We start from the raw sequence: 72,089 nt of genomic DNA, 5'->3' as shown, positions 1-72,089 counted from the left end.
ACATGTGATCGGAAAACTACATATATTAAATTTTTTGGACATTCCCAATCTCATATCTGGCTATCCCTGTTGTTAATTTATATGATAACGCATTATTCAGTCTGAAAAAGTGATCAAATGGAATTGATATGTAGGGATATTCTAAATTTAATCACCTAAATGCGGCGTGGGCAATAGGTCTTAAATCGGAAAAAAGGGACCACCTTAATGCATTGTGTTGACCATAGCACGTAAACTCATAAAAAAAAATAAAAAAAATTATAACGAAAAGTGGTGCTTGTGCTATTGGTGCAACCACATTCTTTAGAGGATTAAAATTTTGCCCTCTAGGTTTAACATCATTTCTTGTGCATATCGCGATGCATCCAACACATGCCCAGTTTGACTCGCCTGAGTGATTTTAATGCATGTCATTGTGACATACTCACCAGCGTAACTATGCTTGTGCGAACTACTTGCCAAAAGCGATTGCCTCCACCCTGAAAAATCATAGGTAATATGTAGATATTCCAGAAGACGTTGTACCCTACCCACTGGAGAACACTCACCAAGGACATTTATTGCATCGTCTTCCAGTGGTGCGGGGGGAACCGTAGGTGCTTCGGAATCGTAAAGCTTGTCCTCCGCCGGACAAGCCGATCCCATTTAGCGTGGTCGGCAAGAGCAGGCATTGCGTTGTGGTAGTTGTGGGCACCGACAAATGATCGTTCAGGCCCAAGCTTTTGTTGGAGTTTTATGTGTGTGATTTCACATCAAGGTTAACATATTAATCCGACAGCCGTGCGAATCAAAACTTAATATTAATTCATAAATTTGCCTCCGGTAACCAGCATATTTTGAGCCGAAATTTATAAGCATAGATACATGGTAAGTGAACATGTTTTTATTAAATTATAGAACTCCCTTTTACCCCTCTTATTGTGATATACCTATATGTGGTGCAAATAATTTAAACATAAATCTAAAAGAGCGGTATCTTTTTCATCCGCAGATTTTCCGTAAAAACCACATTTTCTGCAAATTCATTTGACATCAATTTTGTATCATATACATGTGGGTTGCTTGTGCGAATCTGTATCGAAAAAAAATTCGATTGAGCCATGTCCGTCCGTCCGTCCGTCTGTCCGTTAACACGATAAATTGAGTAAATTTTGAGAAATTTGGTAAGTAGGTTCCTGGGCACTCATCTCAGATATTTAAAATGAACGATATCGGACAATAACCACGCCCACTTTTTCGATATCGAAAATTTCGAAAAATCGAAAAAGTGCGATAATTCATTACCGAATACGGATTAAGCGATGAAACTTGGTAGGTGAGTTGAACTTATGACGCAGAATAGAAAACTTGTAAAATTTTGGACAATGGGCGTGGTACCGCCCACTTTTAAAGAAGGTAATTTAGAAGTTTTGCAAGCTGTAATTTGGCAGTCGTTGAAGATATCATGATGAAATTTGGCAGGAACGTTACTCTTATTACTATATGTCTGCTTAATAAAAGCAACAAAAATCGGAGAACGAACACGCCCACTTTTTAACAAATTTTTTTTAAATTAAAATTTTAAAAGAAAAGTTAATATCTTTACAGTATATAAGTAAATTATGTCAATATCCAACTCCAGTAATGATATGTTGTAACAAAATACAAAAATAAAATAAAATTTCAAAATGGGCGTGGCTCCTCCCTTTTTCATTTAATTTGTCTAGGATACTTTTAATGCCATAAGTCGAACAAAAATTTACCAATCCTTGTGAAATTTGGTAGAGGCTTAGATTCTAGGACGGTAACTGTTTTCTGTGAAAAAGGGCGAAATCGGTTGAAGCCACGCCCAGTTTTTATACACAGTCGACCGTCTGTCCTTCCGCTCGGCTCTTAACACGATAACTCGAGCAAAAATCGATATATCTTTACTAAACTCAGTTCACGTACTTATCTTTGTATTGGTGTAAAAAATGGCCGAAATCCGACTATGACCACGCCCACTTTTTCGATATCGAAAGTTGCGAAAAATGAAAAAATGCCATAATTATATTCCAAATACGAAAAAAGGGATGAAACATGGTAATTGTATTGGTCTATTGACGCAAAATATAACTTTAGAAAAAAACTTGGTAAAATGGGTGTGACACCTACCATATTAAGTAGAAGAAAATGAAAAAGTTTTGCAGGGCGAAATCAAAAGCCCTTGGAAATTTTGGAAGGAATACTTTTCGTGGTATTACATATATAAATAAATTAGCGGTACCCGAAAGATGATGTTCTGGATCACCCTGGTCCACATTTTGGTCGATATCTCGAAAACGCCTTCACATATACAACTAAGGGCCACTCCCTTTTAAAACCCTTATCAATACATTTAATTTGATACCCATATCGTACAAACAAATTCTAGAGTCACCCCTGGTCCACCTTTATGGCGATATCTCGAAAAGGCGTCCACCTATAGAACTAAGGCCCACGCCCTTTTAAAATACTCATTAACACCTTTCATTTGATACCCATATTGTACAAACGCATTCTAGAGGCACGAAAAGGCGTCCACCCATACAACTAAGGCCCACTCCCTTTTAAAACACTTATTAACACCTTTCGTTGATACCCATATTGTACAAACGCATTCTAGAGTCAACCCTGGTCCACTTTTATAACAATATTCCGAAAAGGCGTCCACCTATAGAACTAAGGCCCACTCCCTTTTAAAATACTCATTAACATCTTTCATTTGATACCCATATAGTACAAACAAATTCTAGAGTCACCCCTGGTCCACCTTTATGGCGATATCTCGAAAAGGCGTCCACATATAGAACTAAGGCCCACACCCTCTTAAAATACTCATTAACACCTTTCATTTGATACTCATATCGTACAAAAACTTCTAGAGTCACCCCTGGTCCATCTTTATGGCGATATCTCGACAAGGCGTCCATCTATAAAACTTAGGCCCACGCCCTTTTAAAATACTCATTAATACCTTTCATTTGATATTCATATCGTACAAAATAAATGCTAGAGTCAACCCTGGTCCACCTTTATGGCGATATCTCGAAAAGGCGTCCACCTATAGAACTTAGGCCCACTCCCTTTTAAAATTATCATTAACACATTTCATTTGATACCCATATCGTACAAACAAATTCTAGAGTCAGGCCTGGTCCATCTTTATGGCGATATCCCTAAATGGCGTCCATCTATAGAACTATGGCCCACTTCCTCTTAAAATACTCTTTAATATCTTCCATTTGATACACATGTCATACAAAAACATTACAGGGTTGCCCTAGGTTCTTTTTACAACATGGTGATTTTCCCTTACTTTGTCTCCACAGCTCTCAACTGAGTATGTAATGTTCGGTTACACCCGAACTTAGCCTTGTTTATAATGATTTTCTTGGACTATGAATCAAAATAAGTCTCACAAATTAAGTGTAGGACAACTAAACTAAGCAAACGTTTATCAAAAATATTTTTTTTTTGATTATTCATTAATATTAATGTACATGCACATGTATGCACATACGTACATGAGCTGATATATATATCAAGGGTAGTTTTCCTTATTACTTGAACTTTTTTTGATAGATAATTTTTAAATTTTATGCATGTGTATATATTAACGTAAAAACATATTTACATACATGTGTATAGCTATTTGATTTTTGAATTGCCATATACAATTAATGTTCTAGGGAGAGCAACTAAAGTTCCACTATATAACTTTTCATTGAGCTGTTTCGTTTTTAGTGATTTTCTTCGTTTAAAAATCAAAGTAAATTCCATTAATTAAGTTTAGGTCAACTAAACTAAGAAACGAAATGTATAATGGATTGAATTTGTTTTAAATAATAATAATTCATAATGGGTAACTAATTTGTTTGATTTGGTTTGAGACACCGGAGTTAGTGGTAATGTATTGGGGCCTCAACAGCATCAATGAGGCCAAAGGTAGGGTGGGTACAGAGGCAGCCACCAAATGTTGCAACAACGAGCTGCCAGGCATAAGGGTAAGTTGAGGGTGTCGTATTAGTGAAGTGTGGCATGCAAATGCGAAGGTTTGTTTTCTATTTTTCTTCTTTTCTTCTGTGTGAATATCCCCAGTGTGCAAAAATAATTATCGTGTTTGACCATTGACTGGGGAGAGCAGTGCTGTGCAGTGATCGCGTTATCCACGAAGCTGAAGCTCCGGGCCTAAACGCCAGTGCACATGCCGTGGTCATTGCACCTTGCCACAAGCACTGCTGCTCTTTTGTCCGTGAATGTGCCTATCGCACACTCAGTCAATGAAGATCATAACAGTTTGTTTATTAATTTAACTTATTGCTCAAATAAGTTTTAAATTGAAATCAAATCGAATTAAAAATTAAAGTATTAAGTTGAGAGGTTTCCAATTTGGTAGAAACATTTTTCATAAAGTGCTTAAACCGATGAATGTTTCAGATTTAGGCTCATATTTCTAACCGCGTAAGGTTTGGACCTGTTCCCAAAGAGATTTGTCAAGCAGTTTTCTTAGCAAAAAAATATTTACAAATGAAAGAAATCTTTAAATGTGGTGCTGAATACTAGTAACATATGTTGCGAGAAAAATTTAAAAATTTCTGCGGCAGTCCTCTGAAAACTGTATCCACCTCTATGGTTCTGTAGGTATTGATGTGTGAGTAATTAAGCTAACCAGAGAAAATAAAAAAAGATTGCAGGGTTTCACACTTTAGTACTGAAATTTGCAGAAAAACTTTAAATTAATTTACTATAAAGGAAGTAAAAAAATATATACCAAATAACGGAAAAATCGAACTGAGTGCATACATATACGCATTTATTTATTAAAAAAAATAATCATCACCAGCGTCTGTGTAACTAAAGTCGGTAACCTGTCGTAAACAAAAACAAGAAATATGACTCTTGGATGTGAAAAGGAAAATGATGTAATTGTGACTATTTTTAGCACTTTTTTATTTCGTAACATGTCTGAGGCATTTACGGTTGGGTATTGGTATGTATAAGCAATTTAAATTTGGTTTTTGGTTTCCTCAATTCGAGTTTTAACCTGTCATGAAAAATTAGTACCTAAGGTATGAATTAAATTTTAAACTCCTGAAAATTCAGGGCTTAGAAGCCAACAATCCTGAGATTTTTATAGCAGCTTACAAAAGCAAATTTAATTAAACATAGGAATACAAATGATGTATCGATGTTATGAAATATGAACTATTGGGATTTGGGTACGCCTCAAAGATGATTGTTCAGGAACGATAAGTTTATTTATTTACTAGCATCTAGTTATTACTCAGCGCGTTACTGCCGCAAATAAACTAACTTCGTACATCACTCTCTATTTAAATAAATGATTTTATTTAGTTATACCTCCGATATTGTCCTTTCTCATTTTGACCCTTCACGACTTTCCGGATTTCCCACTAATTCTCTTTCTTTTTATTTCCTTTATATTAGTTTCGTTTGATATTTTTCCACCAATTTCTACACAAAATTGGAGACTCTTGCAATCCATTTTTGATTAACGTCCTGGAGAGCTAGAGTCTTGAAACTTGGAAACTGTATCGAGACGCGGTAAGAGTTTAAGGAAATAAAACTTTGCTAGGTGATCCAGGGATCGTGAAAATTCTAAACAATGTCCGAACTTGAAAATTTCGCTTTCGAGTTTCAAGGATCTTCCCGATAACTCAGATATCTTAAACTTTAAACGAAGATTTGGACTCTAATAGTATTAAGGATAAAATAAATTCCTAATGAAATCTACATACTAGGCCCTTGACGTCATTCTCCGCAACCACAAATGTGTCACTTAGTGCCGGGCAGTTGCAGATAAGGTGAACCACCGTTTCCTCCTCCTCATTCCCTTTACAACTCCTGTAGCATCAACGATAAGGCGCTCCTAACTATGCCCAGTTAGTGCCCCCACAAGTGTGGAAATTGTATCCTTACTTAGGTTGTACACGTGACGGGACCTTTAGGATCCCATTTTGGCCGGGTGTCCTTCGATTTTCGACACACCGATGTTTGTTGCCATCTTTCGTCGGGTTGAACGTGGATGTTCTGGTGAGCCAAATCTTCAAGAGAACGGCGATAGTTTAGTGTTAGTTCAGAATTGAATGAGTAGGAGCCAAGAGATTTTAAAGCAGCCAGGCTGTCGTTGAAAATAAAGATTTCTTTGCCGACATTGTATGTCCCTATCCTAACCGCGGCTTCCGTGATGGTTGAAACTTCTGCTTGGAATTCGCTGCAGAGGTCGGGTAGTCTGAAGGAGGGCTGGAGGTCAAGGTCCCTTGAGTAAACTCCACCTCCAACTCTACCATTTAGCTTAAAGCCGTCCGTGTATATGGAAATACTGCCGGCAACAGCAGGGAACGTGTCTGACTCCGTCCAGTCATTCCTACTGGAAATGTTTATCTTAAAGTTGGTTTCCGCAACTGATGTGGTTGCACAACGATCCGTGCTGGGATGAAGAACCCTGTATTTGTTTAGTATAATAGAGTGTCCTGTGATCTTCTCGTTCCAATAGGACAACTCCTCTAAGCGCAGGGCTGACGTTACCGCCGCTCGATAACCATCTAAATTCAATGGCACGATGTTAAGAATGAATTGAAGAGCTTCGCTAGGCGTTATTCTTAGATCACCGCTAATGATGATCATGCTGGATCTGTGGACTTTGCCCACCAAGTTTAGGTTTTGGCGCCTTTCTCAAGGCTGGCCACCATACGACAACTCCATACAGCAGTATGGGTTGGATGATTGCAGTATAAATCCATCTGCATATGATGGGGATTAGTCCCCATTTTTTGCTCTATTACACGTATATAATGCAATCTACGCTTTCCTTTGACGCTGAATGGCGTTGTCCTTCCAGTTCAGCTTTTTCCAGAGCTACGCCTAGAAATTTGGCCTTATCTGCCAGGCTTAGGCGCTCACCATTTAGTTCAGGTAGGTTTAACGATGGTTTTTTGTATCGTTTGGTATATAAGACAAGCTCAATTTTATCAGAATTGACGCTGAGTACACATCGGGAGGCCCGTAGGAAAACCTCTCGCTATGCTACCTGCATCAAGTCGCATGCAGTTTAAGGGAAATTGCCTCTGTAAGTGTTTAGGCCCAATGCCTAACTTTTACCTGATTGACGGCACCCCTCCCTAACGTTTTAATAATATTTCCATCCACCCACACTCACGCCGTATTTGTGTGTGCATGCATGCACATGCATGCGAGTCATACACCTGCACGTGTGTGTGTGCAGGTTGTCAGCACCCATGCACGTATATGTGGGGGTGGTTGTATGTGTGGCCTTTCCCCTCCTTACCACCAGAGGACTTTTTCGCGGCTTAGCGGTTGTCCTCAACGGGATAACAGGCCTCTTTCTCGATTGACCGCCAAGCAGTTCACCTTACACATATTGTATAGTTTCTTACACTCTAATTAAAACACTATTATAACGAGGAATTCCTCTTTTGCGTTCTTCTCTATTTATGCCGAGTGACCCATCCATTCCGAGATCGACCTGTGTGCGCCTACCCACTGCCGGTTTCAGACGCACCCAGGCCGAACATTGGTCCTTACTCCCCGAAAAAGGAACTAAAAGCACCTACAAATTACAGTCCACAACACAGCACAATTTGCCAAAGGTTTGCCACGAGAATTTGTTTGCCACAGCATAACCCAATAGAACATAACAAAGAAGTTTGGAAGTTACATATTATACAACACGATATTAGCAGCCGAAAATCCTTGCCAATAGCGTCAACCATCAGAGCAAGAAACGAAATTTGCGAAGCATTACACTCAGCTGGCTTTCCATTGCGCAAGTGGACATCAAATTGTGAGGAAATCCTTCAGGACATCCCCAAAACGGATTTGCTCAGCGAGGACTTCCTAGCGTTTGAAGAGGCTAGCTCGGTGAAGGCACTCGGAATACGATGGGACGCGCACTCAGACATGTTTTACTTTACAGCAGGAGTTTTAGGGAATGGCGAGAACACCACCAAACGCGCAATCCTATCCGCTATAGCCAAACTTTTCGACCCTTTAGGCTGGCTTGCACCAATGGTCATAGTGGCAAAAATACTAATGCAGCATATCTGGTTAGAGGGCACCGGGTGGGACGAACCTGTCTCCCCAGCTACCTTAGAACGGTGGGAAAATTTCACCCAACACTATAACGAAATAGATAACATTAGGATACCGCGATGGGTAAATTTTACGCCCGAGGACGACATCGAAATACATGGTTTTTGCGATGCATCGGAAAAGGCATATGCAGCAGCAATCTACATGCGCGTAAAAAGGGACGATAAAATTTTCACAAATCTCTTGCTAGCCAAAACCCGAGTAGCCCCAGTGAAAACCATCTCACTACCACGTTTAGAATTTTGCGGCGCCGTGCTGCTCGCAGAAATCATGGAATCAATATTCCGAAACATTCATTTGGGCCAGCAAAAGTTCACCTCTGGACGGATTCAACCATCGTACTCGCATGGATAAGAAAGCCGCCCTGTTCCTGGTCAACCTTCGTCGCACACCGAATCACTAAGATCTTCGATATGGTCGGTAGAAAGGACTGGCTTCACGTGGACTCGGAATCTAATCCAGCGGATCTAGGAAGCAGAGGACTACTTGCATCAGAGTTGGTGAATAATTCCTTGTGATGGCAGGGACCTTCCTGGCTGCAAGAAGACAATTCCCACTGGCCAGCACAAGAGACCGAATACAAAACGTCCGTTGAGGAGAAGAGGGCACAAACATATGCCACGACAAGGGTAGATCAGGTAGATATTCTCGACCGTTTTTCAAATTTACCCAGGGCTTTAAAGGTTCTATCCTATGTTAGGAGATTTTATAAACGAACTTACCCAAAAACTAAAGCAATGTTCCACGAAAGGTCGTGTATAATCTCAGCCGATGAGATTAAGGCAACGACTCAAGCATTAATACGAGTATGCCAGAAACAATTCACGGGAAAGAATATTTAAAGTTGAAAAATAGGGAACCTATCGATCGAAAGAGTGAAATACTGTCACTCAACCCATATATCGACAAAGATGATATTATTAGAACAGGGGGGCGTCTAGGGGCGTCAAAAGACATGTCATACAACGAGCGTCATCCGATCATCTTGCCTTACAATTGTAGGCTATCTCGCCTTACAGTTATGATGGCTCATCATGACTCCCTTCATGGCGAGAACCAGCTCATGCTCCGTCTCATCCGAACCCAATACTGGATACCGAATGTCAAGACCATGATCAGAGCCGTCATCCACAATTGCAAAACCTGCATTATTCATCGAAAGCAGGCACAGTCCCAACTTATGGGTACCCTTCCCTGCGAACGGACTACTTTTACCCGCGCGTTCACCAATACCGGGGTAGACTTTGCGGGGCCTTTCGACATCAAAAGCTACCGCGGTAGAGGATATCGACTGTCAAAAGCTACGTATGCCTTTTTGTCTGTTTCTCCACTAAGGCCATTCACTTAGAGGCCACTAGTGACCTCAGCACCCCATGCTTTCTCGCAGCCTTCTCGCGTTTTATCGCGAGAAGAGGATGTCCGAAGAACATCTACTCCGACAATAGTACAAACTTTGTCGGAGCATCAAGATCTTTACGATCCGAATTTAAAGCCTTTCTGGCCGAAAGCCGAGACAAAACAGTCTCAAAGTATAGCCATCAAGCATTGAGCTGGCATTTTTTTCCCGCCGCCGCTCCGCATATGTGCGGCCTGTGGAAAGCGGGAGTGAAGAGCTTCAAAATCCACTTCAAAAAGATTGCTTCTCCCCACAAATATACTATGGAGGAGTTCCAAACACTTTTGTGCAGGATTGAGGCTTGCCTCAACTCGCGCCCTCTCAGTCCAGGATCGAATGACCCAACGGACCTGGAACCACTAACCCCCGGACATTTCCTAACCGGCAGCCACCTGCTGGCTCCACCAGAACCAGATGCCAGTGAGAGCTCTGCCTCGATGATCAATTGATGGCAGAAACTCAAAGCCCTCCATCACACTTTCTGCAAACGATGGAAGGTGGAATATCTATCCGAACTTCAAAAACGAGTGAAGTGGAAGCATCCCAAAGAAAATATAAAAGTGGGAGATCTTGCTTTCCTCAAAGAGGACAACTTATCTCCCAATGAGTGGAGGCTAGGTAGAGTCGTCAACGTACACCCCGGAGAAGATAACCGAGTACGTGTAGTCGACCCCTTTACCGAGAAGGGTCAAGTCAGACGACCTTTGGTCAAACTGATCCTTCTTCCCAACGGAGGGGACGGATTGCGAGAAGGCCAATAACTCCTCGTAACAATCCCTCCGTTCCCCTCCCTCACTCCCTTCCAAACTCCACTTCCCTATCGATAATCCCCCAAAAACCCAGCGCTCGCCAACCGAGGCCAATCAACCACCCTAATGCAGATCCCCATCTGCCAGAAAACACTTATTTTTAATTTTCAAAACCAAACCCCACTTCACTCACTTACCCCGAGCGAGGACACCAGAACCCTAACGCAGACTCAGGGTCTGCCACGGAACGCTGATGCAGTCAGCCAAAGGAACGAGGCCAAGCAATAACCTAACGCAGATTCGATATCTGCCACAGAACCGAAAGGCATTCGGCCCACTAGATTTTCATTTTTAAAAACCAACCCACAATTCACCCGCTCTCCCAGAGCGAGGACAGCAAATCAACCCAACTTCACCCGCTCACCCCGAGCGAGGATGACAGAACACCTACACACTCGGCCAAAGGCGCGAGGCCAACAAAATATATCAGGATTCATCCCATCACCCAAAAACTTGAAATAGCTATTAAAAAATAGTCAAAATGGAAAGCAACCATTTCCTTCTTAACTATAAATACAATCAAAATAAAAATCCATGCGCAACTACCCATAGAGGTTGCACCTAACCAAATACGTGCCTCTTTTCGAAAAGGAGGGATCTTCTTTTCCAGCAACTGCAGAAAAAATTAAATTCTGAGTTTTTTGTTCGTGGTGTTCTATTGTTCGTATAATTTTTTTTTTTTTCTTGTAATTGGCTACATTGAAGGCGAAAGCACCAAGCAACTATCTCATTCTGTTCATTTTCGTCAGTGATGTCTCTGTCTAATGCATTTGTTATTACAAAAGTAGTGGTTGGGAAAGTTTTGTACTAGTGTAGTTTTTATTTTGTATAGAATTTCTTCGGTAGTGATTATGGCGTTAATATTGTTTGGGTGTAGTACGCCTTTAATATCACTTATCAATTGTTCTATAGTTGTGAAGTATATGGTATGTCTAAATTTTCCGAATATATTTTTACTTTCTATTCTTACTAATCCATTGTTAGTTTGGATAATATTTTGATTATTAAAATGGTTTAAGCTAGTGCCTACCCTTCTTATGGTTTCAGTGGGTGAGCTGAGTTGAGAGTGCTGCGATTCTGAGACGGTTAATTGATTAATTTGTTGCCGACTTAGTGCATCCGCAACGATGTTTTAAGAACCTGGTTTGTATACCCATTTGGCACCGTATTCTTCTATTTGGTTTTTCCACCTTTTTAGTTTACTATTAGGGTTCTTCTCTGAAATAGAGTAGGTTAAGGACTGATGATCCGTATAGATTGTAAGGTCTGATCGTCCATATAAATAGTTTCTGAGCTTTTGTAGTGCCCAAATTATGGCTAATAATTCTTTTTCGTTTGTGCTATATTTTTGTTCCGTCTCGCTTAGTGTTCTGGATATAAAACAAATGGGATTTCTACCTTGGGATAACACAGCTCCTATGGCAAAATTACTTGCGTCCGTGGTCAAATCAAAGGGTTTATTGAAATCGGGTTGAAAGAGTTCGACTTGTGCTTGTAATTCCTTTTTTAATATATTCATCTCTTTTATGGCTTCCTCATCTAATTTTATTTGCATTCTTTCACTTTGCTTTTTCTTTACGATACCGTTTTCTCCTCTTAAAAACAATGTTAGGGGTTTGGTAATCTTGGCGTAGTCTTTGATGAATTTTCTATAATATCCTGCTAGCCCTAAAAATGATCTTAATTCTTTCAGATTCATAGGCACAGGGTAGTTTTTTATGGTCTCAATTTTTTGTGGGTCTACAGTTATTCTGTTATGTTTAATAATATGTCCTAAATATTCAGTGCTGTCTTTGAAAAAATGAGATTTTTCATATGAAATCTTCATATTTGCTTGACGCAGTGCATTTATAACAATTCTTATGTGTTCCATATGTTCATCATGTGAGGATGAATATATTAGCACATCGTCTATATATACATGTACGAATTTTCCTATGTAATTTCTTAATATGTCATCTACGCATCTTTGAAATATTGAAGGTGCATTCTTTAGTCCAAACGGCAGCCTTAAGAATTCATATTTTGCTCCGTTTATGCTAAAGGCTGTCTTTTCGGTGTCTGACTCCTTGATTTTTATCTGATGGAAACCTGCTTCCAAATCTAGGGTTGTAAAAACAGTTGCTTTACCTAAATTCTGTATTGTCATGTTGACATCAGGTATGGGATATCTATCGGTAATGGTTTCGCTATTCAATTTCTGGAAGTCTATGACCACTCTTCTCTTAGGGTTTCCTAACTCGTCAGTTCCTTTCTTTGGTACAGTCCAAACGGGTGAGTTATAGGGACTCTTACTGGGTTTAATTATATTATTCTCTAGCATTTTATTTATTTCTTTATTTATGAAATTATTGTCTGAAAAGGGGTAAGGGTACTGTTTCGTCCATATTGGCTCTTCAGTTTTAGTGCGAATCGTGGCTTCAATTGTTGTTGTAAATGGTAAAATAGGATTTGTTTCCTCATTAATTCTCATAATTTCTTCAACCTTTTTTTTATATTTGCTCTCATCTATTGTGAAATTTACTTGATTGACATCCATTTCTTTTTTCTTCTGCTCTGTTCTCCTGACATACATCATTTTATATTCGAACAGATCTATCTTAGCCTTCATTTCTCTCAAGGATTGTTCTCCTAATATCATATCAAATTCTTTTAATTCTTCGATTCCAAAAAATACTAATTCTTGTCCTAGCATTCTTATCTTCTTAGCTGAGTTTATTGTGTTTGAACCATTCAGAGTTCTACTAACAAATTGTTTAACTGGGAAGGTCTTTCCATTTGGAATATTTTTCCTAATATAATTTAATGTCGAGTCTGTGTCTATTAAAACTAAAAGTTTTTTATTATCATGTAAAATAATCTGAAGACACGGCAGATTATTTACTCGTCTAAAAAAGTAGCTCTATTTTCAAATTCACTTTCATCTATATTTACCTTTAATGACTGATCACTATTATTATCCGTTATTTGATTGATCCTTTGTAGTTTCTGCGGTACTATATTATATCTTGATGACGTTGGTTGGTGGTTTCGTTTAAATGGTTCTCCTCTATTGGGATTAAAGGTGCATATCCTGCTCTTTGTCGTTCATAGCTGTTTCTGAAAGGATTCTGTTGATACGATTGCTGTTGTTGATGCTGATTATTCGTGGATTGCCGGAATCTTCCTATTGATGTATCCACGTCCATTGGTGTCGGGTTTGATCTTCCCATATGGGGAATAGGTTGAACTCCTGGTTGATACCTCCTTTCATTTTGTGGCTGTTTAGGGTAGTTATACGCTTCTCGTCGTATCGGATTATTCTGCCTTTTATAAAGAATCTCCGTGGCAATTGCGTATGCACTTTCTAAATCTCTTGGTTTTGCTGCATATAATGTGTGTTGAGTAAATTCATCATTTATGCCATTGCGGAAGCAATCTATGGCCATTTCTTTTGTGACCTGCTGTAGAGAGTGAGTATTCCCTGGGTAATCAATTTCACATTTAGTCATTGCTAAATTAAAGATTTGACAGATCTTGCTGTGGAATTGGGATAGCGTCTGTTTTCCTTGTATTTGTCTTTTCATTTCCTCTATGAGGGCGTTATAGCTTCTAGTATCGGCGTAGCTGTAATCTAGGCGATTGAGTATTGCTTGTAAGTGGAACACTGTGCCATGATTCTGTAGAAGAGTTGCTGGTTCTCCTTCGATCTTCGTGTGACGTATTATAAATAATGCATCGTAATATGGTTTGGTATTAATAAATGCTTCTATGGGACTCATTGCTGATATAATGGTTGCCCTCCATGTCCTGTATTTGGATGTGTCTCCGTTGAACACTGGTAGCCGTTCGAATAGTCTCAGATTTATTTCATTTGCATTGTTTATCCTGGGACTTATCGGTTGGAATTCTTCGATATTAGGTACTTGCGCTTGCCGCAGCTGGGCTAATTGTGCTTCTATAGCGGCATGAGCTTGTTCCAAGGTTACTAACCTTGCTTCCATAATGATTCCCCTACTTTGGTCAAACACTTGTAATCGTTTTTTGCGGAAGAGGTCCAGTTTTATTTTCTGGTTCTCCTTGTCCTCTTTTTCAGGACGTGTGGAATTTGATTTTTTAGGAGTTCCTTTTATTATTCACTTATTCACTTATTCACTTATTGAGCCCCCAGTTAAGTATATACTTTCGATTTTAAATAAAACAATATACTTTATTTGTATCTATATGTACTTTAATGAATTCTAAACTGAAGTTCATATGCTTCAGTGTAATAGAAGACTAACTTATTTCTATGCTTAATCGTCTATTTATATGCTCTGGTTTCTTTTGTTTAGTGGCTGCTGATAATGTTCAAAAAAAGGATCTTGCTGATAATGTTTAAGTAGAAATCTTATCTATGCTTACAATGGTTGAATAGAAATCTTTTGTTCGCTGATAATATTTTATTTGGTTTTGTTTATGTTTTGTTTATGTTTGTATTTGGTTTATGTTTAAATAGAAATCTTATCTTTGCTTACAATGTTTTGGTTTCTGATAATGGTTAATAGATAGATAGACAATGTTTAAAGAGGACAATACTTTTTATGTAAACTACTGATTCTATATCATACATGGGATGATGTTATCGGTACAGTAGTGTATTTTCTGTTGCACTAACTCGCGATTACATTCATCGGAATGAAAAGGCAAATGAAAACTCCATGCATATGAATATTTGCATGATTCTTCTGTCCTTACGTCACGGCGACAAGCTACATATAAACATACATATAAACATTGCTTACGGTTCTGTTTGTTTGTCGAAATAAACGATACTAATTCTCGTGCTTTGATTTTATTCTCCAAATTTAAGTAATGTTAAATTTACAACATTTTTTCGAGGTACACATTTCCTATTTTCCGTGTGGAAAACACATTATTATAATATAATATCTCCATTTTTTTCATATCAAAAACACATTTAAAAATGTAAAATTCAAATTATTTGATAAATGAAAAAATAATGTGTGCTTTCACATTTTAAAATGTAAAAACACATTAGGGTTTTTCCGTGTAGATATGACCTTTTTAAATAAAATTTTTTCTATTCGATCAGTTTCTTTCTTTTGAATTTTATATACGTATACGTTATATCTCATGCATAGGCTCAAAAAGCATGAATTCTGCTTTCTGTTTCACTGGATTAGGCATTCAATAAAGCAATAATGAGACAGTTAAGAATTTGTATTTTGTATCGAAGATTGAGTTCGATAGGGCTTTAATGTAGAAAACACGTATAATTATTTCATTAAGCCTCTGTGTGAGATTGGCATAAAACTCATTATTCAATCAACAAAGATAGCCAGAAAGGAGTTAGAAAGCTGAATTGAAAATGAGTCCAAACTTTCGATCACCTGAAGTAACCACATTGGATTCAAATATGATCCCACCATGTGATCGGAAAACTACATATATTAAATTTTTTGGACATTCCCAATCTCATATCTGGCTATCCCTGTTGTTAATTTGTATGATAACGCATTATTCAGTCTGAAAGAGTGATCAAATGGTATTGATATGTAGGGATATTCTAATTTGATCACCTAAATGCGGCGTGGGCAATAGCTCTTAAATCGGAAAAAAAGGGACCACCTTAATGCATTGACTCCACCAGTGTGTTGACCATAGCACGTAAACTCATAAAAAAAAAAAAAATTATAACGAAAAGTGGTGCTTGTGCTATTGGTGCAACCACATTCTTTAGAGGATTAAAATTTTGCCCTCTAGGTTTAACATCATTTCTTGTGCATATCGCGATGCATCCAACACATGCCCAGTTTGACTCGCCTGAGTGATTTTAATGCATGTCATTGTGACATACTCACCAGCGTAACTATGCTTGTGCGAACTACTTGCCAAAAGCGATTGCCTCCACCCTGAAAAATCACAGGTAATATGTAGATATTCCAGAAGACGTTCTACCCTACCCACTGGAGACCACTCACCAAGGACATTTATTGCATCGTCTTCCAGTGCTGCGGGGGGAACCGTAGGTGCTTCGGAATCGTAAAGCTTGTCCTCCTCCGGACAAGCCGATCCCATTTAGCGTGGTCGGCAAGAGCAGGCATTGCGTTGTGGTAGTTGTGGGCACCGACAAATGATCGTTCAGGCCCACGCTTTTGTTGGAGTTTTATGTCTTTGATTTTATTTGCATATCCAACGTGATTTGCGTACAATTTATACAAAGTTCGCTAAAATTTGTTCTTATTCAAACAACTTATTTTAATCAACAGATTTCATTTTGCATAAATAAGCTGTTGGAAGCAATTTGATTTCATCAATAATCTGACAAACGCTAGTATCCTTATCCGACACTGAATGCACCTTACCAACCGATTCCCTCTAGTCACCATAAATTACTTTAAATTCATCGCCTACTTCTGATAGTACCGGTGCCAAATGTTCACTTACAATCGATACACTGGGATCTTCTTGACGCAAGAATACAGAGCAACCATCAGTTGATACAGTACGTATAATGCCTGTTTGTCCAACTAAACCAGCATCGTCATGTGTATGAATTTTAACTTCAATATCTGTGGTACACCAATCGCCAATTGGTCAATCCAAACTTGCACCTGGTGTTTGCGGATTATACGGTGATTGTGGATTACCTCTGGATATGGTGATGGTGTTGGAATAGGACTTGAATTGAATGGACTGTAACTACGATCTGAGCCGTATAAAGTTCCTGGTGTTTGTGGAGCAAATTGTGTATTCAATTGATAACCCGGTTTCCTGGGATTATAACCAGGACTTGGGCTAGGCTCCTAAAATGTGTAGTCAAAGTCATTTGTGCATGCTGGTATATTAGCAATGCTAGGATCCCAAGCGCCATGACGTGGTGGCATGCTGCGCTATAAGGTGTACGACCCTCTAAATCCCAATTGGGCGTTTCATTGCCTAGCAATGGTGTCTTCGAACCAGCCGCAGCATACACTGGGGTCTGTGAGCCATAGCCAGGTGTACGTGCTGGTGTACGGCCATATGTAGACGCTGTCACCCTCTTTTCCAGGCATACCAACCATTGCGATATGATTACGGTCAACAGATATAGTTTGACACGAAGTATGTAACTCGACTCGTGCTTTACTCTCAGTGGCATCCTTAGCAATGGCAACAACGCTTTTATATGGTCCACCGCTAATTTTAATAGTTCTTCCTAATATTTCGCGATCCCGTATTACTCTGAAGCCGCCACGTCCACCTCTGCTACCCCACGTCCTCCACGGCCACCCGAGGGGTGCATTGGCGATTGTATGCGTGGCGACATATAACCGAAACCGCTAAGTGTGCCAGCACTATTAACTTGACCCTTCCTACCGCCAGCCAATTGTAAATGTTGTGTCTCACAAACAAATATGCCACCATTTCTGTACATGCCACAATGCAAGAAGTCTAAACTGCGATAGAGATGTTTTATTTCGCCCAGCATGTTACTATTCAAATTAATTTATTTTAATATTAGAAATCGATGGTAATTCGAATATTAACAAATATGCCACCATTTCTGTACATGCCACAATGCAAGAAGTCTAAACTGCGATAGAGATGTTTTATTTCGCCCAGCATGTTACTATTCAAATTAATTTATTTTAATATTAGAAATCGATGGTAATTCGAATATTAAGGCCGAATCAACCTTCAAACGCTATCATCCAAGTCTGAGTATTTGTTTTTGGCACTGATTAAGTTTTTGAGAAAAATGCCGCAGGAATTGAGAATTGTACAATGCATTGAATGTCAAATATATCAGGTTGATTTAACAAAAAGGGCTATGAAATGGTCTTGCAAGGTATGTAGTGCCAGAATCGTAAACGCGTTCAGGAACTGAATAAACAGCAGGAACAGATTGATCTTTTCGACTCCAAGCTTGCATTAGAATTTGCTGAAAGTTCAGAAAACGATTTTGATGTGGCTGCGCCACAGCTTATTTCACAAACAAATTTCCAAGTAGTACAAGGTCGAATTTCATGGATGAAAATGATAAAAATGCACAAACACATGATTGTGATCAAATTGAAAAAAACGCGTCGAGTCGTAACGACTCTTCTTGTTTCCACAACACCACAAAATGGGAGAGAGGATAATCACAGCAGCTTGGTAAAAGAACAAAACGAATTTTTGAAGAAACTGATGACGGGGAAAGCATCAAAAAAGCCAGCATGCCGCCCCCATGTGGCCCACATTTACTTTTACTATATCACGTCGTCTCATCTGATTTTGATCAGCATCCAAAGCAATTGGATTGCGATTCTCTCTACGCTTATGCAGTGGTGTACCTAGGTTTGCATTCAATTACTTTGCCATGCATACCCAAACCATGGAAGTTCTCACGTTCTAAACGTACAATAACGCCAACATTTAGGGATCAATCTGTACAAGATCGCCCCATTGACACTGACCCAAACAACAGACACCTGTCGCTACGTCAGAGCAAAGTTGCAAATCAATTAAAAAAGAATTTAAAACTGGGCAAATGTGCTCGGTTACGTCAACTCCGTCTTTACAATTATATTAAGGTTTAAATAATCTCCAAATATACCTACTTTCATATACGTACGGTGGCGAATTATTCGCTTTCAAATTGTGCATTTAGAGTTGAGACTTTTTTCTGAATAACCTTTTTGCTGATTGTGGCCTCTTATTGACGTACCGGCATTAGTAATCCCACAGTTTTCCATCTGCATGCCTTGGCAGTTCTTGGGACAATTTTTTCGTTTGAACGCTCCAAACTTTTAACGTTGAAACTTTACTACCACTAACAATTAAACGTGAATCTCCAGACCAAGCTATTTTATACGCTGCCTGAACGTGTCCCCTGAATGTAGCTATAAATTGACCATCTTGTGCACGCCGTAGTAAAAAATGAAATGAACGAACGGAAAATCACTTGATACACTTCCCGTTGTTTCAATTCATAGGAATTTTAAATTCTATACACGGGTATGTATGAATGTGCGTTTTTTTGTCTTTGCCGTTGGTATGCTGGTACCAGTGAGCGTAATTCTGAAAAGGGAATGGTAGTAGACGAAAAAATGAAAATAGTAGTAGTTGGTAGTTTTTACCAAGAAAACAACAGCTATAGTTCATATTTGTACCAAACAATTAATAATGTATTGTAAAACAAATAACGCGCATTTCCAGGAAATGACACCTTTAAAACACGTAAACAAGACAAAATTACATGTACATTTGTATATACCTACATAGCTTATGCCTATACGATACTCACCTTTTTTCCTGTATCGTGAGTGTGAAATACTGACAAACATGCACCAAAACGTCTAATCACAACAACAATATTCCAAAGTACCAAAAGTACTGCCACAAAATAACCGATATCGGCATGTTCTCGTTTACGTAGAACTTTTTATTTTCGTTCAAATTATTCACGAAAAAAAAAAAAATACTGAGAAAAATAGCGCAGAAAATATTTGCGTGCTCAGTTACTATATTTATCTCATCAAAAATTTATTTCCTGTTTAAGTTCTTCACAAATTTTTCAAAATTGTCTGGTTTGGTCAGTATCGCCTTCTAATGTTAGTTGGGTGGGCTCGGCAATTCAATACTTTAAAATTATCGCAGTATACGTTTACAGTGCGAAAATACTGAAATATTGGTAGATTTTGGGCCTCGGCGGTAGTAGTAGTAGAAAATGAAAATGGGCCAGAAAAGTTAGTAAACCTATCAATGCGGTAAAGTCCGTGCACTGACTGTCCATATACTTATACCAACGTATGTACATATATATGCCGAGTTTTAAATGCACATTATATTAGGGATGCATAAAAAGATGCAAACGGGTACCCAAAAACCCGTTCCCGGAAAAATCGGTACCGGAGCCAAATACCCTTCGGGAACCGTGTCGTTTGCTAAAGGCGATCAATAAAACAGGACTACAAGCGTAATTGGGGAAAAGTTGAAGAAATAAGCGGAGGGCAATACAAAAAAAAAAAAAATGATTCATTCTACAAATTTTTCTCTTCGTCCAAAACGAACATTTTTTATTTTTTTCTTTACATAGCATACAATTTGCTGTCCAAACATTTTTTTGTGGCGGGCAGGGAAGTTGTTGGTTTCTAGCATCAACAACACAAATAACAGCGACTCAAAAGAACCCACGCTATACACTTTCTACCCGGTTCGGTACCAGAATGTGCGAACCGAAAATCGTAAATGCTAATTTTTCTGCAGCATTAGTGTGCCCGTGGCTAGCTAAAACGCTACCGGTTGACACAAAATAAACAAAATAAGGCACTAAAGACCCAGGCACATAACGTGCGGGGAAAGAGACCATGCACATAATGCGCGCCACATATGAATATTTTTTTTTATGCAGCGACAGATGTTTCCTCTTATGCGCGCGCTAATAAAATTTCCCAAATCCCAATAATACAATTAGGGACCACTCGCCCCCGCAGTTTCGAGAATGACTCGACCCAGTCAAACATATTGCATTTCTTTCAGAAAAATGGGTCGCTTTGCCGCTATGCAACGAAATGCTGCCAGGAACGTCATGCGTTATACGTCGGAATGCCGCGCTTGTTTTAAGCAACATCCCATACGCCTGTGTCCCATATTTCGGGCCAAAAAACCCGAGGAGCGTCTTTACTTAGCGATCCGCGGGAGCTGCTGTGGAAATTGCTTGGCTCTAGACCACCGCTCTAACGCGTGCCCAAGCCAAGGCCGATGTAAAAAATGCGGCGAAAAACATCACACGATGATTCACATCTCCTCGATTGATGAGGAGGAACAGCTACTCCACGAAGCCCGCTCCAAGCCATGGAGTGTACAAGTTGAGGAGGAGCTGGAATCACCCCGTGAGCGGACTGACGACTCCATATCATTATATGCGTCAGATGCATATCCCAGGATTACCCAGGTCCACGTTGTGATCTCAAGACCCTATCCAGAACAGGACGAAAAGTATCCTATGTCTGTCTCCTGGTTCTAAGCTACCCCTTTACCAATTTTCAGCCAAATTTGTTCATCCGTTCTTGAGTTATAAATAGTGTAACTAACACCACTTTCTCTTATATATGTACATATATACATCACATTAGAAACTTCAAAAATAACAGTATTTCTCCACTATTTAATGGATGTTATTATACATTCTACAAACTTCAATCACTATATCTATTAAAAAAAAAAAGCGCATGAAAATCCGTTGCGTAGTTTTAAAGGTTTAAGCATTCAAAGGGACATGGGACAGAAAAAGCGACTTTGTTTTATAATATGTAGTGATAGTGATACATGCAAAAATACCAAAAAATAAAACTTTTTTGAAGAATTTTAAGGAAATGTTTAATATTTTTAACGAAAGATTATTTTTCAACAGATGTATGCATTCTTAACCATTTATGTTGCATTAACAATTAACCATTTATGTTACATAAATATGTATGTACATACCTATGTCAAGCTGATAAGATATGAAAATACATACATATTGTTATGGAAACGCATTTCCTATGAGAGCAGCAAGGAAGGCAGTCGGCATGATATTGTGGTGCACAGTGGCTGGTCATGTCGGCTGGGCTGGGTTCTTGCCAACCTTGCTGTCCTGCGCCATAACAAAAAAAAATCCTATCGTGCCTTTAAAAAAAACTGACAAAAAGCGCAGAACGAATTCAAAACGCTTACAAATTCAAATTAAAACAACATCCGGCCGAACCGGATGTCACGGACAGACCGTTACAACATTCAAAATTTAAATTCAAAAAAAAAAATAACCGCAAAAAAAATTACCGAACCGGACATGGCCGGTTACCAACGCTGAAAATCAAACTCAAAAAACCGCTGAAAATTTAAAAGAAAAGAAACAAAAAAAGAAATGGGCCGAATATATATAGGGGGCGCCGCGGGTGGTGTTGCGGCGCCCGGTGCTTTGTCCCACCCTCAAAAACCATGGCCACTGACGCACCTAAAAATTCGGTGGCCCCTTACCTGGTTTACCTAGTGCCTTCTAAATCAGAAAGACTGTCAGCATTCCCATTTTAGAATACACAATTTATTGACAATTCATTTCTATTAATGTATGTATGCAACTAAAAAATATAAGATAGTGCAGGTTTCTTAACCAGGGGCTACAGCATGGGCTCCAAAGCCAAAACAAGGCTGCTTATAGCATCGTCCCAAGACAAATTCAGAACGAGAAAAAAAAATGTTGAACTACGAATAGCTATTTACACTATGAAAATGTATGCAAGTGTGTGTAGTGTAGAAAGTGAGAGTAAAAAAAATGATCCAACAGTTCACACTTTATTGGGCCGAAATCGAAAACGAAATCTAATATGAATCCTTAAGTCTGGCTAAGCTTGTTCTGTTGGGGGTTCTTTTCTTTTCTCTTACTTTTGCTCGTAATATTTCAAATTATACATATATTTATGTCTCTTTTTTTTTTTTAATCGTTATAAACGCTTTGTGTGAGAAAAAATATGTAATTAAATGTACTTATGTATAGGAAATATACTACATACCAAGTAAGAATTTGGTTGAAATTTTTTTTTTTTGTCCATTCACAAAACATATTTTAGGACTATAAAGTTTGGATACAAATTTCGATACTTGGGGCTCTCTTACAAAATTATTATGTTGTTGTAGTAGAACTTATTTTTGAGTGTAACAAAATATCAATTTGGTATGATGCGCATAGTATAATGATAATAATATGTAATATGTACTAAGAAAATTTGTTACAAAAGCAATAAAGATGAAATTGTGATAGCAATATGTACTACATGCACGTATATTATTTTCTTCTTGTTGTTCGAAAGATATTGCAAGCAATAGTGATTCATATGTATATATATATATATATTGTATTTGTATGATATCAGAAAAAGGTTGAAATCCTTTTAGCAAATTCGTGCATAATTATTTTTTTTTTTAAATTTATGGTTGACCTCCAAAATGGAACGCTAAAACTTTTCAAATGATAAAGACGCTTTTTATGAATAAAAACTTATAGAGCTAACTTCAATCATTTTAAAGCAATAAAATATTATTAAAATGATAAAAAAAAATGTATGCCCCTTGTTGTAAAGCTAACTATTTCAAGTATTCAATACTACAATTTGACAAAAAAATCGACCCTTGTTAAATAGTTTAACCGGACTGTATAAAACTCTATAAGTATTACTTAGAAGCTTCTTTGACTAATTATATCTAAGTTTATACATTGCTGGTACTTACATAGCCGCCTCTGCCGGCGTGGTTACTGGTGATGTTGTTGTTGCTGGTGAAGTTGTCGCTGTTGTTGGTTATGGCGCGCGGTACTGTTGGTGGTTGTTGCGCTCTGGTCCGAGGTGATCGAGTGAACCTGGTGGCAATAAACTTCGTGTTGACCTTTACGATCTGGATGACTTGGTGCTAATTTTGGCGTTCGTTGTAGTACACTGCAGCGTACTGCTGGCCCTGGAGGCGGAGGTGGTGTTGGACGCTTTTCCAAAGGTGGTGGTGTACTTCGTAAACGTAGAGAAAGGGGTTTATCTTCGGATACCAAGGGTTTTCATCAACAATTAGTTTAGTGCCGTCCGAATTCGAATCGGAATCACTAGAACTTTCCTCACTAGGTGTGACTGTGAAACGCCGACCTACTTCAACTGGATATTCTTTACGTTGAGCTTGTGTCAACACGACACGACGTTGTAAGGTTTATTACCACCCAAAATAGACGAGTAGAAACGAGGTTTGTCGTTATGAACTATGTCGGTACTTTGCGCTATCGACTCTTTCCTAGTTTCTGGGCATTTCCCTGTTTTTTCTTTTGGTAGTTGGGTAGTTGGCTTTGGGAGTGTTCGAGAGAAAAGTTCTTCGAAAGATTTATGGACCTCTACGCGTTGGCGATGGCGAGTACCGAAGAAGATTTAATGATGAGCTGTACGAGCTATACGCAGACATCAACATAGTCCAGCGAATTAAAACGCAGCGGCTGCGCTGGCTAGGCCATGTTATGCGAATGAAAGATGATGCTCCGTCCAAGAAAGTGTTTCTATCGGAACCCGCCTATGGAAGCAGAGGTAGAGGGCGGCCCCCACTCCGTTGGAAGGACCAGGTGGAAAACGATTTAAACTCCCTTGGTGTGACCAATTGGCGCCGGCTGGCGGAGCGAAGGAGCGACTGGCGCGCCTTGTTGGACGGCCATAACCGTTTAGACGGTTAAGCGCCAATTAAGTAAGTAAGTAAGTAAGTTGGATTAAGGAATCGGCCTGCGATTCCTCGTTGCAATCTTTTGGTTCTTCAACAATACTCTCTTGAATATGTGCACAGCACGGCGAGGGTGTTTTGCGATGAGTTGAATATAGTTGGGGGATGTGCAGTTGATGTAAGCAATAGTGCTAATGAAGCAGTATCTGAGCTTGACGCCCTTGCTGTTGAAGTTGTGTCACTAGATGTTATACGATCCTTTTGTATAATCGCAGAGCCGCCAAAAATTAGGCTGAAGCAAATTTGATATGGAGAACTCGTCCAAACTCCGAAAGGCTAGTGGTTATCGCCACCTCAGAAGGCCAAAAAAAAATATTTGGGTAGACATTTTGGTAGAGGAGAACTCGTCCAAACTCCGAAAGGCTAGTCCAACCTAAGCGTGGACTGCCAGGGTGTTCACGGTCTTCGGTGAGTACGCGCGTGAACATCCTATGAGGTCAGTGCTCGGGGAGAATACTGGGCTAGATGTCCCCGACTGCCAAAACGCCCAGACAAAAAAAGTCCGATTGGTAGGTAGATATAAAAAAAAATCAAATTGTAATTTGGCAAAGAAACGTTCTTTCTTGTACATTGTGGACGAATATCCGAAGCATGGAAGCGACCTATCAATTTCCCGTTTAGGTCCTCGAGATCATACAATGCATTGCCTATTTTTCGGAGCACGCGACACTTAAGGTATTTCGGCAGGAATTTGGCGTTAATACCCTGTTTGAAGTTACTTAAGGCTAAGTTTTTCCGGAAAACTTCCTGACCTTCCTTGTAGTTGACTTGCCTAGAGCGCTTGTTATAGGTGGTTCCTCCCCTATCCTTGGCCTGATCTAAATTTCTACGGATCTGCTCACGATTATTAGTCAACTTGTCAGTTCTGCTTACTATCGTAGCCTGGTCTTCCCGAAGGCTGCCGAGTTTCTCTAAAATTTTGTACGTTGAGGCATGTCACTGTGAATGAATTCAGAGACCCCTACAGCTGGAAAAATTTCGCAAGCGAAGTAATTTATAACGCTACCAGTGGTGGCTCTCTGCATGGGCTTTAGCCAAACGTATTTTGAAAGATGGTCTAATACTATAAAAAGGAATTGGTTGCGCCGCTTAGATCTCGGACACGGCCCTAGGAAATCGCAATATAATCGCTGAAATGGCCTTTCGGATTCGAAGGTACTCCCTATAGGTGGCCTCGACTGTTGGTTAGTAGGTTTTACCGATTTGCAGGTATCACAACGCTGGACGTAGTCCCTGACGTCCTTAGCCTGCTGCGGCCAGAAGTATTTCTGCCTAACGCGTTCTAAGGTTTTCTGCCACCCGCCATGGTAACTCCGGTTAGCGTCATGTGCTAGTCTCACTGCTTCCTCAGTCAACAATTTCGGCAGCCATAATCGCCACAGCGAGTCTTCTCCCCTTCCACTCCCTTACGAAATTTAACTCGTTTGAAAATTACCCCGTCCACCACTCGTAAATCCAGTAACGATTCCTCATTTTCGGTGACGGTCCGAATCAAGTTTAATATTCGTTACTGCAGAATTCGGGAGAGACTAAATCTATTTCCCCGGGTGTGGTAGTGAAAGTCAACTCGTCGGCATCAAACCGCAACAGCGCATCTGGTACTACATTCAGGGTGCCCTTACGATGTTCCATTTTAAAGTCGTACCTTTGCAGTAAGAGCGACCACCTCGCCAACCTCCCGCTCAAGTCCTTTTGTGTCATTAACCACTTGAGACTGGAGTGGTCCGTGATAGTCCGAAACGGTAATCCCTCAACATAGGATCGGAATCGCTTCACGCTGATTATGGCGGCGAGACATTCCAGCTCGGTTACCGTATAATTGCGTTGAGCATTATTCAGCTTTTTCGACACAAACGCGATTGGATGCTCAGCGCCCTCGTCATCGACGTGGAACAACACTCCGCCAACACCTATTTTGGAAGCGTCGCATTGTATTACAAATTCCTTGGAAAAGTCTGGTTGGGCGAAGACCGGAGCGGAACTCAAAGCTACTTTTAGTTTTTCGAAGGCCTCTATAGCTTCAGAGGTAAGCTTGAACGGGCCTGATAACTTACGGAGACAGTCGGTCAAGGGACCTGCCAAGTCAGCAAAATTGGTAATAAACGCCCTGTACCAATTCGCCATGCCCACAAACCTACGCACTTGCCGAGGGGATTTAGGGATCGGGAAGTTTTGCATTGTTTCTATTTTTCCCGGATCCACTTTTAAACACCCGCTGCCTATCAAATACCCTAAGTAGCGTATTTCCTTCTGACAAAATTTACTTTTCTTCACGTTTATTGTCAGCCCTGCGTCTCTCAAACATTTGGCCACTTACGCTAGCAAATTCAGGTGGTCTTCAAAATTAGTGCTGCATATCATCAGGTCGTCCAGGTAGACAAAGACGTTCTCTCACAGACGCGAAGGGATTGCCTTGTCCATCAGCCTACTCATAGTCTGCGGTCCATTGCGCAGACCAAATGGCATTACCTTGAAGTGGTACAGAGGCTCCCCGGAACTGCGAATGCTGTTTTTTCCTAGGAGGACTCTGTCAGTTTGATCTGGAAGAACGCGTCCTTAAGATCAATGCCACTAATAAAATGCGTATCTTTCAGTCTGCTCAATAAACCGTTGATATGAGGCAGGGGGTATGAGTCCTTCTTAGTCACCGCGTTGACCTTCCTGGAAACTATGCACAGCCTAACTTTGCCTGGTTTCTGAACCAGTACCACAGGACTACACCACGGAGAGTTTGATTCATCTATAACCCCTAATTCGAGTAACCTGTCTAGTTCGCTGAAAGCTTCGGCTTGCCTCGGTGGCGAAAGAGGGAAATGTTTGCTTTTTATGGGAACGGCATCACCGGTGTCAATGCGATGCTCTACTAATCTAGTTTGCCCTAGGCCTAACTTTTCGTACGAAGGAAACGTCTCGATGACCTTTTGTAATTCTAATTTCCGGGCTGGTGACAATTCATGGAGGTTAAGTTCTTCTTCCTTTTCAGGTCTAATCTCTATGCACTCTACGCTTGGGAATATTTCGGGAGCTAACGCAAATGCTCTCCAAAAATCTACCCCGAAGTACGCTTCTTGGAGCAGTGAGGGAACAAGGTAAAAACGAATAACCTTTGTGATATTTTTGAAGGTGACCGGTAGAGATACTGAGCCTAAAATTTTTTGCTTGTTGCCGCCCGCGGTATATACGAACGCATGTAAGGGCTGATAATCGAAGCCGTTATCCTCTAGGAATTCTAATCCATTTTCCCTAAGATGGAGACGTTGGCTCCCGAGTCCAGCAACCCTACGAGAAAACTATCCTTAATCTTAGCCTTTACGAGGGGCCTTTCATCCTCTGTAAGCGTTAACATGGTGGCTTGCAGTAGTCTACGCTCGTGTACTCTCCTGTGGTATCTCTTCCTGCACTTCAAAATATTGTCCGATACCGGGTATAGCTCCAAAATGGTATGCTTTATTGGTTCGTACCTAGGTTCCCTTTCTTCTAGGTTTGGTGAAAATTGCGTTTGGCAAGCGACATCCCTGTGCTGGCGTCGCAGAATCTTGATCGGATCGCCCATCGTGGATGAGGACGTTTGACTCTCGGATTCAGAACTATTCGAATTGTCCGTACTGTCAGGTTAAGTTATTATTACGTTTGAGGGTTCTTCTGCCAGGGTACCACTGCAGCTCGGAAGCTCACCACCTCCATGCAACTCGGTACCTGCGAGAGATCCACCCTCTGGTTCAGTGCACGGGACGACGCCTCGAGAACTGGCGGGTGTAGGAGCTATGATGCCGAACGAGGTTCCCCCGCCTTCTCGCTCGGGTACTGGTTTCCCTGCCTGCGATGGTCCCTGGGGCATTTAGGAGTAAATACACCCTTATACCCACATCTAAAACAAAAAGGATTCTTAATGGGTTCCTCACAGTATATATAGGAGTGGCCCATTGCCTGGCAATTCCAGCATTGGATTCCCGAATAGTCCTGTCTCCTGTTGCGTCGATATTCCAGCGCCTCTATCTGCGGATCCATTTCGCCATCCTCGCTTTCCCTCTTCAAGTTCGGGGTTGTCACACGTGCTTCGTTCACATGTTGTCCTGGGTAATTGGCTTCCAACAGCTTGCTTTCTTTCAGCACTTGTTCACCTCTGCGTGCTACATCGCGTAGATCATGAAGGGTCCTTACATCTCCGTTGAAAAGCATTAGCTCAAGGCTACTTTTGACGTTTCTTTTTATTATGTCAATCAGTAGAATCTCCGACATGGGTTCTCTTAAGCGCGCGTTCAAGGAAATTATGTCCGTGTGGAACACGTCATAGCACTGGCTTGTTCACTGCTTCCGCATGGAGATCTCCATCATGATCTCGTGGTCAGTTTTCAAAGTACCGAACTCTCTTTTTAATGAGTAGCACAAAAAGGCATATGTCGCGTTTGGGTTTTGATTTGTGAAAAGCCAGTACCATTCTTCGGCCCGCCCGGAAAGAAACAGGTGGAAACTAGCCATTATTTGTTCGTCCGTGCATTGTGTGCGCTCACACAAGGTGTTCAGCTTAAAACGGAAATCTGCTACGCTTCCAGTGCCGCCGAACGAGATTTTCCACTCCTGCGGTTTCACTACTATGCTGCTCGGAGCAGGGTACATTGGTGGTATTACTTTTGGAAGTGGGTTACGGTCCATCCTATTCGCGTTCCGGTTATGATTCAATGACTGCTGTGCAGATTCGATAGCGGCGTTGAGTTGGTCCATATTGTTTCTAATTGACTCCACCTCCCTCCGCATTTCCTCCTGCGAAGCCTGGAACTGTCGGTGAAGCACTTCCACCCACGAGTCTCCACGAGTAGCTTCGTTCTTCATTCCTGGGGTATTCGCCCGGTCACCTGCAGCTTCTCTAAAGTTTCCAACTCCTTGGTGTAATGGTAAGGCACCAGCTCCATCCGGTGCGTAGGTCGACACATTGGTCATTAGCCCCGAGATATCATGCGCGTTTAATAGGGGCGCATTAAGATTACTGGTACATACAGGTCTGTCCATTTTATCGCGAGGGTCATTCAGGTGCGAGCCCATGTTCATTCCCGCGGGATCTCCGTATTTCCCCCCTACTGGGGTGTGCACCACCAAGGGACGCCTGGCCTTGGGGAAAGCCCTATTTTTACCGCCCCGGTGCTGGCTTCCCCGGAAACCCTCCGCACTTCCAAACGGAGTATTCCGACGCGGTTGGCCGAACGACTGCTCGCGCGACATAGTCACAGAAAAAAGTTGGTCAAGTAGTAGATAACAAAAACTTTTGCCACGTAAGGCAGTTAGGGATTATGGGGAAAAAAAATTAAAATCCACCCCCTTTCACCCTATACCCTAAACGTTGAAGGGTATAAAAAAATGGCTATACAAAAAAAAGTTTGCGAGCGAAAAAAAAATCGGGAGAATAACTGCTGTGGAAAAAAAAGTAAAAAATCAGCTGAAAAAAAGAAATATAATTATCGGTTATGCGTATCTTCAGTATTCAATGGGAACGCTGACATCCCCTTCCCGAAGGCACTCGGGCTACAGTTAAAAAAAATCACACGGATACGTTCATACATGTCCCTAGTGCTCCCAACCGCAATGCGAGGGGGTCTTAAGGCCCCCCTCCGAGACTGGTTGGGGCCACTAGGGTCCGCTCCAGGCACACACGGGTTGGTCTCAACACGTCCAGCCGCAACGCAGGGGCAGTCTCCAGGGGCTCGCCCCTGGGACTGGTTGGGGGTGTTGAGGCCTCCTCTCCATTCTTACCGGACACCCCTCCTGCCTCCGCCGCAATGGGTGGATCGGTTTCGTGGCCGCTCCCCCAGTCTGGTGGGACAGGAGAGGGTGGCGCTGTAGATCCCAGCTCCCCTCGTCATAATCCAGGTGGTTTTCGGTGCTACAACCTGAGACGTAGGATGAGCTGCGGTCCGTACAACTCACACACACACTCATATAAGACAACACAAATTCGGCATAAGAAAACTATAACAATTTAAACATTACAAAAAAAACCCAATTAGCGGACAAAATTATTCCAAGCCAACTAACGGACAACATTCCGGCAACATAAAAACCCCAACTAGAAAAAAAAACAAAGTGCGTGCAGCACTGCCTCACCGGGTGAATACAAAGTCCGGATAACTGACGTTAAGTCACATGGCTCCGTAAGCTACTGCCCCCGATGACCAGCCCGGACAACCTGATCCGTCCAACCATCCCACCGCATCGTAGGTGGCAGCTCCCGTGGCTGCTCACTCGGACTGGTGGGATGGTCAACTTCACAGGTTGACCCGACTGACCCTCGTGACCAGCGCCTCAGGTGCCACGTTGGGCGCCATCTGTTATGGCGCCCTCAGCAACTGTCAACGATGATCACTCTGGACAACTTGATCCATCCAACCATCCCACCGCAACGCAGGTGGCTGCTCCTGCGGCTGCTCACCTCGGACAGGTGGGATGGTCAACTTCACAAGTTGACCAGGAATGACCAGCGCGACAGCGCCTCAGGCACCAAAACCCCTTGGGCGCCATCTGAATTGGCGTCCTCAGCAACTGTCATCGATGATCATTCTGGACAACTTGATCCGTCCAACCATCCCACCGCAACGCAGGTGGCTGCTCCTGCGGCTGCACACCTGGGACTGATGGGATGGTCAACTTCACAAGTTGACCACAATGACCAGCGCGACAGCGCCTCGGGCACCAAATCACGTTGGGCGCCATCTGTTATGGAAACGCATTTCCTATGAGAGCAGCAAGGAAGGCAGTCGGCATGATATTGTGGTGCACAGTGGCTAGTGATGTCGGCTGGGCTGGGTTCTTGCCAACCTTGCTGTCCTGCGCCATAACAAAAAAAAAAGTTCCTATCATGCCTTTAAAAAAAACTGACAAAAAGCGCAGAACGAATTCAAAACGCTTACAAATTCAAATTAAACCAACATCCGGCCGAACCGGATGTCACGGACAGACCGTTACAACATTCAAAATTTAAATTCAAAAAAAAAAAATAACCGCAAAAAAAATTACCGAACCGGTCATGGCCGGTTACCAACGCTGAAAATCAAACTCAAAAAACCGCTGAAAATTTAAAAGAAAACAAACAAAAAAAGAAATGGGTCGAATATATATAGGGGGCGCCGCGGGTGGTGTTGCGACGCCCGGTGCTTTGTCCCACCCTCAAAAACCATGGCCACCGACGCACCTAAAAATTCGGTGGCACCTTACCTGGTTTACCTAGTGCCTTCTAAATCAGAAAGACTGTCAGCATTCCCATTTTAGAATACACAATTTATTGACATTTCATTTCTATTAACGTATGTATGCAACTAAAAAATATAAGATAGTGCAGGTTTCTTAACCAGGGGCTACAGCATGGGCTCCAAAGCCAAAATAAGGCTGCTTATAGCATCGTCCCAAGACAAATTCAGCACGAGACAAAAATATGTTGAATTACGAATAGCTATTTACACTATGAAAATGTATGCAAGTGTGTGTAGTGTAGAAAGTGAGAGAAAAAAAATGATCCAACAGTTCACACTTTATTGGGCCGAAGTCGAAAACGAAATCTAATATGAATACTCAAGTCTGGCTAAGCTTGTTCTGTTGGGGGTTCTTTTCTTTTCTCTTAATTTTGCTCGTAATATTTCAAATTATACATATATTTATGTTTTTTGTTTTTTTTGATAATCGTTATAAACGCCTTGTGTGAGAAAAAATATGTAATTAAATGTACTTATGTATAGGAAATATACTACATACAAAGTAAGAATTTGGTTGAAATTTTTTTTTTCCATTCACAAAACATCTTTTAGGACTATAAAGTTTGGATACAAATTTCGATACTTGGGGCTCTCTTACAAAATTATTATGTTGTTGTAGTAGAACTTATTTATGAGTGTAACAAAATATCAATTTGGTATGATGCGCATAGTATAATGATAATAATATGTAATATGTACTAAGAAAATTTGTTACAAAAGCAATAAAGATGAAATTGCGATAGCAATATGTATTACATGCACGTATATTATTTCCTTGTTGTTCGAAAGATATTGCAAGCAATAGTGATTCATATGTATATATATATATATATATATATATATTGTATTTGTATGATATCAGAAAAAGTTTGAAATCCTTTTAGCAAATTCGGGCATAATTTTTTTTTTATTAATTTATGGTTGAGCTCCAAAATGGAACGCTAAAACTTTTCAAATGATAAAGACGCTTTTTATGAATAAAAACTTGTAGATCTAACTTCAATCATTTTAAAGCAATAAAATATTATTAAAATGATAAAAAAAAATGTATGCCCCTTGTTGTAAAGCTAACTATTTCAAGTATTCAATACTACAATTTCACAAAAAAATCGACCCTTGTTAAATAGTTTAACCGGACTGTATAAAACTCTCTAAGTATTACTTAGAAGCTTCTTTGACTAATTATATCTAAGTTTATACATTGCTGGTACTTACATAGCCGCCTCTGCCGGCATGGTTACTGGTGATGTTGTTGTTGCTGGTGAAGTTGTCGCTGTTGTTGGTTATGGCGCGCGGTCTTGGGCACGCTGTGTTGGTGCTGTTGGTGGTTGTTGCGCTCTGGTCCGAGGTGATCGAATGAACCTGGTGGCAATAAACTTCGTGTTGACCTTTACGATCTGGATGACTTGGTGCTAATTTTGGCGTTCGTTGTAGTACACTGCAGCATACTGCTGGACCTAGAGGCGGAGGTGGTGTTGGTTTTCCAAAGGTGATGGTGTACTTCGTAAACGTAGTGAAAGGCGTTTATCTTCGGATACCAAGGGTTTTTCATCAACAATTAGTTTAGTGCCGTCCGAATCCGAATCGGAATCACTAGAACTTTCCTCACTAGGTGTGAATGTGAAACGCCGACCTACTTCAACTGGATATTCTTTACGTTGAGCTTGTGTCAACACGACACGACGTTGTAAGGTTTATTACCACCCAAAATAGACGAGTAGAAACGAGGTTTGTCGGTATGAACTATGTCGGTACTTTGCGCTATCGACTCTTTCCTAGTTTCTGGGTATTTCCCTGTTTTTTCTTTTGGTAGTTGGGTTAAGGAAACGGCCTGCGATTCCTCGTTGCAGTCTTTTGGTTCTTCAACAATACTCTCTTGAATATGTGCACAGCACGGCGAGGGTGTTTTGCGATGAGTTGAATATAGTTGGGGGATGTGCAGTTGATGTAAGCAATAGTGCTAATGAAGCAGTATCTGACCTTGACGCCCTTGCTGTTGAAGTTGTGTCACTAGATGTTATACGATCCTTTTGTATAATCGCAGGGCCGCCAAAAATTAGGCTGAAACAAATTTGATATGGAGCACTCGTCCAAATTCCGAAAGGCTAGTGGTTATCGCCCCCACAGAAGGCCAAAAAAAATATTTGGGTAAACATTTTGGTAGAGGAGAACTCGTCCAAGTATATAGTATATATATATGTATATTAGAGCGGGTTAAATTGTATGGATGGATTTTTTCATCAGGAGTATAGCAAAAACGTAGTCTACAGATGATTGTAAGAAAAATTGCTGAAGACACCATAGCTCTAAGTCCGATTTCGAGACCCCCACTTTTGCAAAATAGATATTTTGCCATATGAATGTAGGGGTTTGGCCAAAAAATCTTTATAGCTTCTAATAGAATTATAGGAAAAATATCATGTTGGACTTGAAAGGTATTTTACGTACATTTCAGAATCTGTATTAATGTCTTTAATGTTTTCTGAATTTTAGTAGAGACATCAGGCTTAAATTATGAGAAATTAGCCTAAAAAGAATATTTCCAACAACTTTCGTTCAGACAGTTTTTCTTTTTATACTCACAGTTCTTTGCACACAGAGCATATTAACTTTGATTGGATAACGGTTGGTTGTACAGGTATAAAGGAATCGCGAGATAGATATAGACTTCCATATATCAAAATCATCAGTATCGAAAAAAAATTTGATTCAACCATGTCCGTCCATCCGTATGTCCGTCCGTCCGTCCGTCTGTCCGTTAACACGATAACTTGACTAAATATCGAGATATCTTCACCAAATTTGGTACATGAGCTTATCTGGACCCAGAATAGATTGGTGGTGAAAATGAAATCGGATGATAACCACGCCTATCTTTTATATATATAACATTTTGGAGAACACAAAAAACCTGATTATTTTGTAAATAATACGCCTAGAATATTGAAATTTGACGACTAGACTGATAGCGAGACTCTTGACACAAATTTGGAAATTTTTTAAAATGGGCGTGGCGCCGCCCACTTGTGATAAAATCAATTTTACAAATATTATTAATCATAAATCAAAAATCGTTAAACCTCTTGTAGCAAAATTCGGCAGAGAGGTTGCCTATACTATAAGGAATGCTTTGAGGAAAAATTAACGAAATCGGTTAAGGACCACGCCCACTTTTATATAAAATATTTTTAAAAGGTCGTGGACGAATATATATCTTTGCAAAAAAAGAGCTTCATATCAATGGTATTTTATTTCTCAGGTGTATTTATAACAGTAAATAGGAAAAACTTCAAATTTAAAAAAATGGGCGTGGCACCGCGACTTACGACTAAGCAATTTTCTATGTTTCGGGAGCCATAACTCGAAGAAAAATTAACGGATCGTAATAAAATTTGGTCCACAAATTTTCCCTATAGCAGGAAATATTTCTAGAAAAAATGGACGAGATCGGTTAAAGACCACGCCCACTTTTATATAAAATTTTTTTAAAAGGGTCGTGGACGAAAATAATAAGCTATGTCTTAGCAAAAAAAGGCTTTGTCTCAATGGAATTTTACTTTCTAAATTGAATAATAACATTAAACCGGAAAATACTAAAATTTTTGAAAATGGGTGTGGCACCGCCCCTTTTATGACTAAGCAATTTTCTATGTTTCGGGAGCCATAACTCGAAGAAAAATAACGGATCGTAATAAAATTTGGTACACAACTTTTCCCTATAGCAGGAAAGTATTCTAGAAAAAATGGAAGAGATCGGTTAAGGACCACGTCCACTTTTATATAAAAGATTTTTAAAATGGTCGTAGATGAAAATAATAAGCTATATCTTAGCGAAAAAGAGCTTTGTATCAATAGAATTTTACTTTCTAAATTGAATAATAAAATTAAATTGGAAAATACTCAAATTTTTGAAAATGGGTGTGGCACCGCCCTTTTTATGACTAAGCAATTTTCTATGTTTCGGGAGCCATAACTCGAAGAAAAATTAATTTATCGTACTGAAATTGTGTACAAATATGTGACCCGGCCTATGAAAAGGTGGCTTATGACTCAAAAGAGAAATTGAGAGAAACAGCTGTTAAAGATAAAAAAAAAAACTATCGAAACCAGAAAAAAAGAGGAACATTTTTTTTCAGTCATAAGCCTTTTCGTAGGCCGGGTCACATGTTTTCTTATAGCAGAAAATATTTCTAGTAAAAATGGACGGGATCGGTTAAAGACCACGGCAACTTAGATATAAACAAGTTTAAAAGGATCGTGGACTAGAACAATAAGCTATAACTTAGCAAAAAAATAGTTTTGAATCAATGATATTTCACTTATCAAGTTTTATTGTAAGAGGAAATGGGGAGACATTTTTTTTTTAAACGGGCGGTGCCCCGTGTTATGTAGAAAAGTAATTTATCTGAAATGAAATGTACAATTCAAGTTCACGCTGAGTATATAATGTTCGGTTACACCCGAACTTAGGCACCTTTACTTGTTTCGAATTCGTTTTAGTAGAATAAAATTAAAAAAAAAACCTAAATTTTCAAGTAATAAGCAAAAAAACACAATTTTTATGTTATTATTATTTTAATGTAATTTATTTAAAAAATTATTTTTTTACTTAGAATTGACCATTTTAGCGTATTTTTCAAAATAAAAGTAATGTTATGTTATTATCTTTAAAAATCTTTTTTGCTCTCCATTCGTGGTTGTTTTTCACGACTTTCTGCTGTAACAACTATAACACCTTCAGGTTTTTTTTTCTATAACATGTTTGGAAACAGATGTTAACAACTGTACATATCTTTCTGTTCCTTGTATATGCATTGGAATATTAGGATCATCTAGTGTTGTCTCATCCTAATCTGAGAATTGTACCAAGTGATCGTATGGAATATTTCTTGTGAATGTCGGTTCAGATAGTAAATTATCGTCATTCAGATCTATCATATCAGAATAATCTGAAGCATTAAAATTGATATTATATTTTTTTTAACTCTGAGTTTAGTTGGATCAAGTATTTTTTCTTGATAGTATACAATTTTTTTGATCACGTATGGTTTTCTATCATCAAACAACATTGTTAACAAAATGTTTTCTGGATGAGCGTAATATGAATTATTTTGGATTACACCATCTACAATATTAAGTAAATTACATTCATTTAATTATACTCAGTTGAGCAGAGCTCACAGAGTGTATTACCTTTGATTGGATAACGGTTGGTTGTACATGTTAAAGGAATCGAGATAGATATAGACTTCCATATATGAAAATCATCAGCATCAAAAAAAAAAAAAAAATGATTGAGCCATGTCCGTCCGTCCGTCTGTCTGTTAACACGATAACTTCAGTAAATTTTGAGGTATCTTGATGAAATTTGGTATATAGGTTGATAGGCAATCATCTCAGATCGAAAAACCGAAAAAGTGCGATAATTCATTACCAAAGACGGATAAAGCGATGAAACTTGGTAGGCGAGTTGAACTTATGACGCAAAATAGAAAATTACTAAAATTTTGGACAATGGGCGTTCCACCGCCCACTTTTAAAAGAAGGTAATTTAAAAGTTTTGCAAGCTGCAATTTGGCAGTCGTTGAAGATATCACGATGCAATTTGGCAGGAACGTTACTCCTATTACTATATGTAGCTTAATAAAAATTAGCAAAATCGGAGAGCGACCACGCCCACTTAAAAAATTTTGTTTTTGTAAGTCAAATTTTAACAAAAAATTTAATATCTTTACAGTATATTTGTCAATTATGTCAACATTCAACTCCAGTAATGATATGGTGCAAAAAAATACAAAAATAAAAGAAAATTTCAAAATGGGCGTGGCTCCGCCCTTTTTCATTTAATTTGTCTACGATAATTTTAATGCCATAAGTCGAACAAAAATTCACCAATCCTTGTGAAATTTGGTAGGGCTTAGATTCTAGGACTATAACTGTTTTCTGTGAAAAAGGGCGAAATCGGTTGAAGCCACGCCCAGTTTTTATACACAGTCGACCGTCTATCCTTCCGCTCGGCCCTTAACACGATAACTTGAGCAAAAATCGATATATCTTTACTAAACTTAGTTCACGTACTTATCTGAACTCACTTTGTATTGGTATTAAAAATGGCCGAAATCCAACTATGACCACGCCCACTTTTTCGATATTGAAAATTACGAAAAATGAAAAAAATGCCATAATTCTATAAATACGAAAAAAGGGATGAAACATGGTAATTGGATTGGTTTATTGACACAAAATATAACTTTAGAAAAAAACTTTGTAAAACGTGTGTGACATCTACCATATTCAGTAGAAGGAAATGAAAAATGTGTGCAAGGCGAAATCAAAAGCCCTTGGAATCTTGGCATTAATACTGTTCGTGGTATTACATATATAAATAAATTAGCGGTACCCGACAGATGATATTCTGGGTCAAAATGGTCTACATTTTGGTCAATATCTCGAAAACGCCTTCACATATACAACTACCACCACTCCCTTTTAAAACTCTCACTAATACCTTTATTTGATACCCATATCGTACAAACACAGTTTACAGTCACCCCTGGTCCACCTTTATGGCGATATCTCGAAAAGGCGTCCACCTATAGAACTAAGGCCCACTCCCTTTTAAAATACTCATTATCACCTTTCGTTTGATACCCATATTGTACAAACGCATTATAGAGTCAACCCTGGTCCACCTTTATAATGATATCTCGAAAAGGCGTCCACCTATAGAACTAAGTCCCACTCCCTTTTAAAATACTCATTAACACCTTTCATTTGATACCCATATCGTACAAACAAATTCTAGAGTCACCCCTGGTCCACCTTTATGACGATATCTCGAAAAGGCGTCCATCTATAGAACTTAGGTCCACTCCCTTTTAAAATACTCATTAATACCTTTCATTTGATACCCATATCGTACAAACGCATTCTAGAGTCAACCCTGATCCACCTTTATGGCTATATCCCTAAATGGCGTCAGGTGGACTATGGCCCACTCCCTTTTTTTTATACTCAGTTGAGCAGAGCTCACAGAGTATATTAAGTTTGATTGGATAACGGTTGGTTATACATATATAAAGGAATCGAGATAGATATAGACTTCCATATATCAAAATAATCAGTATCGAAAAAAAATTTGATTGAGCCATGTCCGTCCGTCCGTCCGTCCGTCCGTCCGTTAACACGATAACTTGAGTAAATTTTGAGGTATCTTGATGAAATTTGGTACGTAGGTTCCTGAGCACTCATCTCAGATCGCTATTTAAAATGAACGATATCGGACTATAACCACGCCCACTTTTTCCATATCGAAAATTTCGAAAAACCGAAAAAGTGCGATAATTCATTACAAAAGACCGATAAAGCGACGAAACTTGGTAGATGAGTTGAACTTATGACGCAAAATAGAAAATTAGTAAAATTTTGGACAATGGGCGTGGCACCGCCCACTTTTAAAAGAAGGTAATTTAAAATTTTGCAATCTGTAATTTGGCAGTCGTTGAAGATATCATGATGAAATTTGGCACGAACGTTACTCTTATTACTATATATACGCTTAATAAAAATTAGCAAAATCGGAGAAGGACCACGCCCACTTTAAAAAAAAAATTTTTTTTAAAGTAAAATTTTAACAAAAAATTTAATATCTTTACAGTATATATGTAAATTATGTCAAGATTCAACTCCAGTAATGATATGGTGCAACAAAATACAAAAACAAAAGAAAATTTAAAAATGGGCGTGGCTCCGCCCTTTTTCATTTAATTTGTCTAGGACACTTTTAACGCCATAAGTCAAACAAAAATTAACCAATCCTTTTGAAATTTGGTAGGGGCATATATTTTATGGCGTTAACTGTTTTCTGTGAAAATGGGCGAAATCGGTTGATGTCACGCCCAGTTTTTATACACAGTCGTCCCTTCCGCATGGCCGTTAACACGATAACTTGAGCAAAAATCGATATATCTTTACTAAACTCAGTTCACGTACTTATCTGAACTCACTTTATCTTGGTATGAAAAATGAACGAAATCCGACTATGACCACGCCCACTTTTTCGATATCGAAAATTACGAAAAATGAAAAAAATGCCATAATTCTATACCAAATACGAAAAAAGGGATGAAATATGGTAAGGTAATTGGATTGTTTTATTGACGCGAAATATAACTTTAGAAAAAACTTTATAAAATGGTTGTGACACCTACCATATTAAGTAGAAGAAAATGAAAAAGTTCTGCAGGGCGAAATAAAAAACCCTTAAAATCTTGGCAGGTATTACATATATAAATAAATTAGCGGTATACAACAGATGATGTTCTGGGTCACCCTGGTCAACATTTTGGTCGATATCTGGAAAACGCCTTCGCATATACAACTACCACCACTCTCTTTTAAAACTCTCATTAATACCTTTAATTTGATACCCATATCCTACAAACTCATTCTAGAGTCACCCCTGGTCCACCTTTATGGCGATATTTCGAAAAGGCGAACACCTATAGAACGAAGGCCCACTCCCTTTTAAAAATACTCATTAACACCTTTCATTTGATACCCATATCGTACAAACAAAGTCTAGAGTCACCCCTGGTCCAGAAAGGCCCACTCCCTCTTAAAATACTCATTAACTCCTTTCGTTTGATACCCATATTGCACAAACGAATTCTAGAGTTACCCCTGGCCCACCTTTATGGCGATATCTCGAAACGGCGTCCACCTATAGAACTAAGGCCCACTCCCTCTTAAAATACTCATTAACTCCTTTCGTTTGATACCCATATTGCACAAACGAATTCTAGAGTCACCCCTGGTCCACCTTTATGGCTATATCTCGAAACAGCGTCCACCTATGGAACTAAGGATTACTCCCTTTTAAAATGCTCATTAACACCTTTCATTTGATACCCATATCGTACAAACGCATTCTAGAGTTACCCCTGGTCCATCTTTACGGCGATATCTCGAAAGGGCGGCGTCCATCTATAGAACTTAGGCCCACTCCCTCTTAAAATACTCATTAACTCCTTTCGTTTGATACCCATATTGCACAAACAAATTCTAGCGTCACCCCTGGTCCACCTTTATGGCGATATCTCGAAACGGCGTCCACCTATGGAACTAAGGATTACTCCCTTTTAAAATGCTCATTAACACCTTTCATTTGATACCCATATCGTACAAACGCATTCTAGAGTTACCCCTGGTCCATCTTTACGGCGATATCTCGAAAAGGCGTCCATCTATAGAACTTAGGTCCACTCCCTTTTAAAATACTCATTAATACCTTTCATTTGATACCCATATCGTACAAACGCATTCTAGAGTCAACCCTGATCCACCTTTATGGCTATATCCCTAAATGGCGTCCACCTATAGAACTATGGCCCACTCCCTCATAAAATACTCTTTAATGCCTTTCATTTGATACACATGTCATACAAACACATTCCAGGGTTTCCCTCGGTTCATTTTCCTACATGGTTATTTTCCCTTATGTTGTCACCATAGCTCTCAACTGAGTATGTAATGTTCGGTTACACCCGAACTTAACCTTCATTACTTGTTATTTTTAATACCTTCCATTTGATAAGAATGTCATACAAACACATTCCAGGGTTACCCTAGGTTCATTTTCCTACATGGTGATTTTCCCGTATTTTGTCTCCATAGTTTTTAGCTGAGTATGTAATGTTCGGTTACACCCGAACCTAGCCTTCCTTACATGTTTTTATACTCAGTTGAGCAGAGTTCACAGGGTATAGTAACTTTGATTGGATAACGGTTGGTTGTACAGGTATAAGGGAATCGAGATAGATATAGACTTCCATATATCAAAATCATCAGTATCGAAAAAAAATTTTATTGTGCCATGTCCGTCCGTTGGTGTTGGTGTAAAAAATGGCCGAAATCCGACTATGACCGCGCCCACTTTTTCGATTTCGAAAATTACGAAAAATTAAAAAAATGCCATAATTCTATACCAAATACGAAAAAGGGTCGAAATATGGTAATTGGATTGGTTTATTGACGCAAAATATAACTTTAGAAAAAAACTTTGTTAAATGGGTGTGACACCTACCATATTAAGTAGAAGAAAATGAAAAAGTACTACAGGGCGAAATCGAAAAATTTGGAATCATGGCAGGAATATTGTTCGTGGTATTACATATATAAATAAATTAGCGGTATCCGACATATGATGTTCTGGGTCACCCTGGTCCACATTTTGGTCGATATCTCGAAAACGCCTTCACATATACAACTACAACCACTCCCTTTTAAAACCCTCACTAATACCTTTAATTTGATACCCATATCGTACAAACACATTATAGAGTTACCCCTGGTCCACCTTTAAGGCGATATCTGGAAAAGGCGTCCACCTATAGAACTAAGGCCCACTACCTTTTAAAATACTCCTTATCACCTTTTGTTTGATACGCATATTGTACAAACGCATTCTAGAGTCAACCCTGGTCCACCTTTATAACGCTATCTCGAAAAGGCGTCCACCTATAGAACTAAGGCCCACTCTCTTTTAGAATACTCATTAACACCTTTCATTTGATACCCATAACGTACAAACAAATTCTAGAGTCACCCCTGGTCCACCTTTATGACGATATCTCGAAAAGGCGTCCACCTATAGAACTAAGGCCCACGCTCTTTTAAAATACTCATTAACACCTTTCATTTGATACTATATCGTACAAACAAATTGTAGAGTCACCCCTTGTCCACCTTTATGGCGATATCCCGAAAAGGTGTCCACCCATAGAACTAAGGCCCACTCCCTTTTAAAATACTCATTAACACCTTTCGTTTGATACCAAGATTGTACAAACGCATTCTAGAGTCACCCCTGGTCCACCCTTATGGCGATATCTCGAAAAGGCGTCCACCTATAGAACTAAGGCCCACGCCCTTTTAAAATACTCATTAACACCTTTCATTTGATACCCATATCGTACAAACAACTTCTAAAGTCACCCCTGGTCCACCTTTATGGCGATATCTCGTAATGGCGCCCACCTATAGAACTAAGGCCCACTCCCTTTTAAAATACTTATTAACACCTTTCATTTGATAACCATATCGTACAAACAAATTCTAGAGTCACCCCTGGTTCACCTTTATGGCGATATCTCGAAAAGGCGTCCACCTATAGAACTAAGGCCCACTCCCTTTTAAAATACTCATTAACACCTTTCATTTGATACCCGTATCGTACAAACAAATTCGAGAGTCACCCCTTGTCCACCTTTATGGAGATATCTCGAAAAGGCGTCCACCTAGAGAACTAAGCCACGCCTTTTAAAATTCTCATTAACATCTTTAATTTGATACCCATATCGTACAAACAAATTCTAGAGTCAGCACTGCTTCATTTGCAATTTGTGCTTCACCTGTTTCCATATCTGTTCCAAGTGGTTCGTATGTTGGATCATCATTAACTGTTGGCATTTTTGGTATTGTTGTAGGTGTTTCTTCTACAATGTCATCCATATATTCAGGTATTGTGAATTTTCTATCATTATGTTGGTCCATCATAAATTCTTTTAAATGGTTTGGTATTAAACCAGATGATCATTCTGTTGTTTTTAACTTGCAGTTACATTTTCCAAAGGAAAATAATTCATTTGTTGATTGTACGATTGCTGTAAATTCCTGAACTTTTTTTCTGTGTTTAATGCTTTCGTGATATTTTTCAATTAAAACATTTAGTTTCAATCATTCAATTTATTCCAAATTTCAGCCAATTTATCAAATACATGAGGAGTTAAATTTTTATGCGAAAACATTTTACTTTGAAAATTAGCATGATCACTAAAAAAAAATAAAATTTTAAAATGTCACGACTATAGGGTAAATTCCGATTATTTAATTCACATGATAAACTAAATGCAATAATATCGTGTTCAAGTATATGAGATAAAGTGGATTCAGATGATGTAAGATTGTACAACCGCATTCTAGAGGCACCCCTGGTCCACCCTTATGGCGATATCTCGAAAAGGCGTCCACCTATAGAACTAAGGCCCACGCCCTTTTAAAATACTCATTAACACCTTTCATTTGATACCCATATCGTACAAACAACTTCTAAAGTCACCCCTGGTCCACCTTTATGGTGATATCTCGAAATGGCGCCCACCTATAGAACTAAGGCCCACTCCCTTTTAAAATACTTATTAACACCTTTCATTTGATAACCATATCGTACAAACAAATTCTAGAGTCACCCCTGGTTCACCTTTATGGCGATATCTCGAAAAGGCGTCCACCTATAGAACTAAGGCCCACTCCCTTTTAAAATACTCATTAACATCTTTCATTTGATACCCGTATCGTACAAACAAATTCGAGAGTCACCCCTTTTCCACCTTTATGGAGATATCTCGAAAAGGCGTCCACCTAGAGAACTAAGCCCACGCCTTTTAAAATTCTCATTAACATCTTTCATTTGATACCCATATCGTACAAACAAATTCTAGAGTCAGCCCTGGTCCACCTTTATGGCGATATCCCTAAATGGTGTCCACCTATAGAACTATGGCCCACTCCCTCTTAAAATACTCTTTAATACCTTCCATTTTATACACATGTCATACAAACACATTCCCGGGTTACCCTAGGTTCATTTTCCTACATAGTGATTTTCCCTTATTTTGTCTCCATGGCTCTCAGCTGAGTATATAATGTTCGGTTACACCCGAACTTAGCCTTCCTTACTTGTTTTAATTTGTGTTTTGCATTTTCTTCTTCAGCCAAATTAACATATCCAAGTAATTCAGAATTAGGCTCTTTTAGAACAACTAAATGGGGTTCTTTTACCATATTTGTATGAAATTTCTCATTAATTTTCTCTCTAGTTAATGGATAATTTTTTCTGCCATCGAAAGAAAATGCAGTTATGTTGGAATCTATGTATCGTTTACGGTAAAAGTCTAGTTGAGGGATCGACTGCTAATACGCTACCAAAAATATCGAAAGAGGTGTCAAACGACGTGTCTTAACATCAGTATTAATAATCCGGAGGCGGAAAGTAAACATTTTAACTGGTTCAAAAGATATTAACGAAAAACCGAAAAATTACCCTCGGGTCCCCCCGAAACCGGGGGTGGTATCCATAAAAATTTTGCGCAGAACACATTTCTGCATTCGCGGCATTCGGCCGAGCAAAACACTTATGTTCACAATTTTTTTTGTGGCTACACCAACATTACAACAACCACATGAAAATCGCCAAATTCAACTGCAAATATCTCCGGGCAGAGATACAATTTTTCTTTTCCGCCTTCGGATTATTGTTGCCGAGGGCAATATGCGTTTTTGGCAGGGTATTAGCAGTCAACCCCTTAACTAGACTATTACCTCGTTTACGAAGCACTTCATCTCTAGCTTTAATTTTTTCTCTTGCAAATTTAGATTTATCTATTATGACAAGTTCACCACGAACATCTCGAAAATTTATATCTTCGAAAAGGGCTGTTGCTAAATATGAAGCAACTCTATCTGAAACACCGAATCTGTCACACATCATAGCAAAATTTATAGCATCGTATCGTTGAGTATAATGTCCTCGTTTCATTGTAACATATACTTCTGCAACTGCTTCATTTGCAATTTGTGCTTCACCTGTTTCCATATCTGTTCCAAGTGGTTCGTATGTTGGATCATCATTAACTGTTGGCATTTTTGGTATTGTTGTAGGTGTTTCTTCTACAATGTCATCCATATATTCAGGTATTGTGAATTTTCTATCATTATGTTGGTCCATCATAAATTCTTTTAAATGGTTTGGTATTAAACCAGATGATCATTCTGTAGTTTTTAACTTGCAGTTACATTTTCCAAAGGAAAATAATTCATTTGTTGATTGTACGATTGCTGTAAATTCCTGAACTTTTTTTCTGTGTTTAATGCTTTCGTGATATTTTTCAATTAAAACATTTAGTTTCAATCATTCAATTTATTCCAAATTTCAGCCAATTTATCAAATACATGAGGAGTTAAATTTTTATGCGAAAACATTTTACTTTGAAAATTAGCATGATCACTAAAAAAAAATAAAATTTTAAAATGTCACGACTATAGGGTAAATTCCGATTATTTAATTCACATGATAAACTAAATGCAATAATATCGTGTTCAAGTATATGAGATAAAGTGGATTCAGATGATGTAAGATTGTACAACCGCATTCTAGAGGCACCCCTGGTCCACCCTTATGGCGATATCTCGAAAAGGCGTCCACCTATAGAACTAAGGCCCACGCCCTTTTAAAATACTCATTAACACCTTTCATTTGATACCCATATCGTACAAACAACTTCTAAAGTCACCCCTGGTCCACCTTTATGGTGATATCTCGAAATGGCGCCCACCTATAGAACTAAGGCCCACTCCCTTTTAAAATACTTATTAACACCTTTCATTTGATAACCATATCGTACAAACAAATTCTAGAGTCACCCCTGGTTCACCTTTATGGCGATATCTCGAAAAGGCGTCCACCTATAGAACTAAGGCCCACTCCCTTTTAAAATACTCATTAACACCTTTCATTTGATACCCGTATCGTACAAACAAATTCGAGAGTCACCCCTTTTCCACCTTTATGGAGATATCTCGAAAAGGCGTCCACCTAGAGAACTAAGCCCACGCCTTTTAAAATTCTCATTAACATCTTTCATTTGATACCCATATCGTACAAACAAATTCTAGAGTCAGCCCTGGTCCACCTTTATGGCGATATCCCTAAATGGTGTCCACCTATAGAACTATGGCCCACTCCCTCTTAAAATACTCTTTAATACCTTCCATTTTATACACATGTCATACAAACACATTCCCGGGTTACCCTAGGTTCATTTTCCTACATAGTGATTTTCCCTTATTTTGTCTCCATGGCTCTCAGCTGAGTATATAATGTTCGGTTACACCCGAACTTAGCCTTCCTTACTTGTTTTAATTTGTGTTTTGCATTTTCTTCTTCAGCCAAATTAACATATCCAAGTAACTCAGAATTAGGCTCTTTTAGAACAACTAAATGGGCTTCTTTTACCATATTTGTATGAAATTTCTCATTAATTTTCTCTCTAGTTAATGGATAATTTTTTCTGCCATCGAAAGAAAATGCAGTTATGTTGGAATCTATGTATCGTTTACGGTAAAAGTCTAGTTGAGGGATCGACTGCTAATACGCTACCAAAAATATCGAAAGAGGTGTCAAACGACGTGTCTTAACATCAGTATTAATAATCCGGAGGCGGAAAGTAAACATTTTAACTGGTTCAAAAGATATTAACGAAAAACCGAAAAATTACCCTCGGGTCCCCCCGAAACCGGGGGTGGTATCCATAAAAATTTTGCGCAGAACACATTTCTGCATTCGCGGCATTCGGCCGAGCAAAACACTTATGTTCACAATTTTTTTTGTGGCTACACCAACATTACAACAACCACATGAAAATCGCCAAATTCAACTGCAAATATCTCCGGGCAGAGATACAATTTTTCTTTTCCGCCTTCGGATTATTGTTGCCGAGGGCAATATGCGTTTTTGGCAGGGTATTAGCAGTCAACCCCTTAACTAGACCATTACCTCGTTTACGAAGCACTTCATCTCTAGCTTTAATTTTTTCTCTTGCAAATTTAGATTTATCTATTATGACAAGTTCACCACGAACATCTCGAAAATTTATATCTTCGAAAAGGGCTGTTGCTAAATATGAAGCAACTCTATCTGAAACACCGAATCTGTCACACATCATAGCAAAATTTATAGCATCGTATCGTTGAGTATAATGTCCTCGTTTCATTGTAACATATACTTCTGCAACTGCTTCATTTGCAATTTGTGCTTCACCTGTTTCCATATCTGTTCCAAGTGGTTCGTATGTTGGATCATCATTAACTGTTGGCATTTTTGGTATTGTTGTAGGTGTTTCTTCTACAATGTCATCCATATATTCAGGTATTGTGAATTTTCTATCATTATGTTGGTCCATCATAAATTCTTTTAAATGGTTTGGTATTAAACCAGATGATCATTCTGTTGTTTTTAACTTGCAGTTACATTTTCCAAAGGAAAATAATTCATTTGTTGATTGTACGATTGTAAATTCCTGAACTTTTTTTCTGTGTTTAATGCTTTCGTGATATTTTTCAATTAAAACATTTAGTTTCAATCATTCAATTTATTCCAAATTATCAAATACATGAGGAGTTAAATTTTTATGCGAAAACATTTTACTTTGAAAATTAGCATGATCACTAAAAAAAAAAAATTTTAAAATGTCACGACTATAGGGTAAATTCCGATTATTTAATTCACTTGATAAACTAAATGCAATAATATCGTGTTCAAGTATATGTGATAAACTGGATTCAGATGATGTAGAAGGATTTGGTTCATCCATTTTAAATTTAAATACAAAAAGCTGTAAAGAAAAAAAATTGTCCATAAGAAATTTGTTAGAAATTATAATATAGTACTTAAAAGTTCAGTTTCCTTCCATCGTTGGCAAAATCCTTGATGAATGGCTTTGAGCTTTTGCCATCGGTTGACGATTGACATCGGTGTTCCTTGAACCTCTGGTTCTGCATTCGCGAGTATAGGGCTCCCAATCAAAAAGTGTCCAGGGGCGAGGTGTTCAATGGAGTCGGGGTTGTCTGACATCGGACTGATTGGTCTCGAGTTCAGACAGGCTTCTCTTTTTGCAAGTAGAATAGACAATTCCTCCATTGTGAATTGCATGGTCGTCGAAATTTTGCGGAAATGGATTTTGAAATTCTTCATTCCCGCTTCCCATGGAGGATTTCCCATGTGGGGTGCTCCTGGTGGGATAAAATGCCAGTGGATTTCTTGATGGGCATATGACATAGTGGTATGCCGAGCAGCTTCAGTGATGAAATTCCGAAGGTCTTGCCTTAATGCCTTGTTTGCTCCTACAAAGTTCGTCCCATTGTCCGAATACACCTGGTGGGGACAGCCTCGCTCAGATATGAACCGCGCAAATGCATCCAGAAATGTGGCTGTCGATAGATCGCTAGTTGCCTCTAATTGTATTGCTTTCGTAGCAAAGCAAACAAACACGCAGACATAACCCTTCGTTAATAGGCATGCCCTGCCCGTATAATTTCTGATGTCGAACGGACCAGTGAAATCGATTCCGGTATTAGTGAAAGATCGAGAAAGCTCCGTTCGTTCCGGCGGTAGTGCTGCCATCAACTGCTCACGTGTCTTTTTGTGTAGATGAGACATACTTTGCAATTATTGATTTTACTTTTTATGAAATTTTTTAGCTTCACGATCCAATATCCTGATCGCAAAATTGTAACATTGGTTGATTTCCTCCGTGTAGAGAAATCAAATGGGAAAATTTGACTACAAGCCGCGAAAATTCGCTGTCGTATGGGATAATGATTGGACAACATTCGTTGTAAGGTATCGCCGATAGCTCCAATCTTCCTCCCACGCGCATTATTCCGTCCGCATCGAGGAAGAGGTTGAGGGTGCGGATGGAACTCTTTGAGCTCACGGGATCTTCAGTGTAGTATCGTTACTGCGTTAAAAGAATAAGCCGGGTTTTAACCGTTTTAATTTCTTCCGGTGAGATAACTGAGGTACCCGCGCGGGGGGTTAACTTATGCACAGGATGCATATTGCGGTAGAACTGGAAGATCTGTGCGATGACTCTAAAGACTCTAGAAAAGTAAGAAACTCGCTCCAGGATATCCGGCAGTTCTGGAACGCTTATGGTATGAGCTCGGACAGCTCGTTTCCATAAGTAAGGCATCGGTTTTGCTTGGCCACTCCGATGGGGGCGCCTTTCGCCATGTTGGGCCTTGCCACCAGAGCGTGCTGTTCGCCAACTCTTGCGGAGTTACGCCGCGGATCATCGCCAGATTCCACATGATTCCGTCCCTCCACTCCGACGAGCTCATCAATTTTTGCGACCCGCATCGCCACGAAGGTTGTCCAGCAGCACGGTGGCTTCTTCATCCAAAAAAGCACGATGGTCCGTCCATTTGTAGATGGTCGGCTACGTTACGGCGAACTGGGGGAGGAAAGCGTGGATAAGTCCGGCCAGAAGCAATGCTCAACATAACTCCAACCGTGGTAAAGAGACGGTTTTAACTGGGGACACCTTGGTTTTACCAAGTGAACTGACATGGGGAGTCCTGTTTGTTGTGCAGTCGTACACTCTAACATACAGGGCGGCTGCATATGCCTTTTCCGAGGCATCGCAAAACCCGTGGAACTCGAGTTCATGCCACGGTGTGAAATGAATCTACCGTGGATTTTTAATTTCTGAAATGTGAGTATAATTTTTGAGAAAAATTTCCCATCGCCGCTAAAATGGAACATATCGTGTACCGCATTCCACCGTATGCCTAACATCCTGGCTTCGCTGAGGTCATCAAATTGTTCCTCGTAGTGCTATCTCGCGGTCATGGGCACCTGCGAGAACGTCGTCGACGTACATATGCTACTTCAATATCCTGGAAGCTAAAGGAAAACGAACCCTAATACCATCAGCGAATTGGAGGAGAGTCCTGATAGCAAAGTACGGGGCACAGTTTACTCCAAAAGTCACTGGGTGGAGTTCGTAGTCTACCAGCTCATCGTTCTGAGACTCCCGAAAAATTATCCTGTGAAATTGGGTGTCAGCGGGGTATAACAGGATCTGCCTATACATTTTCTCGATGTCTGCGTTGAACGCATATTTAAAAAAACGCCATTTTAGTAATAGGGCTTGCAGAACTGGTCCAGGGTATAAAACATCGTTCAGACTAATTCCATTCGACGTGGGACTTGAAGCGTTGAAGACCACGCGCACCTTCGTGGTAGTACTGTCCGGTTTGATGACTGCGTGGTGAGGTAGGTAATAGGGTATTAAGGAGTTCCTGCCCTCCGCGGGCTTCACTGGTTTCATATGCCCCAGCGTGATGTACTCCCACAGCACCTTATGGTACTCGTCCTTTAACTCCGGTTTTCGACACATAGCGCTTGCGTTGCAGATGAACTGTTGCACTGTGCTGCTTCGCGAATGTCCAGTATTGATGTCGTCGGGGAACTCACGTCGAAATGGTAATGCTACCATGTACCGTCCGTCATCATTCCTGATCGTTGTCCTTACATAGCGGTTTTCGCAAAATTGTTCCTCGGGGGTAACAGACTTTTTGTTCGGAAATTGCTCTAATTCTCAAAACCAGGTTAACTGGGCGCTCGAAAATTCCATATGGAGGGAGACGTAAGTCTCTGGAATCCTTTGGAGGGGGAGCGGGGCTGGGCCAGTCAGGATCCAGCCAAACACTATCTCTTGAGCTAATAAGGAGCCTAAGACATCCTTCTTTACACATCCTTTTAACACCGCGTGGTACAAGTCAGCACCGATAATCATGTCTGTTTAAGTTTCACTAGCCTTTCTAATGTGCCTACGGAGGGCAACTTACTTGCTGGGTTGGCTACTTACGCCTTTTTATCACCTCTCACTCAATAATTAACACATCACACGATATTTAAATAATAAAAAGGTTTATTATATTTATTTAGTATTAAAAAGTTCACAAACTAACTTGGAGTTAACAAGAGTTTAGGGAGTAGACAAAAATATATGGGTTTCACAGCGCGCTCAACGACAACTGACCAATTCCGTTTAGCGGCTGACAGTTGAGCCTTTGGTTTTTTTTTTACTTCTTTACGTATGTATATGTACGTATGTATACTTAAGGTACGTACATGACAAAGAAGCGGTATTCTTCCAATTTGATTTAATAGATTTTACATTAGGGTGTTCGAATTTATAATATAATTTTTTTAGATGAGTATGAATTTACAGATAAGTATGAGTTTAAGGTAAGTATACGTATATACGTATTTTACTTCATTAAATTAATTCCTTGGCTATATATATGTACATATATGAAGAGTTAATTTTTATAGAGTTCAGGTAAGTATAAGAGTAGATTTACATATATAAAATTTGAAAATAACATTTTAGAGTTCAATAAATTTTCTTCCTCCATGTCTTCAACATGGCGCCGGGCCTGCGAAGTGGACGTGTGGAGGAGTTCTTGAAGCTGATCGAGCGTACTCTTCGCTTGCTTGACCAACTTTCTCAGATTACGTTGATTGGCGCTGCGGCTATGTAAGCGCGCCGCTGGTCATTCAATTGCACGCTGCCTGGTTCTTACACATCGATCATCACGCCTATGGTGTGTGGGTGGTGGAGGTGTCGGACATCGATTACGTGTTGCTGTTGCAATATTAGGCCGATGCAACAGCGTGTGATGAGCTCTGTCACAGTGGCGGCAGCTGCGGTGGAAGTGCACGCCCCTGTGGTGTGAGATGTGGCCAAGCAGTTTATGCAGTAGCGATGGACGCATGCAGACTCATATCGCTCTGCTGGAGCCATGGTCGCATGGCAATGGCGCAAAGAGTGGGGCGGCAGCATAGGCGGCATTTTCAAAGTTCCATAATGAGATCTGTAGAGGTAACGTTTAAAAAAATAAATTAGCATAATGGTAGGTTGAGGTTATAAGGGGGCTTGACTGATTAAGTCTGAGAAATGAGAATGGGGCAAGGGAACTAGGTGTAGAGAGCAATAGACATATTTTTGTGATGTTTCGCGTGATTATTCCGTTTTGAGTATGAATATCAACCACACGAACATTGTCATCGGGTCCTGCGTGGAGTTTGGAAACCCGTCTTAGACGCCACTCATTGGCTGGTAGGAGGTCATCTTAAACAACGACCAGATCACCTTCTTTGAGGTTTGGTTGTGGGGTTTTCCATTTTTGTCTTTTATGGATTTATTGGAGATACTCGTTCTTCCAACGGTTGCTAAATTGATGGTGCAGCACTTTAAGTAATTGCCATTTGTTCATTGGGCTGAGATTTTCTGCATTAGGTTCCGGCAGTGAGAGCAGTGGGCCACCTCGTAAGAAATGTCCTGGGGTTGACGCGAGTAAATCTCTCGGGTCTTCGGACATGGCAGAGATAGGCCGGGAGTTAAGGACTGCCTCAATTCGGATGATAAGTGTCGTAAATTCTTCAAAAAGAAAACTTGATGTTGCCGGCGCCTTTAGTCAAATGGGTTTTGAAGCGTTTGACTGCACCTTCCCTTAGACCGCCCATGTGAGGAGCGTATGGCGGAATAAATTGTCATGAGAGGCCTTGGGGCCGTAATTTTCGGCGATTTTTTGGCCAGCTTCCTTTAGAAAAAGGGAGATTTCCTTTTTCAAAGAACGATTAGCGCCGATAAAGGTTTTTCCGTTGTCGGACATGATTTTGTGGGGGACACCGCGGCGGCCAGCAAAACGAGCAAATGCGGCCTCCGCGGTCAAGTTTGAGCAGACTTCGAGATGTATAGCCCTTGTGGAAAAGCAGACAAATACACACACATGGGCTTTGGTGTGGGCACGACGTAGAGGTGACATTTTAACTAAAAATGGCCAGCAAAATCGATTCCTGTAGTATGAAAGGGAAGAGTATAGGTTGACCTTTCTGCTGGCAATGCGGCCATAATCTGCGAGCTCATCCTTTGTTCATGGATCGTGCAGGTCTTGCATTGGAAAATGTAAGCCTTTATTTGCTGCTTTTCGGCATGGAGTAGGAGAGTGTGAGTAAAATCTAGAAAAAGCGCACAGAATCTTGAGGCTTCGGGAATGATAATCGGATGACGTTCGTTGTAGCTGAGGTCGGCATTACTGAGGCGACCGTTGACACGTAATATCCCTTTCTGGACTAACGTCGAGCTGAGTGCTAACAGCGAGCTCTTTTTGCTGATTGGCTTTGACGCTTCTAATGCTTAAACGATTTCCGGATAATATATCTGTTGGGTTCGGATGATCAGGCGTTTTTTCGCGTATCTTATTTATTCTTGCTGGAGAGATTTTTCCGAGGGGACTGGTAATTTTTGCGCTTTGTGAATGAACCGATACATGTACACGGTAACGCGGAGGGCCCTAGCAAATGAAGAAAAACGTTCTAAAGGATCCAGGGCCTCTATAGTGTGTAATGCTTCGACACGTTTTTGTTCTGGTGGACTGGAATTTTGAGGAACCGCTTTGGGCCAGAAATCGGGAGACTTGGATAGCCACTGCGGGCCTTTCCATTATAGTTAGGATTCAGCTAACTCTTGGGGTTTGCATCCGCGTGTTCCAAGGTCTGCTGGATTGTTGCCGCTTGACACATGGCGCCAAGTAACATTGCCGACATTTTTCAGAATTTCCGCAGTGCGGTTTGCTACATATGTCTTCCAGGTGTGAGGTGGTTTTTGCAACCATACTAACATGATTGAGGAGTTTGACCAGAGACTTAGCTCGTGTGGGGGCAGTTTTAAATGAGAGCATATTGGTTTGACTAATTTTGAGAGTAGTACTGTCACACAAAATTCGAGGCGAGGGAGGCTTACAGTTTTTAAAGGGGCTACTTTGCTTTTTGCTAATTACAAATTTGTAGTGAAATCGTTGTCGCTATTCTGCACTCTGAGGTGCACGCATGCGCAGAATGCTTTTTCTGAGGCATCAGAGAATCCGTGCTTTTGAAATGGTTTGTCTGGAGAAAAGTCGCTCCATCGGGGGATTTTTATGTCACCTATCGCTGCGAGATTTTCCCGAAAGGTATTCGATTTGTGTAAGGCCAGAGGATTGATCTCTTCGTCCCAGTCCGTTCCTTCCAACCAGAGTTGTTGGAGGAGAGCGTTGGTTAATATCATAATTGGCGCTAGCCATCCTGCCGGGTCAAACAATTTCGCTATTAAAAAAAAAAAATAAATGTAAGGCGCGATAACCTCCGAAGAGATCTAAGGCCGAGCTTCTCTTCCAATTTGCGTCGTGCTCCTATTGATTTTCCCTACAAATCGGCCGGACGGGACCTACATGTTTTATGCCGACTCCGAACGGCATCTGCAACGCAGATGAGTTTTCACTGAGAGCTTTTCATGGCAGAAATACACCCGGAGCGCTTGCCAAACACTGCCGAGGCGACCCCGCTTAGAAAATTTTCTTCTAACTGAAAAACCTTATTTCTAAAATTTTGACGTTGCTTTGCCCGGGGTGTGAACCCAGGGCATACGGTGTGGTAGGCGGAGCACGCTACCATCACACAACGGCGGCCGCCAAACAATTTCGCTATTGCTGACAATATTTGTCGCTTTGTCCTTGAGTCGGCGGCTGGTAGAGGGTCATACGAGTACGAGAATGAGTCGTTGATAGCGTTCCATTTTATTCCAAGGGTCTTTGTGGAGATGGCATCATGGAATTTTAGAAAATCTGCATCGAGGAGATAAGATTTTGGGATGGATTTGAGTATTTCGTGGTGATTAGCCGTTATTTTCTTCAGAGGGAAACCGGCTGATCTCAGAGCTTCGATAGCTTGGGTCATGGAGTTTTTTGTGGACTGTAGGTTATATCCGCCAGAGAGGATGTCATATACATAAGTCTCATTTAGAAGAACATTTCTGGCGAGGGGAATTCATCTTTGGTGTCTGCTGCTAGCTGATGGAGGGTGCGGATTGCTAGGTAGGGGGCACAGTTCACACCAAAAGTAACTGTTTTCAGTTTAAAATCTTCGAGCGGTGTTTTTGGAGATCTGCGTACTATGATTCGCTGATAGTCCTGATCTTCTGGGTGTATGAGTATTTGGCGGTACATCTTTTGGATGTCGCCATTAAAAACGAACTTGTAGAGGCGCCATTGTAGGATTGCAAGCATCAAGTCGTTCTGCAGGGTTGGACCAGTGTGTAGTACGTTGTTCAACGAACTTCCTGAATGCGAGAGTTTGAGGCATTAAAAACGATCCGTACTTTTGTTGTTTTGCTGTCGGGCTTTATGACAGCATGATGCGGCAAATGAAATTAGTAGTATTTGCCTTCCTTGATAATTTCGAGGGGTGAATTGGGTTCCATGTGATTCGTGGTTAGATATTCTTCCAGTATTTGAGAATATTTTTCTTTTAGTTCTGGTTTCTTTTCCAATGATCTTTCTGTGCTAATATACTGCTGTTGAGCAGCGGGTCGGGAGTGACCAAGGGCTAATGTTTCCGGGAAATTTTGTTTGAATGGGAGTTTTAACATATAGCGACCATCTTCTTTTCTGGTCGTTCTCCTTTTGTAGAGATCTTCACAAAAGATGTCTTCATCTGTGAGCAGTGTGGTGGATTGAACTTCTTCCTGCTCCCAAAATTTTTTAAGAAGTTCATTTAGAGAGTCGTGGGGGTTTTCAATTATGTGGGTTGAAAACGTTGAAATTTGTTCAGTTATTGAGCCACTCAATATCCAGACGAATATGGTGTTTTGAGCTATGAGGCTTCCTGCGACGTTGGTTTCGAGGCCTTGCAGAAGGATTTGTGGGAGTATGTCGCTACCTATTACCATGTCTATTCTCCCTGGATAACAGTAATTGGGGTCAGCTAGTGCTAAAACGGGGAACTGTTCAAGATTTTCGATTACCACTTCGGAAGGAGGGAGGAAGTGTGTCAACTGTGGTAAAATTATGGCTTGGGTAATGAATCGTGTCGTTAAATCCCGAGAGCATATTGTTATAGAACAAATTTTATTGGAGTTTTGGACTATTCATCTGCCCATCCCTAATATCTGGTTATTAGTCTTCTCGGTTGGTAGACCTAGCAATTTTTGTATTCGAGAGGTTATAAATGACTTTTGGGAGCCTTGGTCCACCAAAGCCCGGACCTTGAAAGTTTCTCCTCGATGAAGTAACTGCCGTGGGCAATAACGTTCTTTCTTTGTTACTGGAGAAGTGAGATTGAACTTTGTTGCCTGAATCTTGCGTTTTTGTAGAGTTTTGGGCTTGTGATTCTTGGAGTTGGCTTGCCTGTTTTCATGTAAAGAGATTTTCTTGATCTTTGGTTTGGGTCTTGGACTGATTTCTTCTCTGATACTGTCGGGAAGTGTTAGGGTTCGCTGGCCGAGATGTTTGATAGTGTAGCAGAGAGTGATGTCGCTTTTGACAATATACACATTTCAAGTTGCTACTACATTTGGCTTCTAAATGGGAGAATGCTAGACAATTTTTACAATAATTATTGTCTTTTACGAACTTGTTGCGCTCCGACACACTGAGTTGCTTGAATTCAACGCAGTTCATCATGGAGTGGTTTGAATAACACAACTTGCATGAGACTTGTCGGAGCTGTTCGCTATGAAAGGAGTGAGATTTATTTTTAAAGTTGGATTGCTTTTGAGGTGTCGATGATCGAGGAGTGAAGCTCGAGTTTGAGTTTCGAGGTTTGCTTGGCCTGTAAGTACCTAGTCGCTCTACCACTTCGTATCTGGTCGTGAGGAATTTATCCATTTCCGACCAAAGTGGTAATTCCTTTCTGGACTCCAGAGATTGTTCCCATAAAGCCAGAGTTTCATTGGGGAGTTTTGAAGAGCATACATAAATAAGAATACGGTACCAATTACTAGTGGGTACGTTGTTAGTGTTAAGGGTAGAGAGGCAGTTGTTTATTGTGGTTTGAATTTCTTGAATTATTTCCCCACTTTCATAGAATACGGGTTGCATATTCAAGAGAGTTTTAAGCGTACTGTCTACAAGAATTCTTCGATTCTCGTATCTAGACTAGAGTGCACCCCAGGCTAGCTCGAAATTTTGGTCATTGAGGGCATATTTTGTCTCAGATGGTAAAGTTTTTGGGCTTGGCACAATTTAGGGTGATTTATGTATACTGCCGTAAACATATCTCTGAAGGATGGCCAATTATCGTATCCTCCGTGGAACACTTCTGTATCGCATGCGGGTACTTCCTGATCCTTGTCATCGTATTGTTCTCCATCGCTTTTTCATATATTTCGGTCAGTACTGCCGGGGACTGTTCATCCTTGAGATTTTGGTGCGCTGCTTCATGTGCCCATTTTAATGCTGATATATGCCTGTTGAGCTCCTCCAAGTATGTCTGCAAACTGGGTATTGTGTGGGTTATCTCATCAATGTTCCACCATTTATCGCAGAATTTTTTGAGTTTGGTTAACTCGAACAGAGATTTTTTCAAAATCTTAGATAATTCTTCCTCTTGCGATTGAGATTTTGACCGTTTTTTAGATCCTTGTGAAGGTGGTTGGAGATTCTGATTTATTTCAGCTTCCTCTTCAGCCATTTTTATGATTCTATAAAAAAATTGTCTTAGGAGTACACAGAAATATTTTTCTGGAAGGAGGTGTGTATTTAGGGGCCATCCGAAATATTTTATTAAATGTGTATAAGGAGTACGCAAATATATTTCAGAGAAAAAAAATGTATAAGAAGTACACAAAAATATTTTAGAAAAAGTGTATAATAATTTGCTTCTATTTTTATGTGGTTTTTTTCCACTGTATTTTTGAGACCGTTTTTATAAGTTGCGGCCCACTGTGCCTTATGTCAGCAGCTGTACTTATTGGAATGTACCTGTCTCAGCGCATCTGAGTACAAGTAAACCGATTTATGCAAAATGCAACTGTTGCTAATGGCTGGTTATTAAAACAAAAAAAATGGGTTAGAGAATAATGGGAATGCGAGGAAGCAATATTTGGCAGTGAGTTCAATGTGATGGAACTTTTGTCGTTGTCTTATAGCGGGGTTTTTATATGGCTGTGAGGTTTTTGAACTATTAGCGGGTCGTATGTGGTACGTGGGTAAGGTGAAAATGCGATATGTGTATATATAAATATTGAGTTTATCAGTATGTATATGAAATTTGATTTATATGTCTTAGCGGATTAGAGGGAGTGAATATATAAATAAGAGCTTTTTTTATGACAGTTAATATCTAGAACTTGAGAGGTTTTTCATCTACTGCCTTAAATCTCCGCTAAGTTATATAAATCTGAATCTGTATGTATGTATATGAGGAACTTTGTTTTTTTTTTTGTTTTTAAATGGAACTTACTTTGTCCTGGTAACTGACTACCTGGTTTTGTTCTATGGGGCGTTTGTTGCTTTTCCCGACAACGAGGGTTTCTGGTGACCGTTGTTGGTTTTTTACGGTTACGGTTATTCCTGCTGCTGTTTTGGGTTGACTGTACCTCACTTTCCTCGGTGGACTTTGTACTTTGTTGTTGGGTTTTTTTGTTTTCGGTTTTGCGAAAATTTTGCACTTTAACAAAGCGGTTATAATTTCAAAATATTATGATTGAATTTCGGTAAGTTTCCCTTAATAATTTTTAAATTTTATATATAAATCTTCGGAATAATTGCGTTTTTAATTTCTTTTTTATCAACCTTCTTTTTTTCTTTGCAGGTTTCTCAATACTCCCATTATTATTATTTTTTATGTTTCAAAAAAAATTTTCAACTGTTTAATTTTTTCTATTTCAGGTTTTTGGGTACCCTAATGTAGCAACCGCTTTTGCCTTTTGCACCAGATTTCGAAATAGCTTTTTATTTTACTGATTTTCTTGCTTTTTACTTACAGGTTTTTCGGAGCACCTACATCGCCTTTTTCTTTGTTTAATTTTACATATTTTTTCTATTTTCAGGTTTTTTGTTTTCCACTTTTCTTTTCAGGATTTTTTTTCTCAAATAATTTTAAACCTTTTTTCTCTTTTAAGGTTCCAGCTTATTTTCACTTATTTTTTCTTATTTAGGACACTTGCCAGTTTTTTATTTTTTTATTTTTCATGTCACTTTCAAATTGGTTTTTTTTTGTTTTTTAGGAGCACCCTAGTGAAGCTGGTTGTAAACTGTACACTTGATCGGTTATCATTTGGTTGACTTTGCTTTATATTTTTTTTCGCAAATTTTTTCACAAGTTTTAATTTAAAATATTGCGTTTTTTTCTGGTTCACTTTTATCCGGCTCGAAGGACCATGTTTAAGTTTCACTAGCCTTTCTAATGTGCCTACGGAGGGCAACTTACTTGCTGGGTTGGCTACTTACGCCTTTTTATCACTTTTCACTCAATAATTAACACAGCACACGATTTTTAAATAATAAAAAGGTTTATAATATTTATTTAATATTAATAATTTCACAAACTAACTTTCGAGTTAACAAGAGTTTAGGGAGTAGAAAAAAATATATTGGTTTCACCGCGCGTTCAACGACAACTGACCAACTCCGTTTAGCGGCTGACAGTTGAGCCTTTGGTTTTTTTACTTCTTTAGGTATGTATATGTACAAATGTATACTTAAGGTACGTACATGACAAAGAAGCGGTATTCTTCCAATTTGATTTAATAGATTTTACATTAGGGTGTTCGAATTTATAATATAAATTTTTTAGGTGAGTATGAATTTACAGATAAGTATGAGTTTAAGGTAAGTATACGTATATATGTATTTTACTTCATTAAATTAATTCCTTGGCTATATATACATACGTATATGAAGAGTTAATTTTTATAGAATTCAGGTAAGTATAAGAGTAGATTTACATATATAAAATTTGAAAATAACATTTTAGAGTTCAATAAATTTTCTTCCTCCATGTCTTCAACAATGTCGACCTGCTGACTTTTGTGAAAGTTGACGTCGGCCAACTGCATTGGGGGGAGTTGACCAAGATAGGCTTGGTCCACAGAAAACTGGGGAAGACTACCTGTCAGTTGGGGGAGAATGAGGCCTCTTGCCTTGATTTTGAGCTGGGGGTCGGCAGGTAATCCTAAAATGAACAATGCTACTTTACGCACATTTGCCGCGGACGTGGCATTGATGCCGCTTACCTTAGCCTTTGCAGCGCGTGTTGGAAAGTTGATGCGTCTCTGGAGGCGCTCCGTGATGAAGGTCCCTTCTGAACCTGAATCCAGAAGAGCTCTAGCTTCATATGCTACTCCATGTTGGCATACGTGTACCATGGCGGTTCCTAAAACAATATTCTTAAAATTCGCCGCGTATAACGCGTTTACATTCCCTGAGGTCGTTGGGTTCTGAGATGGTTGGGTCGTCTTAGTTTGGGGGAGGGACTGGCGGTTAATGAAATTTGCCTGTTTCCATTTAGGTTGCGATGCAGGAGTGAATGATGGCGCTGATGGCAACTCATGCAATTAAAAGTGCTTGTACAATTACGTGCAACGTGTGAATGCGCCAGGCAATTCATGCATAAATTGTACTGCCTTACTACTCTACAGCGCTCCTCTACCTTCATAGCTAAAAACTTGGAGCACGACTTCAGAGTATGGGGAACACTGGGGCACAGCCTGCAGCCCGTCTGCGAAACACTACTGTGATTGGCTGATACCTTCCTTTTGTCGTAGGTGGATGTCGAGGGCCGACTGACTGCTCTGCGGGAAACTCGAACGCCTTAATGTCCGAAACAGTTTCAAAGGTTTGGAATCGTGTGAGAGGTGATTTACCGTGGAAGAAGGTTGACGGATGAGGGTGAGGTTATGGATGGTCTCACCCATCAGGGCTGCGCACGTCAGATATGCTGTGTAGTAGTTTTGATACTTAACCTTCGCCTCTCGCAAGGCCGCGGCCCCGTCATCGTCGTCCGTAAGGTCTCGGGAATAGCTGCTAAAACACTTCTTCACTGTCTCCCAAAGGGCCTTTAGTTCTTCCTTTTGCATTTCAAGGGAAAGATTCTTTGAACCGATTTTCAAACTCCAGAAGCGCATCGGAAGCGCGCGAGAAATCCTGGGCGTTGGCCATGTTCACGGACCCTGGATAAATAGCTGTTTACAAACTGGTCAGATAGGGATACTGCGTAGAGGGACGGCGTTCGTCTCAACTTAAGGGGGTTTGGTAAACTTTGTATCAATATTCCGGTTGTGGGTACGTAAGGGGGTGAAAGTTGCCTTTAGCACTGCCGAGGGGGTGAAGAGTAAGAGAGGTTACTGCGTTCACCGCAACTTAAGGGGGTCTTGGAAAACTATGTATAAATATACCGCCTAATGAGCAGATTCCTAAAGCGGTGGGCCGTCCGTGTGGGCCTTTTGAACTTGGTGCTTTGCTCAAAGGATTCCAAAAGCGGTGGGCCGTTCGTGTGGGCTTTTAGGATTTTTTGCGTGGAATCCAAAGCGATGGGCCGTTCGCCTTGAATATGTTGCGCTACACACTAGCTTTCCAATTCGGTGGGCCGTACGTGTGGGCCTTTAAAGTGGTGCTGGTCTGCTGAACCGATTTCAAAAACGTTGGTCGTTCGTATAAACCGATATATACACATACAGATGTGGGTAGGTGAGTTTAGAATAAATTACTTACCTGGCCTGTATCTGCCAAACGTTTTCCTGCTATCTATACCCTTTTTATGGCTGAACGTTTGACATTTTGGACCGTAGAGGACCTTCTGCCTTTTGATGACTCCGTATTGGCTTACCCATGAGTTTTTCAGTTAACAGAAAAAAGCTTCACGAATTTGAAATTTGGCAGAGGCTTTCACCCTCTCTTAAAGCACCTTTTTGACTTAGTTCTCTGCTTTTGAGGAACTTTTTGTACACACGCACAGCTTTTGAGGCACCTTTATCGCTTCACTGCCCTTTGTTTCACGGACTTTTGTACACACACACAACTGGCCTAGTATGCTCTGCTTTTTTTGGATATACTCATCCTCTTTTTAGCCACCTTTATCGATTCACTGCTTTTCAGGGACTTTTGCACACACACACAACTGGCCTAGTATGCTCTGCTTTTTTTTGGGGTATTTTCACCCTTTTTTAGGCACCTTTATCGCTTCACTGCCCTGCTTTTCGGGGACTTTTCTACACACACACAACTGGCCTAGTATTCTCTGCTTTTTTGGGGTATATTCACCCTCTTTTTAGGCACCTTTATCGCTTCACTGCCCTACTTTTTAGGAACTTTTGTACACACACACAACTGGCCTAGTATGCTTTTTTTTGGGGGGGGAGGTATGTTCACCCTTTTTTGGTTCACTTTTTTCCACTGCACTGCTCTGCTACTCAGGGACTTTGAATCACTTTCACTACTAAGGCTTTTTATTTACTGGCCACCGGTGGGGACTGTTCGCTTAACAGTCTTATCGCCCCGGTATTCTAATTGTGGTCCTGGCCACACCATTTCGTTGAATCGGAGCGAAAACTGGTCGACACTCACCTTATTATTGTGTTTCCTTGTCGCTAGCCTCCTTTCCGGTAGATTAAACAGGTGATATGACGTGGCCGAAAGGCTGGAAAGGGAAATAAAAAACTCACGAGCAACATATGCCGTGTATGTTTTGGAGTTTATATACACGTAAACTACAATACTTTACCTTTTGATAAGAACCAGTTACTTTCCATTGTTTGCGGTCGCTGTGCCTCCAACACGTTGCTGTTGCTCCGGGTGCTTATTTTCCTGTTTCGTCCTGGAAATCTTCTGGTGGTCGCGGCCGCCGAATTTCCAATAAAAACCACGAATTTACTGTGTTTTTCTCCTGCCAACTTACCAAAATCCTTTTTTTTCAATGGCTAACTACGAAATGTCAAAAACAAATTAAAAAAAAACATACAGCTTCTTACTAACACTGCTTATTCACAATGGATTTTGGTATGGTGTGTTTGTTTGGTTTCCAATGGGATTCGGCAATTGTTGGTGGACAGGTTTTAAAAAACAAAATTGTTGGAAAAGACGGAGGATATGAATTTGTTGTTCGACGCGTGAAGGCAAAAAAGACAAACTAATGGCAGCTGGTTTTATTGCCAGAAAAACGAAAAATGTTTCAAGATCCGGCTCGAAGGACCATGTTCGAGCGGGGACAAAAGGAGCCGGAATTCCTCGTGAATTCCTGTAACGGGGAACTTTGGGGGAGGCGGTTCTTGAAACGCACGATAATGAAAAGGAAAACTTACCAGCTGTGCCAAGCTGTCCAACAGCAAGAAGCAAAACCACTCTGCTTTTATGTATGAAATATATATGTATATGATATCCTGTCGCACAGGCTTTTATTCAAAATAATGTTAACAATATGTAATGGCAAACACTCACCTGGTGGATCGCTGATAAAAGATTAAGAACGATTATGCCGCTGTTCGATTCTATTATAGGCCCCCAAGAGGTGGCGCCATTTAACGGATCTGTATGATGGAAAAAAGTCCAAGAAAGGAAAAAAAACGCAACGAGTGCTTGCAGCGAGTCTTCTACCAGCGACCCCTCCAGGTGAGGTTTGTAGTTGATAATGCAGACTTTAACACTATAGATATTAATACAGATTCTGAAATGTACGTAAAACACCTTTAAAGTAAGCCAAATATGATATTTTTCCTATAATTCTATCAGAAGCTATGAAGATTTTTTGGTCAAACCCTACATTCATATGGCAAAATATTTATTTTGCAAAAGTGTGGACTCGAAATCGGACTTAGAGCTTTGGTGTCCTCAGCAATGTTTCTTAGAATCATCTGTAGATAACGTTTTTGCTATACTCCTGATGGAAAAAAATTTGACGCGGAGGCGCGATAGCCTCCGAACAGATTTTAGGCCGAGCTTCTTTTCCAAGTTGCGCCGTGCTCCTTTTGATTTTTCCTACAAATTTGCGGGACGGGACGGGACCTACTTGTTTTATGCCTTCTCTAAACGCACCTGCACGGCAGATGAGTTTGCACTGAGAGCTTTTCATGGCAGAAATGCACTAGGAGTGCTTGCCAAACACTGCCGAGGAGCGGCCCCGCTTAGACAAATTTTCTTCTAATTGAAAAACCTTGTTTCTAAAATTTTGATGTTGTTTTGCCCGGGGTGTGAACCCAGGATCTTCGGGTTGGCAGGCAGAGCAGGCTACCATCACACCATGTCGGTCGCCCATCATACATAGGGCTTTTAAAATAGGTCCACTTTATCCTTTTCCCGGAAGGAAAAGTATTACAAATATTAACCTATTCGAAAGGCGACGAATAATCGCGTCATAAATAAGATTCCATTTTTTGTAAAGTGATACCCATGAAATTTCCATGAATCTCGGATTTAAAAAAAAATTTATAAAGACGTATATGTCATGCTAATACTGTTATATGAATATGTCCTTAAATTTTCAATTTTAGTAATATTTTATATGGGAGAGGTAGCTTAGAACCAGGAGACGTATATAGGATACTTTTTAGCCGTTCTGGCTGGGGTCTTGAGATCAAAACGTGGACCCGGGTAATCCTGGGATGTGTTTGTACAATATGGCTATTAAATGTTGTCGCTCGAAATGTGTCTACCGAGTTGGAAGTTGTTTCTAAAAAGAAGTGGGTGCATATTTCTTCGTTTAAGCCATGTGTTACAACGGAAAACATCACCGATTATGTAGCAAATCATTTCGGGATTGCGAGCAATTATGTGTCTTGTTACAAGCTTGTAAAAAGTGGCACATCTCTTGATGACTTGGAGAGAGTGACTTTCAAAATTGGTGTTTCTCCAGCTTTCTATGATTGCCTTTTTGATGCTAATTTATGGCCTCCAGGCATTATTATACGGCCCTTTCGTCACCACCAAAAGGAGAAAGAAGTCCCTCGCATAGTTTAAGCTCTACTTATAAGCATAATAAAAATCTTGTAAGTATTTATTACCAAAACATCTCAGGAATGAGTACTAAAACCAGAGACGTTTTTTTATGCAGTTCTCGATGCGAATATGACGTTTATGTAATTGTTGAGACATGGCTAAATAATGATTTTGCTGATGCAGAGTTTTTTGATCCAAAACTTTTTTTTACATTTCGTAAAGATAGAGACGCAATTAAAACAAATTGCTTGAGAGGTGGAGGGGTTTTAATTGCAGTCAATCGAAAGTTTCGCTCTTTTGTTGTTGAATTGGAAGATGACGATTCTCTTCTTGATCAACTGTGTGTGTGCATATACGGAAATTCCAGCAAGTTATTTGTTTGTGCTTCTTACATACCACCTGCCAGCCCTGATTCTTTATACGCTGCTCATATAAATAATATTACCAATTTATATGAAAGCAATGATGAGTGTCATTTTTGTATCTTGGGTGACTTTAATTTGAGTAAAATAACGTGGTCAGATTTTCTTAAGAATGGTATCCTAACTCCAACTAATGTTAATAGTTCCCATGAAATAAACTTCATAGATAGCCTCTTTAGTATTAATTTTACTCAAATCAATTCGTTTTTTAATCAGTTACATAATATTTTAGATCTCGTTTTCGTTGACAAAAATTTAATATTTCAAATATCGGAATCCACTTTCCCGATATCAAAGTCTGATAAGCACCATGTCCCGCTTTCTCTTTCCCTAGAATTCCTTGATTTTATTCCTGGTGCAAGTGATAGGTCCAATGTGAGTTTTAACTTTCGCGAAGCTGACTTTGACTCCCTAAACTCGCAATTTTCCAAGTTGGATTGGGAGTCAATTTTTAGCTCAAAAAGTGTTGGTGGGTGCTATGATGCCTTTCTGTATAGCACGCATGACATATTTTCTCATAACCTTTCTTTACTTCCAGCGTGTATACATTAAGTCCCATGGTATACAAAAAATTTCAAAAGGCTAAAAAATCTTAGGAATAAACATTTTAAAATGTATAAGGCGTCCAAAAATAGCTTTCATAAAGGTAAATATACTTACTATATGACAAACTTCAATACGCTAGATAAATTTGTATATAAGCAGTATATTACTCGATATGAAGATGAGTTGAAAGTAAACCCAAAAGCTTTTTGGACTTATATACGCTCCAAAAAAGGTTGCTCAAATATTCCTACTTGTATGTCGTTTCTTGATAAAGCCTCGGATTCCTTATTAGATTCTCTTAACCTTTTCGCTGATTACTTCAAATCAAATTTTTTAACTGACACTAGTTCCACGTGTAGCTATAATTACGCTGATATTGCCCAAACGGTCGACTTTGGATCTTTGTTCATTACCGAATTAGATGTAATTAAAGGCATCACCGCTCTAAAATCTTCTTCAAAAAGGACATTGATTGTCTGTCCTCATTTATTTTAAAGAAATAAAGTTCGTCTCTCTGTATTCCATTAAACTATATTTTCAATCTTTCCTTATCAAGTGGCGAGTTTATGGACAAATGGAAAATAGCTTCCATTTCCCCAATATTTAAGTCAGGCAATAACAAGTAAGGAAGGTTAAGTTCGGGTGTGACTGAACATTACATACTCAGTTGAGAGCTATGGTGGCAACATAAGGGAAAATAACCATGTAGGAAAATGAACCGAGGGTAACCCTGGTATGTGTTTGTATGACATGTATATCAAGTGAAAGGTATTAAAGAGTATTTTAAGAGGGAGTGGGCCATAGTTCTACAGGCGGACGCCATTTAGGGATATCGCCATAAAGGTGGATCAGGGTTGACTCTAGAATTTGTTTGTACGATATGGGTATCAAATGAAAGGTGTTAATGAGTATTTGAAAAGGGCGTGGGGTTTAGTTCTACAGGTGGACGCCTTTTCGAGACATCGCCATAAAGGTGAACCAGGGGTGACTCTAGAATGTGTTTGTACGATATGGGTATCAAATGAAAGGTATTAATGAAGGTTTTAAAAGGGAGTGGTGGTAGTTGTATAGGTGGTCGCCTTTTAGAGATATCGCCATAAAGGTGGACCAGGGGTGACTCTAAAATTTGTTTGTACGATATGGGTATCAAATGAAAGGTGTTAATGAGTATTTTAACAGGGAGTGGGGCTTAGTTCTATAGGTGGACGCCTTTTTGAGATATCGCCATAAAGGTGGACCAGGGGTGACTCTAAAATTTGTTTGTACGATATGGGTATCAAATGAAAGGTGTTAATGAGTATTTTAACAGGGAGTGGGGCTTAGTTCTATAGGTGGACGCCTTTTTGAGATATCGCCATAAAGGTGAACCAGGGGTGACTCTAGAATGTGTTTGTACGATATGGGTATCAAATGAAAGGTATTAATGAAGGTTTTAAAAGGGAGTGGTGGTAGTTGTATAGGTGGTCGCCTTTTAGAGACATCGCCATAAAGGTGAACCAGGGGTGACTCTAGAATGCGTTTGTACAATATAGGTATCAAACGAAAGGTGTTAATGAGTATTTTAAAAGGGCGTGGGGCTTAGTTCTATAGGTGGACGCCTTTTTTAGATATCGCCATAAACGTGGACCAGGGGTGACTCTAGAATGTGTTTGTACGAAACGGGTATCAAATTAAAGGTATTAATGAGGGTTTTAAACTAGAGTGGTGGTAGTTGTATAGGTGGTCGCCTTTTCGAGATATCGGCATAAAGGTGGACCAGGGGTGACTCTAGAATGCGTTTGTACAATATGGGTATCAAACGAAAGGTGTTAATGAGTATTTTAAAATGCGTGGGGCTTAGTTCTATAGGTGGACGCCTTTTCGAGATATCGCCATAAAGGTTGACCAGGGGTGACTCTAGAATGTGTTTGTACAATATGGCTATCAAACGAAAGGTGTTAATGAGTATTTTAACAGGGAGTGGTCCTTAGTTCTATAGGTGAACGCCTTTTTGAGATATCGCCATAAAGGTGGACCAGGGGTGACTCTAAAATTTGTTTGTACGATATGGGTATCAAATGAAAGGTGTTAATGAGTATTTTAACAGGGAGTGGGGCTTAGTTCTATAGGTGGACGCCTTTTTGAGATATCGCCATAAAGGTGAACCAGGGGTGACTCTAGAATGTGTTTGTACGATATGGGTATCAAATGAAAGGTATTAATGAAGGTTTTAAAAGGGAGTGGTGGTAGTTGTATAGGTGGCCGCCTTTTCGAGACATCGCCATAAAGGTGAACCAGGGGTGACTCTAGAATGTGTTTGTACGATATGGGTATCAAATGAAAGGTATTAATGAAGGTTTTAAAAGGGAGTGGTGGTAGTTGTATAGGTGGTCGCCTTTTAGAGACATCGCCATAAAGGTGAACCAGGGGTGACTCTAGAATGCGTTTGTACAATATAGGTATCAAACGAAAGGTGTTAATGAGTATTTTAAAAGGGCGTGGGGCTTAGTTCTATAGGTGGACGCCTTTTTGAGATATCGCCATAAAGGTGGACCAGGGGTGACTCTAGAATGTGTTTGTACGATACGGGTATCAAATTAAAGGTATTAATGAGGGTTTTAAACTAGAGTGGTGGTAGTTGTATAGGTGGTCGCCTTTTCGAGATATCGGCATAAAGGTGGACCAGGGGTGACTCTAGAATGCGTTTGTACAATATGGGTATCAAACGAAAGGTGTTAATGAGTATTTTAAAAGGCGTGGGGCTTAGTTCTATAGGTGGACGCCTTTTCTAGATATCGCCATAAAGGTGGACCAGGGGTGACTCTAGAATGTGTTTGTACGATATGGGTATCAAATTAAAGGTATTAATGAGGGTTTTGAAAAGGAGTGGTGGTAGTTGTATAGGTTGTCGCCTTTTCGATATATCGGCATAAAGGTGGACCAGGGGTGACTCTAAAATTTGTTTGTACGATATGGGTATCAAATGAAAGGTGTTAATGAGTATTTTAAAAGGGAGTGATCCTTAGTTCCATAGGTGGACGCCTTTTCGAGATATCGCCTTAAAGGTGGACCAGGGGTGACTCTAGAATGTGTTTGTACGATATGGGTATCAAATTAAAGGTATTAATGAGGGTTTTAAAAAGGAGTGGTGGTAGTTGTATAGGTGGTCGCCTTTTCGAGATATCGCCATAAAGGGTGACCAGGGGTGACTCTAGAATGTGTTTGTATGATATGAGTATCAAATTAAAGGTATTAATGAGGGTTTTAAAAAGGAGTGGTGGTAGTTGTATAGGTGGTCGCCTTTTCGAGATATCGGCATAAAGGTTGACCAGGGGTGACTCTAAAATTTGTTTGTACGATATGGGTATCAAATGAAAGGGGCTAATGAGAATTTTAAAAGGGAGTGGGCCTTAGTTCTATAGGTGAACGCCTTTTCGAGATATCGCCATAAAGGTGGACCAGGGGTGACTCTAGAATGCGTTTGTACAATATGTGTATCAAACGAAAGGTGTTAATGAATATTTCAAAAGGGTGTTGGGCTTAGTTCTATAGGTGGACGCCTTTTCCAGATAACGCCATAAAGGTGGACCAGGGGTTATTCTAGAATGTGTTTGTACGACATCGGTATCAAATTAAAGGTACTAATGAGGGTTTTAAAAAAGAGTGGTGGTAGTTGTATAGGTGGTCGCCTTTTCGAGATATCGGCATAAAGGTTGACCAGGGGTGACTCTAAAATTTGTTTGTACGATATGGGTATCAAATGAAAGGGGCTAATGAGAATTTTAAAAGGGAGTGGGCCTTAGTTCTATAGGTGAACGCCTTTTCGAGATATCGCCATAAAGGTGGACCAGGGGTGACTCTAGAATGCGTTTGTACAATATGTGTATCAAACGAAAGGTGTTAATGAATATTTCAAAAGGGTGTTGGGCTTAGTTCTATAGGTGGACGCCTTTTCCAGATAACGCCATAAAGGTGGACCAGGGCTTATTCTAGAATGTGTTTGTACGACATCGGTATCAAATTAAAGGTACTAATGAGGGTTTTGAAAAGGAGTGGTGGTAGTTGTATAGGTTGTCGCCTTTTCGATATATCGGCATAAAGGTGGACCAGGGGTGACTCTAAAATTTGTTTGTACGATATGGGTATCAAATGAAAGGTGTTAATGAGTATTTTAAAAGGGAGTGATCCTTAGTTCCATAGGTGGACGCCTTTTCGAGATATCGCCTTAAAGGTGGACCAGGGGTGACTCTAGAATGTGTTTGTACGATATGGGTATCAAATTAAAGGTATTAATGAGGGTTTTAAAAAGGAGTGGTGGTAGTTGTATAGGTGGTCGCCTTTTCGAGATATCGCCATAAAGGGTGACCAGGGGTGACTCTAGAATGTGTTTGTATGATATGAGTATCAAATTAAAGGTATTAATGAGGGTTTTAAAAAGGAGTGGTGGTAGTTGTATAGGTGGTCGCCTTTTCGAGATATCGGCATAAAGGTTGACCAGGGGTGACTCTAGAATGCGTTTGTACAATATGGGTATCAAACGAAAGGTATTAATGAGTATTTTAAAAGGGAGTGGGCTTTAGCTCTATAGGTGGACGCCTTCTCGAGATATAGCTATAAAGGTGGACCAGGGGTGACTTTAGAATATGTTTGTACGATATGGGTATCAAATGAAAAGTATTATAAAAGGGCGTGGGGCTTAGTTCTATAGGTGGACGCCTTGTCGAGATATCGCCATAAAGGTGGACCAGGGGTGACTCTAGAATGTGTTTGTACGATATGGGTATCAAATTAAAGTTATTAATGAGGCTTTTAAAAGGGAGTGGTGGTAGTTGTATATGTCAAGGCGTTTTCCAGATATCGATCAAAATGTGGACCAGGGTGACCCAGAACATCATCTGTTGGATACCGCTAATTTATTTATATATATAATACCACGAACAGTATTCCTGCCAATATTTCAAGGGTTTTTATTTCGCCCTGCAGAACTTTTTCATTTCATTCTCCTTAATATGGTAGGTGTCACACCCATTTTACAAAGTTTTTTTCTAAATTTATATTTTGCGTCAACAACCTAATACAAATACCATGTTTCATCCCTTTTTTCGTATTTGGTATAGAATTATGGCATTTTTTTCGTTTTTCGTAATTTTCGATATCGAAAAAGTGGGCGTGGTCATAGTCCGATTTCGGCCATTTTTTATACCAATGCAAAGTGAGTTCAGATAAGTTCGTGAACTGAGCTTAGTAAAGATATATCGATTTTTGCTCAAGTTATCGTGTTAACGGCCGAGCGGAAGGACAGACGGTCGACTGTGTATAAAAACTGGGCGTGGCTTCAACCGATTTTGCCCTTTTTCACAGAAATAAGTTACCGTCCCAGAATCTAAGCCCCTACCAAATTTCGCAAGGATTGGTAAATTTTTGTTCGACTTATGGCATTAAAAGTATCCTAGACAAATGAAATTAAAAAGGGCGGAGCCACGCCCATTTTGAAATTTTCTTTTATTTTTGCATTTTGTTGCACCATATCATTACTGGAGTTGAATGTTGATATAATTTACCTATATACTGTTAAGATATTAAATTTTTTGTTAAAATTTGACTTTAAAAAAAAATTTTTTTTAAATGGGCGTGGTCGTTCTCCGATTTTGCTAATTTTTATTAAGCATACATATAGTAATAGGAGTAACGTTCCTGCCAAATTTCATCATGATATCTTCAACGACTGCCAAATTACAGCTTGCAAAACTTTTAAATTACCTTCTTTTAAAAGTGGGCGGTGCCACGCCCGTTGTCCAAAATTTTATTAGTTTTCTATTCTGCGTCATAAGCTCAACTCACCTACCAAGTTTCATCGCTTTATTCGTCTTTGGTAATGAATTATCGCACTTTTTCGTTTTTTCGAAATTTTCGATATCGAAAAAGTGGGCGTGGTTATAGGCCTATATTGTTCATTTTA

The 72,089-nt window shown here is 39.8% G+C and overlaps 1 pseudogene; it reads right to left on the bottom strand.

The window, feature by feature from the left end:
- Positions 1-16,578: 16,578 nt before the first annotated feature.
- Positions 16,579-47,827, bottom strand: LOC137235086 (transcription elongation factor SPT5-like; annotated as a pseudogene).
- Between the last annotated feature and the right edge of the window lie 24,262 nt (positions 47,828-72,089).

The sequence above is a fragment of the Eurosta solidaginis genome, chromosome X (assembly GCF_040869045.1).
Source record: "Eurosta solidaginis isolate ZX-2024a chromosome X, ASM4086904v1, whole genome shotgun sequence".
In the NCBI taxonomy this organism is placed as follows: Eukaryota; Metazoa; Arthropoda; class Insecta; order Diptera; family Tephritidae; genus Eurosta; species Eurosta solidaginis.
This window is presented reverse-complemented; position numbering and strand designations above follow the sequence as displayed.